The sequence below is a fragment of the Gossypium hirsutum genome, chromosome A13, assembly GCF_007990345.1.
Source record: "Gossypium hirsutum isolate 1008001.06 chromosome A13, Gossypium_hirsutum_v2.1, whole genome shotgun sequence".
Lineage (NCBI taxonomy): Eukaryota > Viridiplantae > Streptophyta > Magnoliopsida > Malvales > Malvaceae > Gossypium > Gossypium hirsutum.
Genome location: NC_053436.1, coordinates 97644110 through 97715311, shown reverse-complemented (window position 1 = coordinate 97715311; position 71202 = coordinate 97644110). Strand labels below are relative to the sequence as shown.

The 71202-nt window shown below is 33.1% G+C and overlaps 2 protein-coding genes and 1 pseudogene across 2 annotated transcripts; 1 reads left to right on the top strand and 2 right to left on the bottom strand.

The window, feature by feature from the left end:
* Positions 1-12597: 12597 nt before the first annotated feature.
* LOC107894380 (zinc finger protein CONSTANS-LIKE 4-like) lies at positions 12598-26715 on the bottom strand (annotated as a pseudogene).
* A 10751-nt stretch (positions 26716-37466) lies between these two features.
* Positions 37467-40250, top strand: LOC107895234 (ubiquitin-conjugating enzyme E2 36). Its single transcript, XM_016820510.2, has 8 exons — positions 37467-37677; positions 37975-38002; positions 38155-38241; positions 38672-38730; positions 39391-39432; positions 39521-39594; positions 39733-39830; positions 39949-40250. The coding sequence occupies exons 1-8, from the start codon at positions 37642-37644 to the stop codon at positions 39984-39986; spliced, it is 462 nt and encodes a 153-aa protein (XP_016675999.1). The 5' UTR covers positions 37467-37641; the 3' UTR covers positions 39987-40250.
* Positions 40251-50574: 10324 nt separating this feature from the next.
* On the bottom strand, positions 50575-51966 carry LOC107894381 (uncharacterized). Its single transcript, XM_016819661.1, has 3 exons — positions 51722-51966; positions 51214-51676; positions 50575-51000 (listed from the first exon to the last, which is right to left on the bottom strand). Exons 1-3 carry the CDS (start codon positions 51964-51966, stop codon positions 50575-50577), a joined length of 1134 nt encoding a protein of 377 aa, XP_016675150.1.
* Positions 51967-71202: the final 19236 nt, after the last annotated feature.

The following is a 71202-nucleotide window of genomic DNA, read 5'->3' as shown; positions in this document are numbered from 1 at the left end:
GTTTCATTGATGCTTGATGAATTGTTTGCATTGTGATTATTCTGAGCATTCATTGAGCTTGTTAAGCTCACCCACTCCCTTCTTAAACCATTGTGGATTAGTAGTGTGTCGATGTGAATGATCTGGTTCCGAGGGGTGATCCAATTCAAATAATTTAGTTGTTATTAGTAGGTGTTATCATTATTGTTGGAAAAAATAGATTTTTGGAAGCTTTGAAGCATATTCTTGATTAGTTTGTGGATATTTGAATAATAAAATTATAGTTCTATATTCTATCCCATGAGACCTTTACAGCGGTATATTATTTGCTCAAAATGGTTGAGTGATGAATGAAAAATTAATGCTCAAAGTAAGCCACTTGTGAATTGTGTTGAGGAAAATGGAAAGCTTAGTCCCACATTGGTTAGATATCAAGTGTGGAACATGTTTATATATGTGAACCAACTTGATGGTTATTGAAAGACTAAACCAATGCTCTCCCTCGCACGTAGAGGGGGTGCAAATCTAAACTCGTTGGGGTTAGAGGTGCACCCGCATGACATGGGCGACGCGAGATTGGTTAATTTAAATGTTAATTTAGGTTTAATGGCTCCTTAATTCATGGACACATTTTTGGCTTTATTAGTAAAAATTTTTCCAAAAGTGTAACAGCCTATTTTCGGTAAAAATCGAAACAGTGGTTTCGGGATCACAAATTCGAGCCCGAAAAATGAAATTATTTAAATTTCATAAAATGGTAGATATTGTAATAGAAATATGGCATGAAAATTTTTATAGAAAAATTTTATCGATTATGTGTCTAATTGCAAAGAGGACTAAATTGAATAAAATGTCAAAGTTGAATTCTAGAAGCTATAAGGATCAAATAGTAATGGAATTCAAAATGAGAGGTTCTTAAATAGCAATTAGACCATTGATAAGAAACATGTAGATATTTTAGTGAATCATCCATGGAAAAATAGAAAAAGGTAAAGGATTAAGTTGGAAAGTGGAAAAGTTAAATTATATTAATTAAATTAAACGAAAAAGATATCATTTTATTATCTTCTTCCCCAAAAATTCCATGAGAACCCTAGGAAAGAGAAAGAAAGCTTTCATGGCCAAATCAGGTAAGTTCTATGTCCCGTTTTTAATGATTTTCATATTTTTATGATCGGGAAATCTTAATTTCTCTATTTGGGGAATTAAATTGAAAGGAAAACAAATTTTATAAAATTACCCATGGATGAATATGTTGTAAATTAAAAGTTTATGATATAAAATAAAAGGTTATTGATAGAGAAATCACTTTTACAAAGTGATTTTTAGTGAAAACATGTGTAGGGACTAAATTGAAAAGTAGTGAAATTCTTGGAAAAAAATTCTGAAATTTTTGAAATGCACGTGCTGTAGAATTTATATGAAAATTTTGATTAGGCTTGGAATAAGGAGTAAATTACATGAATTTCATTTTCCGAGCTTAGGGACGAAATCGTCATTTATTAAATTTTGGGGGCAAAATTGTAATTTTGCCTAAAGTGTTAATTGGATCAAATTGAGTTGAATTGCATTAAATTGATATCAAATTTACTCGTATAGATCAGAATAAATTGAATGTGGAGTTAGAACGAGGAAATAAGAAAATGCCGGATAAATAGACTTTATGTATACGAACATCTATCGAGGTAAGTTCGTATAACTTAGCTATGCATGTCTTTGTGCTTGATTTGAATTGTATTTGTGATTTTATAAATGTACATGTGAAATGATTATATATCCGATAAAGCCCGATGATTGATAATGTTTGAAATAAATGATAATACTCGTAAAGTGATCCATGACTAAAATGTCATTGTTGAGCTTGAATTAAATGTTAAATGTAAATTACATAAATGCGTAAAATTATGAGATTGGACATATATCCAACAATTTCTTGATAAATGTTAAATCCTGTTTGAATAAATGAAATTCGATGGATAAAGGTGATTACCGATATGAAATGAGATCTTGTATGTGTTGCAGAAAGGTTGTCCTGAAAGGGTAATCTTTTGATCTTATTATGAAAAAGAAATGTACATCTTGTGTGTACCATGTGAAAAGGGATAGCTTCGGCTATCGAATGTGAAAAGGGATAGCTTTGGCTATCAAATGTGAAAAGGAAAGGTATACTTTGTGTATACCACATGAAAAGGCTATGTATACTTTGTGTGTACACTTGAAACGGCATACTTTGTGTACCATTTGAAAAGGAAAGGTATACTTTGCGTGTACCATTTGAAAAGGAAATGTGCACAAAGTATACCATTTGAAAAGGAAGTGTACACCTCGAGTGTACTACTAGAAAAGGAAATATCCATTTATGTTTTCAATGATTCAACGGGTAAAATCGTGACATGAAAAGAAAAGAGATTATTACATGTGTTCACTTGGAAAATATGAAATGATGTTACATGAAATAGAATATGTAAATATGAGATGCTTATGTGTGAATATGAACGGTTTGACGAATACATTCATCCATGAAAATATATTGCTACACTTTGAGCGTATCACCCGAGTGATTATCAGTACTTCAATCGATTATTGAATAAAGTTCTGACAAGAAATATACTGGAAATTGAGATGAAATGATATGAAATATATCTGAAATACATGAAAATAATTGACATACATGTTATATGAATACATGAGGTGGAAAAACGTATATGTATGAAAATCTGAATATGGATGAGCTTGTATATGTGTTTATTGTGGTTTACATGAATCATTTGACTAACATGGGTGATGAGAATGTGTGATAGGGCTTGAGAACAAATGGTATAATTGTGCCTTGCATGTTTAATTTGAGTAAGAGTGGTTGGTAAGTTGATTACCAAGTTATACAGACTTACTAAGCATTATATGCTTACTCCATTTCATTTTTCCCTGTTTTATAGTAAATCAGAAGCTCGTTGGATTGGAAGCTCTGCGGAGATCACTCACACTATCCATCATTCCAATTTGGTAGAAAAGGTATAACAATTGTGGTTATAATGGCATGTATAAGTTTTTTGTGGCCAAATGATAAATTAATATTTTGGGTTGTAATTAAGTCATAAAAGTGGTTAGTAATGCATATTTGAAATGGATATGCTGTGAAATCTTATAGAAACATGTTGATTTGAATGGGTTGGTATATACTTGTAAGATTTTATGCAGGTAAATGATTTGTTTTGGGGTGAGAAATGAGGCTAGGAATGGCCTTATTTCGTCCACACAAGTATTACACAAGGGCGTGTGTCTATGCCGTATGTGACACACGGTAAGCCCACGGGCGTGTGAGATGACCATGTCTCCTCTGCATCCTTAAATGTGAAGTCAGGATAGTACACGGGCAAAAGACACAGCCGTGTGTCTTGGTCGTGTGAAAGACACGGGTTTCAAACATGGTCGTGTGTCAAAATCATGTGAAAATGGCTTAAAAATGGTAAAAAATCAGTTTACCACACGGCCTAGCCACATGGGCGTGTGTCCAGGCCGTGTGCCCCTTTGATACTTAAGAAATTGCAAGTCAGAATTCCACACTAGCTGGCCACACGGGCGTGTGCCCCTATCTTCAAGAATAAATTTCCAAAGTTGCCAGTTTAGTCCTGAACCACTTCCAAAGCATGTATTGGGCACCGTAGGCCCATATTAGGCACTTTATGGTAAATTTTGAAAAGTTTTGATTTGGAATGCAAATTTGGGACTCGATTTTGTACAAATACTAATGTATAAGTTCGGTAATGCCTCGTAATCCTATTCCGGTGACGGATACGGGTTAGGGTGTTACAAAAAGTTCTTCATTTGAAGTTTTATTTAAAATTAAATAATCTTCAAGAAAAGACATACACTGATTTTTCCAAAAAATTTTGAGAGATATTTTCCCTACATATTTTCTGAACCGTTTTCTGTAATAGATGAATGTAAGGCTACAATTTGTTGATCACTGCAGTCGTGCTATTGTCGTGCTTATCTTGTTGTTATATTCTGGGAGATAGTCGACCAACTTTTCTCCAACACGAAAGGAGTAGCCGAATCCGTCTTAAGGAAATTGTGAAAACAGGCCTCAACTTTCAGTCCGTTTTTCCTTCCTATTTATGAGTATAATATTTTGATCCAATCTTTATTTTTTATTTTCCAATTATATACATGTATATCTATATTGTTCTGGTTCGATCTTGTGATTTAAATAAACATTTTTTATTACTGTTTATTTCATTAACGAGTGTGAAATAATTGTTTGTTTTCATTTTGGGAATAAGGCAATGTGGTAGACTTTTAATGATATTTATCATAATGTTTTAAAAGTGCCATAGCTTAATTGCCCTTAAGATTTTGAGAACTGAATCATATTATGTCGATTATCATTTGAACTTATTTTCGATGTTTGAGACTAGTATTACGGGCATTTTGATATTTATTTGATGACAATATGTTAGCATGATGGATTGGTACATGTTGGAATGATTTATATGCTCAAATATGTTGTATTTTTCTGGTCTGGAACAGAGGTATTGATATTCATGTCATTAAAACAATACCTATGTGATTTTGAAATGTGTAGGGAGACAATAACGTGATTTGGTATCAATACCCTATCACGAGTATCGATACTTAGGGTAGAAATATTGATACTTTGGCAGAAGTACCGATAATTTTCAAGGTTTGGGTTTTTAAGTGTGAAATAATAAGCAATTTTGGTACCGATTTTCCAAGTGGCATCGATACCACTTGAAAGAATTATCAATACCTCACCTTCAGTATTGATACCTACGTAGTCAGTTTTGAGGTTCTGCTAAGTGATCCTAATGCATGTTCAATTATTACTATAAGTTTATTTGAAGTATGTTTGGCATGTTTTAATGATGGTCGATATATGTTTGACTAAAAATTTATAAGACCACTGATAAAGAGGATGATTTCTTAATAATGTGACAATTTATTGTGTGTATAACATGAGAAGGTGGTGTAGCATATAACATGAGAAGGTGGTGTGGCATCTTGATATTCGAGTTTGGTGACTAGGCCGGGTATAGGGTGTTACATTTGTGGCTAGTAGTAGTTAAACAAATCACTGTTCAATAGAATGGGAGAAAACGGAAAAAAATTGTTTTTTTTCAATGTTCGAAATTGAAGAAGAAAGATTTATTTGTATTGGTGTTTTAGGGAGAAAATGTGATAGTTTTAAGGTATGTTTCAGTTCACGGTAATGCGGTGGCGCTCAAAGATCGACTCATTTTATTTGTTATGTGGGGAGTGCACCGTTACCTTAGAAGAAGTCGAGTTGCTACTCAGGCTCCTAGTTGACGATGGTTATGCGGTCACTGGTTCAAGTATAGTGTTCAAACCTGCGCATGAAAAGTCTTACCAATTAATGGTAGTTGTGGTTTAAATTTTAATGCCACCAGAAGATATGCTTTATAAACCCCATACATAAGTTTAAGATCATAATCATAGGAAAAAAAGGAGTTTAATCAACTTATTATTTTTTCTCCATCAAAATATTATCCTTAACCTCATTGTCCAAAACTTGTGTCAAAGGTGGGGACAAGAAGAGTTTTAGGGGAGAGAGTGACTGTGATGGTGGAAAAAAAGTTGAAACATGACTCGGGATAGCAGCGATTGTAGTTATTAAAGTAGTGCATGAAAGGAAGGGTAAAGTGAGAAGAGAAAAAACAATTGAAAAAAAAACCGAGAAAAAAATATGGAGAGCTCGTGACCGCTACTGTGTCATGCGATTATTCCAACTATAGTTAGTATCGTTATCATACAAGTTAAAATGATAGCGAGGATCATTATATTTTGATCCATTGCTCATGTAACTAGAATTAAGATAACTATAAAAAAAAGGAAAAAAAAGAAAACACTTTCCAATTCACTTAAATAAGAATTATCATTGTTAAGCTCAAAAAAATTATTTTTACTATCAAAATATATGGAATAACTGTCCTGACCTTCCGGTGGAAAAAATTATTTTCACTATCACTGTCACTACTATCAAATTAAAATATTTTTTCACTATCATTGGTGTGAAAAAATAGGTTTAAGAAAAAAAAGCTAAGAGAAGAAAATAATTGGGGAAAAAAAAGAAACGAAAAAAAGGGTGTGGGCCTGACATGGCGACGACATCAAATTTCATTATCATTGACCGACGACACCTTTTAAAATATGTTTCTTTTTCTTCTTTTTTTTTCACCGTGATTACCTGTATTTTTCATAAGTTTTTTGAAAAATATATACAAGTGTTGCCAACATAGTGGTGACATAAAAAATAATTAATTTTTTAAAAGATGATCATTGGGTAATGATTCAGTCGAAAAAGTAGGTTGTGCCACCTGACCAACTGAGGACACCGCTTTATATTGTAAAAAACAAGTCATTTGATTAAATAATTTTTGGTCAAGATTATTTTGTTAATTAATTAATTTTTTTAGGTTATTTGTATATAAAAAAAGCCTGGTATTAGTCATTATCCTTTCTTTTTAGTATATACCTCCAATCTACTTTTTTAGGTCTATCATTTTTTTCCACATTTGCAACATAATGGTAATTCTTTGGTAAAAGATTTAGTTTCCTTTAATTTTGAAATTGAGTAAATTAATTCTTTTTAAAAGAATTGGAGTAATTTATTCTCTATCAATTTTAAAAGTGAGCAACTAAAGACAATTAATCACAACTTAATGTCTTTCATCAATTGTACATAATTTTAATTAGTATAGTAACAAATTCAACCTTCGATGTTTACATATTTTGTCAATTTGTCCTTAATTTTGAAATATTCAACAAATTCAACCTCAACATTTACACAGTTACACAAATGTTGCAGGAAAAAATTAAATTAGGACCAAATTGATAAAATATGTAAACTTTGAGGGCAAATTTATTATTATACCAATCAAAATCATGTACAATTAATGAGAAACATTAACTTCGTGATTAATATCCTTAATTGCTCACTTTCGAAATGAAACGGAACTAAATTGCTCCAAATTTTTTGAGAAAGATTGAAAAAGATTTGTGCCTTAAAAATTGTTCAATTTCAAAATTGAAAAAGATTGAAAAAGTGTTGTGCCTTAAAAATTGCTATAAAAATTGTATAATTATTTCGTAATTTTTAATAAAAATACATAATTTTATATTTTATATTAATTAATTAAAAATAAATAAAACAAAATTATTATCAATCATTCTTATTTATCAAAATATAATTTTTCTATGCAAATAATTTAATATTATATAATTATTAGTGTTGGAATCTTAGACACATTCAAAAACACTATTATATACAAATTTTAAAGATATTTTAACGGATCATTTTCTCTTTTATACCTCACAATTATTATTGCAATTAAATCTATACACATTTCTCACTAGTAATTTTATTTTAACTATTATCATTTTCATTCTAGTTTGGAACATGATCAAACCACTAATAGGGTTTAAACTAAAAATAGTAAACCTCATTATCATTACTTTAATCGACCAATAGGTAATTTATGGAGAGTGCCGCTTAATCATTTTACGAATTTCAAGCCTCAATTAGTATTTTTTTTATGTTATTTAATTTCCTTTATAAAATTTACATTAGACCTACTCACTGAATGTTGGTTTGAAAAGTGAGAAAGTTTAAGTAAAAATATAAATTCGAAAAGTAGGCTTGGACTACAAAAAAGATCCGTTTTAAAAATAGACCGGGCCTCAGGTAAGACATTTTTTGCTCGAGCCTATCTTGAATTCACTAATTGACAAAAAAAATACTATTTTTTGTTATTTTAATGATATTTTCTTGTTATTTTTTCTCTATTTTGCTATAATTTTACTATTATGTTGCTGTTATTTTGTTGTTATTGTTTGGATATTGTATAATACTTATTTTATTGTTAATTTTGTTATTATTTTAGAGACGTTTTCTAGTTAAGTTGCATCTATTTTAGTATCATTTAAGTATACATATTTTTTAAATTTATTTTCAATTTGTTTGGAAATATTTATTTTAATATTTTTAGTATTTTTTATGTATTATATATATTTAAAAATTATGTAAAAAAATTAATATAACATAAAAAAAATTAAATGGGTTGACCAAGTCAAGCCCAAATTTTAACATTTTTATTCAGGTCGGACTTGAATAAAATTTTAAGTCTATTTTTCAGATCGAACTCGAACCTAGCAAACGGATCTAAATTTTTTATTTGGACCCGGCTCAACTATAATTAGCTCTAATTTATATAATCTATATCACCAATCTTTTTTATATTTTAATATTTTTTTGGTTGAATTTCTGTTTGTTTAGTAGTGAGTAATTCAAAAAGGTAAATAGAATCAAATCTGAGATTATATTACAAATATTTAAATGCATGATTACTTGATCATTATCGTGATTGCAGGAGTAAAGATGAGCGGTACTGTCGGGTCGCCCCCTCACCTACCTCAATTACTTCATCACCTAACCACAGGACATAAATAAATAGTGGATAAGGACTGCACAGTGCAAAATTTGCCTCGAGGATTTAAATTCTAGAGAAAACTACATCCAGACTCACCCTTGATTATCCTTCATTTTCCTTTTTGGTCCTGCATCTATTCGTTTTTTTTAATTGGACATCCAATTATTATTTTGTTTTGGATCATCTACCTATAATTTTTTTTTAAATTATTCACTTAATTAATTGAGTTTTATTTATTTATTTCAGTTAATTGTGTTAACAGGAGAATGAAACGACAGTTAAAAAATTAATATAATAATAAATTTAATTATCAACTTTTACATATTATATTAATTTAGTTATAATTTAAAAAATTAATCTCAAAATTTATAAATAATCTGAATTGAATCCTAACTCTAAAAAAATAAAATGCATAAAAATACATAAATATTTTTAAAAATATATAAAATATAAAACTTAATTTTATATTAATATTAAATAAAAAACTATATTAATATTAAATAAAAATATGAAAACCTCTCCCCTCTTCCCTCACCGTCCATCTCCCTCTCCCTCTGCCACTGCTGCTGCAGTATAAATAAAAATCTATGGTATGTTCATTCATGTTTTGTGGGTGTGTCTAAAATGTGTTAATGTGAGTTCTTTTCAATCCATTGTTAAAGCAAAGAGAAGAGTGGAAGGAACGGATCTTCTCCTTCTTCATATTTTTGTGATGGTTTTTTTCCTGATCAATCCTTGAAAATTTAAGGTTTTTTATTTGTATAATACAAATTAAAAAATTAATTACTAAAATGGTACGTCAATACCATTATTTATCAAAATGGAAAGTTTGAAACGGTTCTAAGGGGTGGAAGAAGAGAGATTGCCGACATCCATGTTTTTTCTAACACAATAATAAAATATCATTATAAAATGATGTGCTTTTATAAAATAATATTTTTTTAAGGATGGAAAGGAAGAGATGAGCAGCATAAGTATAAAAAAAATTTTAACAGTCGAGGGAGAGAAATGAATGACACCAGTATAAAAAAAATTATTTTTTTGGGTGGAGGGAGAGAGATGGGCACACTAATATTTTCTAGTGCAAAAATATGATCTAAATGGTGGAGGGTGAATTTTGTACCATTTTGTTATTTTTTGAAGAATTACTAATATTTTTACACATATTTTTTCAAAACAATCTCATTTATTTTTATTTTTTTATTTTTATCCCAATAACAAATTTTTATTACATAACAAATCTTCAACATTTGTAAAATGTAATTCTTTTACCACAATAATCAAAAAAAAAATTAAATACCAAAATGAATCACCATAAAAAATATATATTTTTAAAAACAGAAAAATAAATACCGAAATGAGTTTACAAAAATAAATATTGCTTTTAAATGATATATAACCACATAATATTTTAATTAAAAAGTTACGGTATAAGCTATTTGAACTAATTAATAACATTATAAAAATATAAAGAGCAAGTTACAATTTAATCATTAATTTTTTAAATTGTTTTTTTAATATTTTTAATATGAAGAGTGAACAATCTCACATTGTCTAAGAACAAGTTGCAAATGAGTTTTGAGTCTATATATGTCCTTATCCTATATTCGACATCGCTTAGAAGACAAGGGAAATGATATTTTGGGTCTATATAAAAAAATATTTTGTAAGTTTTATTTCCATATTAATAGGTAGCACTAGGAAATAGGAAAAAATATTGGCGTTGTCACTTTTAGTGTTGATGTGGCAAAAAACGCTTCCAGTTTTAGGGGCGAAGCTAGGGGGGCTGGCATGGGCCCTGGCCCTCCTAAAATGTAAATTTACTCTTTTGGCCCTTAAATTTTTTAAAAAATTTTAAATTAGTAAAGGTAAAATTGTACTTTGGCCCCCCCAAAATTATAAAAATTTGATTTAATCCTTTACAAATTATAAAGATATAAACTATAAAAAATTAAAATTTTATTCGCCCGTAAATATTTATTCTGGCTTCATCCCTGCCTGTCAATATACCGAAAACATGTCTAACTAGACGCGTTTTGTAAAATGGTTTTTAAAAAAATTGGATTTGAGTATTTAAGTCATTTATCAAAATTTATGGGTTAGTGAAATAGTAAATCCGCACAAGGAGTAGCCGAGTTGAAAGTTGTACAGTCTATCTTTAGGCTCAAATAAAAAATGGATAAATATTATAAATAGTTCCCATCTTTTGTCAAATTTTAATGTTAGTTATTTTCAATTGGTTACTCTTTTTCAGTTTCAATACAAGTTTCAAGTCAATAATTTGGTGGGATATCCAAGTTGATAAGATATTGATTTGATTAATTTCTTTAAAATAATTTATCTTCAAATTTTGATAAAATTATGAGGGACCCATTTGTGATATTATTCCATTTTCCAAAGCATAGAAACAGGCCATTCTTTGGAGGTTACCCTCAACTAAAATGGAATAATATCACAAATGGTCCCTCATCATTTGGATAAGAAATTTATCTTAGAATTTTGATAAAATTATGAGGGACCATTTGTGATATTATTCCATTTCTTAGTTCAATGTAACCTTGTTTCCATGTTTTGGACAAAAATGGAATAATATCACAAATGATCCCTCATAATTTTATCAAATTTTCAAGATAAATTCTTTCAAAAAAGAAATTAATAAAGTCAACGTGACATTTACTTGTAGTTCCCACCAAATTCTTGGCATGAAACCTAATAATATTATATTGAAACTGAAAAAGAAAAACCAAATGAAAGTAACTATCATTAAAATTTGACAAAAGATGGGGACTATTTAAGATATTTATCCATGTTTTATTTGAACCTAAAAGAATTATAGAAGTCATCACTAAACCTGCTAATGGTGAGGTGAGCCAAGCACAAAAGCCGGAAAAAAAAAAGCGTTGGGCTAAAATTTAAGGCCCGTTATTTGTAAGGTGAAGATTTGGGCAAGTTTTTTTTACCCGACCCGAATATTATGTTATAGAACAATATTAAATAACTTATATATGTTAAATAATATATATATATATATATTAAATCACCTGATGCAATAATAATGAAATCCATTGTTCAAGACCTAAAAAAATTTACCCAACTAAATAACCCAACTAAAAATATTAAATATTATTTTAATACAATGAAATATTTATTATATTTATTTGTGTTTTTAATATAACAAAATATTTATTATATTTGTGGTAGTGTTTTTTAATATAAATACTTTTTAATATATTTTTAATGTGCTATAAAACTTTTATTTTAGTATTTTTTAGTCCATTTAGTGTATTATATTTAAAAAAATTAATTTTAAATAAAATTAATTTAAAAAGTCAAATATGGGCGAGTCAAGTCGGACCCGAATTTACTTTTTTTAAATCGGGTCAGGCTTGGACAAAAAAGTAAGCCCATTTTTGGGGCAGGCCAAGCCTGGACTTAGAAAAGTGGTCTAAATACCTTGTATATGCCCTGCCCAAACCCGACCCATAAGCATCTCTAGTCATCACGTGGAGGTGCCAAGTGCAGATTTCAACTATTTCATTAATTAATTTTCAACTCCATCTATTTTGATAAATAAATATATGAAAAAAAATTTAAATTTAAATTTTTTATTATTTGGATAATATTTATTTATTTTATATATTTTTAAACTTTTTAGAATTAAGACCAAATTGAGACCATTTGTAAATTGCACTGGTTAATTTTTAAAATTATGATTGAATTGATGTAATATGTAAAAATTGAGGGCTAAATTTGTTATTATACCAATTTTTCAATTGTCACATCTCCCTCTCGTTAGTGCAATTAACGGAAATGAACAAAAATAAACAATCTCTATTAGTTGGGTGACCAATTTAAAATTATCAATAGTTAGGTGACCCTAGGTGACAAAAAGAAAGACTCATAATTAGGTGAATAGTTTACCGTAAATTTTATAAAATTGATAATATGATGTCATTAATGTTGTTCGAAATATTTATAGAGTATACAATGAAACCTCTCTAAAATAATTAAGGTAAATCAGATCTAAGATTCTAAAATACAAATTATTTTATTTTGGTCATTTAATTTTTTTTTTCAATTTAGTCACTCTCGTTAAAATAATTGTTCAAACTTCAAACTAATAACTCTCGTCAAAATAAATTTATTTTGATTAACCGATTGCTAACATGATACATTAACCAATTGAGTGACAACACGTGACTTTTATGTTAACTTTTATCTAAAGCTTTGGACCTTTCTATAATAAGTCTAAACCATTTTTTTAAAATTTAAATTAAATTTAAAACATAAAATTAAAATATAAAGAGGATTTTTTACGGAATCCATACATATTATCGCCATCAACTTCGACTTCAACATCACTGCTCTTCGCAAACCTTCCTTTGATCCTCAGCCGCACATTTGCGTAGGCTTTCCTTGACGCATAATGTATTGTCTTCTTGAATTTTATGCTATTTCTCTTCTCTTTATACCTTACTAGTCTCTCTTTTCTATCCGTCCATGAAGGTTGCACCGTTTGATGGGTCGTCTTCGTCACTTTCATGCACGGTACTGATATGTTTGTCATCGTACTACCATCATCTTGTGCCACCTAAACATCCAAAAAGACGATGGTATCTGCAAAAACAATAAATGAAGGATTCAAGCTTTAATTATGGAAGAACCAACTCAACCAAGTAGTAGCTTTTACTTGCTTACATTGTGGCTAAGACAGTGAGGGTTGTAGTTGTAGTAAAAAGGGAAAGCTTTAGGTGAAATGAAGTCCATATTGAAGCAGTGATCAGTGACCATCGGAGCTTAGACGGTGTTTCTTTGGATAGGGACGACTCCATTAGTTCCAAAGTTGTTTTGCTTTTGGTCTTGGGCTTCCATTTTTGGATCCAGATGCCCATAATCCAAATCTAGATATGGATCCATCTCGAAAAACACGTACTACCTCGTGTTCACGTCTGATCATTCATGAGCTTTATGTTAGAACCGTAAAATAATATATGATATAAAACTTAACAAACCATAAACCAGGATCTGTCATGTCAAATCATAAAGAACAAATCAAGAATAAAATTAGATGCGGAAGCATACCTGAATTCATCAATTTCTTGAAATCTATTGCGGTTTTGATCTTCCAAAGTAATCTAGAGAAGTTGGCTCTCTTTTTTCTAAAGATGGGATATTAGAAAAGTTATCTTATGTGTAATTTGGGGATCATAACCCTAATTTCTAATCAGCCCATCATTAATTAGAAATTAGTTAGTAGAGTATCTACACATATTTGACCCATACTTTATTTAATAATTAAAGCGCAATAAACCTTAACCAAATTAGATCACTTTTAATTTAGGCTAGCCTATTATGATAGTAAATAACAACATATAATTAACCTTATTATATATGTGATGTCCATATTTTCTAATAATCTCCCATTTGGACTACATATATTAATTACTCTATAATTACATGTAATTATATAACCTTATGAGCATAAAACTTTACTATCATATCCAAAAAAGTATTCCGAACAATTTCGTCTATTAATTATGTTAACATAGAACTAATACGACTTTTGTTACATATATCGTAACTAAATTCATCTCTGGTCACGTATATTAACACAACCAAATGACATAGATCAAGTATGGATGTGTAGTATGGAAATTACATACAATATGATCTAAACATGTCTATTTCCAACTGGTCCTCCTTAAACCTTAGTAAGATCAGACTTTACCAAAATCATAGTATGAATAAACCAAATAAACTTTATTTCTGTAGAAATTAAACTTAATATTCGTAAATTAAAATAACTAAAAATGCACATATAACATAAAAGCATTAAAAAGTACAAACTCCTACTAAAACCAAATATCTTCAAATGACATTACACCTATATGAGCAGTGTGCTCATGAAAAACCTTGGGTAGTAGTCCCTTAATAAGTAGATCTATAATCATGGAGTTTGTCCCAATATACTTTGTAGACACCTAACCACTCTGATCTTTTACTTTAACAACTAAGAACTTAAAGTCTATGTGTTTTGACTTTGACGTGCTCCTATTGTTTTTGGAATAAAGGACTACCAATTATTATCACAATTGGCACCTTAGTGGAAAAATTTTGCATCAATATTCCATCAAAATCAAAATCTGTATACTTGATGATCTCTAATTTATTAGACCTCCGATATGTAAGCATACAATCTTTTGTTCTCTGAAGATACCTCATAATCCTCTTGGATGTTATCCAATGGTCCAAACTAAGGTTACTTAAATATCTGCCTAATATTCTAACAATGTACACAATATTCAAATGTGTACAAACCTAAATATACATTAGATTCCTCACTTTTGAGACATAGAGAATCTCATGCATTTCCTTAATCTCAAAAGCATTCTTGGTGTATTGGTTAAGACTTAACTTATTATTGACAAGCAGTATGTCATTAACATATAAAACCAAATACAAAATCTTACTCCCACTAAACTTATGGTATATACAATTATCTACCAAATTCATATCTAAACCGAATGAGATAATCATTTGGTAAAATTTGTAATACTATTGACGAGAAGTCTGCTTAAGCCTATAGATGAAGTTCTTTAATTTGCAAATCATTAACTTTGCATCAGCTCTAGTTGCACCATATAAATGTATGATTAATGTTACCATTAAGAAACTATTAACTTAACATTCATCTAATAGAGTTTAAGGTCAAAATATTCCACTAAAGCCATTGTAACCTTTTTTTTCTAGTGGACATTTTTAATGACATTCATTCTTAAGGTTGTTGAGTTTGTTCTTCTAGAAAAATTACCTTATCTTGAATAGGGAGTCATTCAACATTGTCTTATTAAGGTTCTGGATTCACTTCTTGATCAATGATAGGTATGGGAACTTAAACACCGTCAACAAAATTTCTCCTCAAAAGTAATGTCTTTAACCTTATTTCTCCCTCCAAACTCAACATCCTTAAAAAAAGTTGCAATTCTCATTTCAAAAATATTCCTCATTGTGGGATCATAAAACTCATAACCCATAGATTGCTCAGAATAACTAATAAAGTAGTTGTTTACCATTTTGGAGTCCAATTTCTTTTCATGTAGCCTATAGGGCCTTATTTCAGCTGGACATCCCCAAATGTAAAAGTGCTTTAGGCTAGGCTTTCGACCTGTCCAAAGCTCATAAGGTGTCTTTGCAATTGCTTTAGTGGCTGTCTTTAAAGGCACTGGCCAAATGAGCACTTTCAGACTTATCATATTTCACCTTTCTTCCTTTTATACACAATAAGAAATGAGCTTATTTAGAGTCTGTTTCTCCTATTAACATATGAAACTAATTTTAAATTGGTTAAACTGTGCAGGAAGCGATACCAAAACCATAAGAACAATCAATTCCTCAAAAAGCTCGATCTTAAGTGCCTTAAATCTTAAGGCAACATGAAACATCTCCATAATGTACTCCTCCATGTTTCCTTGACCCTTATACTTCATATAAGAAGTCAAAAGTGGTGTCATATCAACCTTAATGTTTTTAGCAAAACGTTTTTCAATTTGGTCAAGGAAACACTTGGCTTAAGTAATCTTTTCAGATTCTGTGCCCCTAAAGGCTTTTGGAATGCTGTGCATCATGATCATTAAACTCATGCGATTTGAATGTTTTCACCTCTTAAAATCCCTTTTAGCATCAGGGGTGATTTCTGCAATGAGATGTGCAAGTTGTTCTTCAGTTAATGCAAGTTCTATGTCCACACAGCCAAGTATTATAAGTAAGTACCTTTTCCATTCCTTAAAATTAATCCCATTAAGCATGGGTATAGAAGTGATGTTAGCAGATATTATGGCAGCAGAAGATGAGCTAGTTGAATATAGAACAAAAATAAATAAAAATAAGCTCACATCAATATTAATAAGTAAACAATAAATTCAAGATAATGACTAATCCCTTCTAAGATGCCAAACAAACACAACATTAATATCAAGTCTTTGGATAGTAATATTAACAGTAAACAGTACTCTTGTTGTAACAATCAAATATTGACAAATAAATTATGTCAAACAATGAATTAATCATTGGACTAATTTATTGTTCACATAAATTACCTTATAATTGTCACACATTTATCACCAAAAATGTCGTTGAAATTCTACCAAATATTAACTTACCTTTGGGTCAATTAATAAACGTATGAATCATAAAAACATATAATCATCTTGATATTTTAAATAGACTAATTTACACAAAAGAGGTCATTTTGGCAGCATTTTGTTTCAACTAATCTATTTAAAATATTAGACATCCTTAATTAAAACCTAAAGCCAAAATCTGAATTTATTTGTTTCAAAATGTTTTCCTTAATTCCATCTTTCAATCAAATTAAAAGATAATAGTATATATTTATCCCAAAACAACATACAATGATGTTGGAAAATATAATAATAGTTGAATAAATCATAAACAACCTCACATAAGACTTTAAATTTAAACCAAAATAATTTGAATAAAGGTAAACCTCATCTTAAGATATCAAACACTCCATTAATATTTCATCTGTGGACAAAATATTAACTTGTAAGTGATATCTTAGTGCAATAATCAAACATTGACAATAAGAACATGTCGAACCATAAATCTTTATTTGGGGCCAATTTATTGTTCACATGTAAAACCGAATAATTGTCACATGTTTATTACCATAGTTGCATATGTGATATTATTAACCTTCATTTGGGATGATCAATATGAACATAACTTAAGTTACATGCACACAACCTTTTATACTTTAAAACAAAATAATTTATACAAAAAAGACCACTTTGGCGACTTATTGCTTCCATTAAGTTATTTAAAAAATATATATATAATCAATATTCAAATTTAAAAATTATCCAATAGTTAAAAAGGTCAAAACTAAAATTTCTGATTGCACTATAGTTTCCGAGATAACCCAAAATAAAACCATGCATTATACCTTAAATTCATTGATATATATATATGCATATAATAAAAATATTACCAACTTACTTTGTATCTACATATAACCCCAGAACTGAATTTATAATTAAGTGGGTTAGAATAAAAAAACCTTTATATGAATGAATATTTATCAAAATTTTGTAACCACCAAATATATATATTTTAATAAAAGCATAAATCCATAAATTGTTTACAACTTTTGGTCCAAAAGCATATAAAATTTAAAATTATTAAATTAAAATTTTCAAAATTAAAATCATAATAATAGGCATATATCACAATTTATACAATAAATCATATCATCATAATATAACCAAATATTCATGAGTATGTAAAAATTGAATAAATATCGATAGCATAAAATTAACAACTAAACCATAAATATAAAACATGCAGAAGAGAATAGACTTGAAACCAGCAATCTCAAAAGCACCTGATATTTGCAGTTATTGGAGAAAGTCTATAGCTTTTAAATGAAAATCATAATTAAGTTTAAGACTTAAAAGAAAAATTGATGAAGCCTATCCAAACTTCCAACTAATTTTCTTTCTCATGAACAAATATGCTCCAAATAAGAGTGAGGGTCGCCAAAAGGTTACTCATCTTATTAACTTGAACTTTTAAAAGTAGCTCAGGAGAAACAAATTAAGTTATATATATAATATGATGATGGTCATTGAACAGCATGGCACATCTTTCAAATATGGCAAGCAAGTAAATAGCCGAAAGGCTTCTTGATGCTCGTATTACTATATATTGTTACTACCCAACCACCTTGTACACTAATTTGATCAAAGTCATTGTGTGCCCAAATAAATTTAATTATAATCGAATGACTATATTTAGATTATATTTATTCAAAATTGAGGGATAACAATCCAACACCAAAATTGAAAATTGAAAATCAAAACCCTAAAATTTTAGCTTAAACAAAAAAACCTAATATTTTTATAATTGGAACATTAAATCCACGTATCAAATCCATAAGCTCTCAAGAATGGATAAATATAAAAATAATAGAAAATTAATTAATGACAAGACTCAGATGCCACTTGTTTGAACCGTAAAATAATATATGATATAAAATTTAACAAATCATAAACTAGAATTTGTCATGTCAAATAATAAAAAAACAAATCAAGAACAAAATTAGATGCCGAAGCGTATCTAAATTCATCGATTTCTTGAAATCTATTGCGTTTTTGACCTTCCAAATTAGCACATAAGTAATCTAGAGAAGTTGGCTCTCTCTTTTCTAAAGATGAGATATTAGAAAAGTTATCTTATGTGTAATTTGGGGACCATGACCCTAATATATAACTTTTTCACATTAACACTAATTTCTAATCAGCTCATCATTAATTAGAAATTAGTTAGTAGAGTATCTACACATATTTGATCCATACTTGATCCATACTTTATTTAACAATTAAAGCACAATAAACCTTAACCAAATTAGATCACTTTTAATTTGGGCAACCTATTATGATAGTAAATAATAACATGTAATTAATCTTATTATATATATAATATCCATATTTTTCAACACTTTATGGTTTGGGTCGAGAAGCAGTGACAAAGTCACCTCTGCTTCTTCTCTGCTGTTGTCTATATCTTCATCAACGTCGGAGAAGTACTTGTAATATCCTGATTTTGGGCCTAGTCGGAATAGTAGTTTCGTGACCACAAAATTCGAGATAGAAATAATTATTTTATGATTATTTTGAGGTCTATGATATGATTGCATGATTGTGTGAAAATTTTGTGAAGAAATTTTATGCATAAAGTGCTTAAATTGAAATTAGGGACTAAATCGAATAAATTGCAAAACTTGCATTCTAGAAGTTTCTAGTATGAAATTGTTTTGAAATATTAATTAGGAGGTCTTAAATAGAATTTTACCAATTTCTAAGTCTATGGACAAAAATTGGACATGGATGGAATTTTTGGAAAGTTTAGTAGTAAGGGCATTTTGGTCATTTAGGGGTAAAATGAATTAAAATACAAAATTAAAAGCCAATTTTGCTCATCTTCAACCCCATGGCTGAATATAGCAATAAGAAACCATGGCTAGGGTTTTTCAAGCTTCCAAGCTCGATTAGCAAGGAAAACTGAAATTCGGGCTAAAATGGGGAAAATACCAAGTTGTGGACGAAATGGTAAAAATAGTCATTTTCGCATACGAGGTAAGTTCATATGTAAATGTTGGTAACATAGTTATTATTTTAAATGTTTTTATGCTATTTAAATGATATGATAATTATTATGAAATATTATACTCGTGATAATTGTTTGATAATATGTCAAATTGTGTGATATACTTGGAAAATGTGAAATACTACCGAGTATCGGTATCGGCATTCCGTAGAAGATGGTTGAGACACCTGATTGGGAAAAAGGTCCCGTTGAACCTTAGGAATGGATTAGGATACAAGTGACATGTCACTAGGATATTTGGGCATCCGAACTCGTTGAGTTGAGTCCGAGTTCACCTATGGATGCGAATGTCCGAACTCGTTGAGTTGAGTCCGAGTTCACTTATGGATACGAACGCCCGAGCTCATTGAGTTGAGTCCGAGTTCACTTATGGGCGGGTTACATGGTAGCTTGGCTACATATGTGGCACTTATGTGCAAACTTTCCATGTATCCGAATTATATTCCGATGTGTTCAACGGGTAAAGTTCTACTCAAATGGAGGAATACTCAAGATGAAAGGGACGTATTGGTAAGTGTTGTGAAATGGATACTTTGAACAGGTATGTACTTAACCCTCGGGTTGAAAACTCGATATAACAACAATATGGTAAGATGATAAATGAAAATGTGATATGAATGTCTTGGTGATGATTATGCAAATGATGTTTTATGTTTGCTTATATGGTTATGTTACTTGCTATTTGCATGTGAACTTACTAAGCATTTATGCTTACTCCCTCCTTTTCATTCCTTGTAGTGTTGACAAGCCAGCTCGGAAATCGAAAACGGTCGGTGGCACGCTCACACTATCCGTATACCATCTTGGCATAATGGCTTGTATATTTTGAGTATGGCATGTATAGCATTATAATCATTTTGTGTATATGGTCTTATGATATGGTTATTGAGTGGTATGGAAATGCTTGGTAATGATTAGCCATTGGAATGGCTAATCATGATCATATTTGGTGTTATGTATGCTAAATTGCTAGCTAATCCATGGAAACCATGAAATAGGTAAAATTTACCATAAAATAGATTCAGACAGCAGTAGTGACGTGAATTTGAAAAATCACTAAAAATAGTAGAAATTAAATTAAATAATGATAAGTTATGGAATCGAAGCTTGATGAGTCTATTTTCATATGCAAGAAGCGAAACAGGTATATGAGCTATATTTTATGAGATGTTTAAATTTTTGTGAAACAGGGACAGAGCGATTTCTGGATCCCCTGTTCTGACTTTGGAAATTCACCATAAATTTTAAAAAGATAATTAGAAGTCATGCTTTATATGTACAGATTCCTTATTGAGTCTAGTTTTATTAGAGACAAATGGAATAGTCATTGAAGCTCTGTACAAGGAGATATCTGATTCGTAATACACAGAGGTCAGAGTAGTTGAACCCTGAAACAGGGGAGACTTTAACTAATAAACTGTACTAATTGGCCCAACCAAAAATTCTAGAAAAAAATTAGTAGATATATATATGAGTCTAGTTTCAGGAAAAATTTATGAAATTTTATTTCGAGTTTCGTAACTCGAGATATGATTTTTAAAGCGACTGTGATGCAGTTAGCCAGCTTGCCTGGAAATTTTAAAATGAATTGTATGAGCTGTTTAATTAATGAATTAAGTCCGTTAACACCTCGTGTTCGACTCCGGCAACGGTCTCGGGTATGGGGCGTTACAGTACTGGTCATCTAGGAAGTTAAACGTTGTGTCGGGCTTGATGAAATCATTGAAGTTGATGTCGACAACTATAATATGTATGGATTCGGTAAAATGCCTTTTATATTTTAATTTTATGTTTTTAATTTAAATAAAGAAAAAAAAAACAAAGTGTTTTAGATTAATTAGAGAGAGGTTTTTGGTGTTAATCAAAAGTCAACAAAAAAATGTCACATGCCATCACTCAATAGGCTAATGTGTCACATTAGCAATCTATTAGTGGAAAACATAGCATTTTAACGAGAGTGACTAGTTCGAACAATTATTTTAATAGAAGTGGTTAAATTTAAAAAAGATAGAGTGATCAAAATAAGATAAACCATATTTTAAAGTGAGCTTAACTTTAGTTTACCCTAATAATTATTCTCTATAACATTATTTTATTATAATAGTTAAGTTTATTGTAAAACTAATTTTTATATTTTATTTTTTTCTTTTACATCAACTCTTATCCTTGAATGTTTGACTTAAGTTTATTTCTACATTAATTTATGTCAAGAATAAGCCTGCTGGTTTGATGGTTAAGTTTTGTATAATATCGAATCTTGTGTTCGAGTCTCTGCGCATACAATAAGAAAATATTTTTATGCTACTTGGTAAAATTTTAGTTATAATTTTTCATAAATTAAATAGTTTTTTAAACGAAACATTCTTTTCCCTTCTTCATACTGTCCTTCATCTTTCTTCTCCTTCTTTTCTTTTTCTTTTTGATTGCTTCCGTAAATTTTTAATGGGTTGAATTGGGAGTTCTACGTTGCTCATCGTGTTGATTGGAAGGTTATTGTGTAAGTTTTGTTTTGATTCTCTTCTATTTTAATGAGTTTTCGTTTGTTATCCGTCTATAATAGCCCGATTTTCAATGGTGATAGAGCAGTGGTTTCGGGACCACAAATTTCTGTCGTGTTGACTCATAATTATTATTTTTAGAATATTTATAGAGTTACTAAAGTCGTATTAAAATTTTGTTTGAAAATATTAATGTTTAGATAGTTAATTAAAGAAAAAATACTAAATTGTAAAAGGTACAAAATATAGTAATTATAGTAATTAAGTGACCAAATGGTTTAAATAATAAATGAGGGAGGACATAAGAAACAATCATGCCTTAATTAGAATAGTCGGACTGCAATTAAATGGAAAATAATAAAATAGTGTGAATTGTATGGTAATTTTGTAAATAAATGAAAGTTTAATTAAAATTAAGTTAAAGTAAAATAATGAAAAACAAAATTCATTTCATTATCTTCTTCATATGGCCGAATTCCATAGATAAGGTAGGGAGAAAGCTTTGGTTTGCTTATTTCTTTGCATGTAAGTCTATTTTGATTCTGTTTCTTGTAATTGTTATATTTTTGATATCGTTGCAACTAGGTCCAGCTAGCCGTACCTCCGTTTTTAATTCTGTTAAAAATTTTGGAAGTTTCTATTGATGAATATTGAATTTTTTTTATGAATACAATGTATTTGGAGCTTTAATTATGTTATTTGATTAATTTGTAAAGTGATTTTTATTAGATTTTGATTTTAGGATTAAATTGTGAAATTGTCAAAATATTAGGGTTTAATAGTGAATTATATGTTTTTAAGGGCTAATTGAGGACCTAGTAAGTTTGAATAAGATATTGAGTTGAGAAAAAAAAAGGTTAATTTGATGAATTTAGGGTTAAGGGATTAAATTGTAAAAATTATAAAAGTTTAGGGTAAATGTGTAAATTTTTTTTAAAAAAGGTATTAATTATAAAATGGTTTGGAAATGAAATATATGCTAATAAATAAAGAATTTTACATTTTAGATCAAGATCCAGTAGATACTCGTGGAAAAAGAAAAATTACAGAATAGTCCCTAAACTTCTGTAACTTCTACAATTTGGTCCAAGTAAGTTCATAGGGTTTAGAATTTAATATCAAAATGAGCTATTGAGTAGTCTAACATGTTACATTTTATATAATTAGTTTTAATTGTCGATGATGAATGGTAATTTGAGGTTTAATATTGAACTTGATCATCGACTTAATTTGAAAGCGGGATAGAGTACAGTTGGGATTTGGTACGTTATGGTGGTTTAGAGTGGAGATGGTATTGGAGGGATATATTTTTATATTGCCCGATTAAACTGAGGTTCAACATTTATTGCGAACTTACATGTTATTACTCTCTATTTGGTGTGTTGGTTGGATTAGCTCTTATGAACATTGGTATGATGGTTGGTTTAGCTCTTATGAGCATTGGTGTGCTGGTTGGATTAGCTCTTATGAACAATGGTGTGATGGATGGATTGGCTCGAATGAGCATCTGGTGGGTTTGGTTGGACTGATGATGTACTTCTACCTGTAAGCTGTTCTTTGAGTTGAAAATCTCAGTAAGTTAAATTGTTGGGTAACTCTAAGGAATTTTCCATATATACTTGAGATTTGAATTGATTAATTATGAATTACTAATTGTGATTGTGGATGACAGAAACCTTTCATAGTTGTATATTAGTTTTTGGAATGTTATATTCATTTCGATAAGATTTATCGATTTAATACGTCGAACTCACTAAGCTTCATTGAGCTTACTTGTGTTAAACTTTATTCTTGTAGATACTTTAAACGTTGAACAAATCGAATCAACACTCAAGTCACACTATCCAGCTTAATTCAATAGATTTTGAACGTTTACTTCAGATTATATGCAATGTAATAGGTTGAATGATGATACAAATGTTTGGATTTGTAATTAGCTAAATATGAAATTGGTTGTACAAATTGCTTTGGTTGATCTTCTTTTGGCAATTTTGGTATTTTATCAATATGTGATAGCATGTCCATTTGATACTTGTTGGAATGAATAAAAGTGTATGTGATGAATTTGTTGTTAAGTAGCTAAGATATGGTATGTTTGAGTTGGTGATTATAGGTGATATCTTGAATGAATTAATAGGTTAAATTGATATTATGTTTCAATATAAATTTATGTATACTTGTGGTACCAATGAGGGTACATTGGTTAGGTACGGAATTAGGCTAATTTTCGTATGTTTTTGGCATGATTAAAGTCATTTTGGATAGGTATTTTGATTGGTAAATGGTTTGCTTAGGTTCTAAGTAAGCTTGAAATGATAAACTTGTTGATTAAGGAACATTTTAGGTCCACACGGCTTGAGACACGGGCGTGTGTCCCCTATAGGATCAATGCTTACAAGTCAGGCAGTTATATGGCCTAGTACACAGCCTGACACATGGGTGTGTGAGGTCATTTCAAGGGGTACACGGCCTGGCACACGGAAGTGTGGCTTGGCCGTGTGGCCCAAGTTAGTAAGTTACACAGGCATGGACACGGGCTGGGACACGATCATATGTCTCTATTTCAAATGTCCACACGGCCTTAGACATAGGCGTGTGTCTCAGCCATGTGAGTCACACGATCATGTGACCTATGCATTTCAAATTTTACAACTTTTTCCTAAAATTTCCAAATGTTTCTGATTTAGTCCCGGATTGTTTCTATAGTATTTTTAGGGCCTCAAGGGCTTGATTAAGGGACATTATGAATGTATTTGAATGAAATTTGATTATGTTTTCATTAATGTATGATTTGAAGGAGTTACTATTCTATTTGTCCAGTAATGTTTTGTAACCCTGTTCAGGTGATGGATATGAGTTAGGGGTGTTACACATTTGTTTTGTCGAAATGGGTTTTCTACTTATTTTTCTTATATTCTCTATTTAGGCATTCGATTAGCTTCTTTTTTAGATAAAGATTTTACTGGAGACGTTTCTCCAACGTGCTAGTTTCACCTTTTATTTTACATGCAATGTGAGTGGGTAAATTTCGAGTTGAGGTTGGTCGAAACTTTTTGACAAAAAAATGATTTCCTTATTATTTCTAACAATTTAGTTGCTGGATTATCATATTTAGGCATTGAATTCACCATGGTTGCTTATATGTTGAAATTGTGTCAGGTGTGTAATGAAAACTCGATTTTTTGAGATTTATGAACGCCGAAAAACATGGCTATAGCCACCACATGACTATCTGGTAGGCCGTGTGAGTTACACGACTGTGTGCCAGGTCGTGTAACTCACTGTTTGTGAATTAGGTTTACACAGGCCAGGGACACGGACGTGTGTCCAGGTCGTATAACTCACTGTTTCGAATTAGAGTCACACAAGCCAAAGACACGGGCTTGTATCCGAGCAATGGGGAAAATAATTTGATTTTTGAGTCACACTGGTGTGTGCTTGGCCATGTGGACCACACAAGCCAACCGCCCAGGCCGTGTGAATCCACATGGGCGTGTGGGCAAAAAAAATCAAAAATTTTCCTTCAGGCCATAATCGTTGCTCGAATCAAACGTAGGCCTACCATAAGGTTAATCTTAATTAGACACTAAGACTGTATTCTAATGATCTGCTACTGGATATTCTATTATTTTTATACATATAGTTGACATGAAATCTGAAAAGTAACTATGATAGTTTTACATGAGCATGATTTGAATTGGTATTTCTATATGCGCATATCTGATATCTGTTAACCTGCATCTACATTTGGTTGGGATTGTGAAACTGAGGAAGTGTGGGCAGTTTAATAATCTGTCGAGCTTAGTGGTTAAGCCATAAACTCATATCTGACTTAGCGAGTTATCGCATTTTGATCTAATAGCTTGACTGCAATATTTTTGAAAACTGACACATAGTCACTATATGGTGTGTATGGATAAATGGGTACTTGATACCTTATATGGTGTGTAGGGATGGATGGAGATGGTGTATAGCGGTTGTGGGTAGAATCTGCATCTGTATCTAAATTGTTCTATAATTGTATCTAATATCTTCTATTTTTGTATCCAATTATGAGAATTGACTGACTAAAGATGAACTAAAATCACACCTCTTATTTTACTGTTTAATTGAAAATGTAAGTTATACACTGAGTTGTAAACTCATTAGTTGTTTGTTTGGATTACATGTAACCCACAGACTTAGGCAGGTCGATGTGGCAGGAGCTCAATCATTCCTCTTTAGTTATTTTATTGTTGCTTTTATAAATTTTCGTTAGCGTGTGTTTGTCTTGGATTACGCTTTGGAATTTAAATTTTATGTTTGATCTAAATAATTACATGCTTTTTTACTATTGAATTTAAAGTAATTAAAGGTTGGTTTGTTCTAAAATAATTAGATGTAACCTTTAGACTTGGTCTTAACTTCTAGGCTGGGTATGGGGTGTTACAATACGAAAATGTATAATGATTTGAAGCAAATATATTGGTGGCCATGTATGAAACATGAAATATCAAAATTTGTAACTAAATGTTTAGTTTGCCAACAGGTGGAAGTCGAGCATTAGGTTCTTTCGGGTTTGTTGCAGCCTGTGATAATTCCATAATGGAAATGAGAACGAGTTACAATGGATTTTGTCGGGATTACCCTTAACTCCGAAAAAGAAAGATGTTATTTGGGTTGTTGTCGAGAGGTTAACAAAATCTGCACACTTATTCTGGTCAGAACGGATTATTCACTCGAGAGATTAACTGAGTTGTATATCTCTAAGATTGTTTGATTGCATGATGTGCCAGTATCCATTGTTTCTGATCGTGATCTGAGATTTACTTCCAGATTTTGGGGTAAACTACACTAACCTCTAGGTACGAAATTAAATTTTAGTACCACATTTCATCTCAAGTTAGATGGTCAGTCTAAATGAGTAATTCAGATTCTCGAAGATATGTTGAGATATTGTGCTATCGAGTTTGAAGGCAGCTAGGAGAAATTTCTACCGTTAGTTGAATTTGCTTATAATAACATCTATTAAATGAGTATCTGTAATACCCCTACCCGTATTCATTGTCGGAATAGGGTACGAGGCATTACCGGAGTTTACGAATTAAATTTTTTTTATATTCAATATAGCCCTTTTATAAATATCTAACCTTCCCTGTAATATTAAATCGAGACCAATCCACATCAACCAAATCAATTCAACATATTTTCATGATAGATTCATGCATTTATATAAGATAACGTCATCACATATCTATAACCAGGTTTGTTAACCATACTAATGGCTAACTTTACATTCATTTCACGTTAACATTTACTTTGTTAGCTTATACATGCCATTGATTTCCAAAATAAAGTTTCTTTATATACCGAAATCCTGAGGTTGACAGTGTGATGTGTCTCCGACCAAATCCGACCTCTGAGCTCTTAACACTATAAAACAGGGAAAAAGGAAACGGGGTAAGCACTTTGTGCTTAGTAAGCTCATGTAACAAGAATTATACTTACCTAATATTTTCAATACAATACAATAAACATCCATATATCCATTCAATGCATTATTACCCTAATATGCACAAACTCAACATTCAAGTTAGTACAATAATTTCCATGTACCAATAATATATACCATGATTGATGAGCTCATCAATATCATAATTTCCATTTCCTTGTTATTTTTCCATATTTATCCCGTTGAATTTATCAAAATTTCGATGGATTTTCAGATGTACACTTTTAGTGTACAATTCTGGGTCCGTCAATTCATATTCATGTGCGCATATATCCATTTCAGAGAGCACACTCCCGCGAACCTCAACCTTGCAGCGGGATTACCAGTCCAGGCTAAATCCCCTTCAATATAAATTCATAGAGTATTGTCGGGATTACCAGTCCAGGCTAAATCCCCTGCAACGACAATTACTCTAATGAGCTTGGATCTGAATTACTAGTCCAGGCTAAATTCAGACCCTAATTCGGATTACCCGTCCGGGCTAAATCCATTTTACACATATTCTTCGGGAGGGCTATATCAGGATAGGATCACCCGTCCGGGCTAGATCCTTTTTACCGTCAATTCCTTTTCAGAGATCCATCGAATTTTCCTTTCATTCAAACGGGATTTCTTCCCATTTTATCAAATATATCAATGTTTCATAAATTTCCATATAATGAACATTCAAATCATATTCACATCAATAACATACAATCTCAAGCATTTAAGAATATAATTCAAGTTACACGAACTTACCTTGATACTTGTTTGTGAACAATAAAAATCTACTAATCCCGAACTTTTTCCTTTCCTCGATCTAGCTTCGTATTTGAATCTTCCGGATCTAAATAAATAAATTTAATTATCAATTCAATACATTTCATGTTCATATGCATCATTCTCTATAATTCAACTATTATTTATAGTTCATTCAAAGCTGTCTACTTGAGTCATAGTCACTATATTATTTATAACTTTAACTACGGAACTCCAAATTAAGATCCGTTAATTTTCCCTGAAACTAGACTCATATATATTTTTACCATAAAATTTTCAGAATTTTTAGTTTAGCCAATAAGTACAGTTTATTCTTTAAAGTCACCCCTGTTCTGCTGTCGACAGTTCTGACCCTTCTTCACTAAAAATCAATTATCTCTTCATACAGAATTCAAATGATGTTCTCGTTTGTTTCTATTAAAAGACATATAAATTTAAGCCCATAATTGTTTTTATTAAATTTTTTATGATTTTTCAAAGTCAGAACAGGGGAACCCGAATTCATTCTGACCTTATCTCACAAAATTCATTATATCTCAAAATTTACAAATCCATTGCTTACACTATTTCTTCTATGAGAAACTAGACTCAATAAGCTTTAATTCCATATTTTTTTCATCTTCTAATTCGATTTCCACAATTTATGGTGATTTTTCAAAGTTAGTCTACTGCTGCTGTCCAAACTGTTTTTGTGCAAGCTGTTTATTACCATTTTTCCCCTAAGCTTTTAATAAATGATAATTTCGTCCCTACTCAATTAGCCTCTCAATTGAGCTGATTTTTCTCAATTAACATTTTATTATATCACCTTAAACTAGTTTACAACCTTTAGGAATCAGAATTTCAGCAATAGGCTTTAATTCCAAGCATTTTCACAATTAGGTCCTAAAAATCAATTTCTATTGAAATTACCTAATAAAATCATCTCATAAACAAATTAAAGCTTTAATTTCATTCTATTTCATCATAAACTTACAGCACTCAACCATGGTGACTTTCAATTTCATCCATGAAATCAAAAACTAATGAATTTAATAGTAGGACCTAGTTGTAAAAGTCTTAGAAACACAAAAATTACAAGAAAAAGGCAAGGATTAACTAACTTGGTGCAAAAATTATGAAATATCAGCTTAGATAACCCTCATATGGCGTTTTTAGCTGCTGGAATTGAAGAGAAATGAAGAGAAATCTAGATATTTCCTATTTAGTCCTAGTTTTATTTAGTTAATTTTGTAATATTCCAATTTTACCCTTAATATATCAAATTTTCTGCTGATTTCATACCCTTGCCGTCCAGCCCAAATAAATTTTGGGTCTAATTGCCTTTTAAATCCTTTCTCATTAGACACTTAAGCTATTTAATCATTCTAGCAACTTTTACACCTATTACAATTTAGTCCTTTTCATTTAATTGACTACCCAAACATTAAAATTTCCCAACGAAATTTTAATACCACATTAATAACATTTCATAAATATTTATAAAATTATTTTTGACTCGGTTTTATGAGATAGAGGTCTCGATACCTTGTTTTTACCCAATTTCTTCAATAATTTCTTTTTCTATCTAATCACTAAATTGGTAAAATTTTTCTATCAATATTTTCATACGATTTTCCTATCATATCAATTTTCAAGCAAAAATATTGAAATAAATTTCTCTTTAAATCGGATCTATGGTTACGAAACCATTGTTCTGATAACCTTGAATTTAGGCCATTACAGTATCAAAAAGGCTCAGTACGAGGCTTTGTATGGACAAAAATGTAGAGCTCTATTGTATTGGTCCGAGTTGAGTGAAAAAAAAGGTTTTGGTATTGATTTGATCCGTGAAACTGAAGATAAAATTAGAGTTATTTGTGATTGTTTGAAAGTTGCCTTTGATCGATAAAAATCATATGCTGATCTGAAACAAAAGGATATCAAATTTCAAGTCTAGGATAAAGTATTTTTAAAGGTCTCACCTTGGAGAAAGGTGTTATAATTTAGCAAAAAAAAAAGGAATCTTAGCTTGAGGTTCATTGGGCCGTATGAAATTGTTAAGAGAATCGTGTCTATAGCATACTATTTGATTTTACCACCAGAGTTAGAAAAGTTTCATAATATTTTCCACTTATAGTTTCATAACATTTTCCACTTATCAATGTTGCGTCATTATCGATCAGATCCGTCACATGTGTTATCCATTGATGAAATTGAGTTATAGCCGGATTCGTCGTATAGTGAAGAGCCAATGAAAATTATGGCTCAGGAAGTGAAAAAACTTCATAACAAAAGAGTTCTGTTATTGAAAATCTTGTGGCACCGTCACGGTATTGAAGAAGCAACGTGGGAAATTAAGGAATCTATGAAATCACTATACCCTAATCTGTTTGCTGGTAAGAATTTTGAGGAGAAAATTTTCTTTAGGGGGAGAGTTGTAATAGCTCGTTTTTCAATGGTGTTGAAAATAGTGGTTTTGGGACCCCAATTCCTATGCATGGGTTAGAAAATATTATTTATTTAGTATCTATGAAGTTATATGAGTGTTGTATTAAAATTTGGTCTGATAATTTTGACCTTTAGTTAATTAATTAAGAAAAAAAACTAAATCGTAAAAGATATAAAACTTGATCTTTCTTGAATTCCATTAACTAAAAAGCATGATTAAGGATTGTTAAGGAATTTAAATGGTAAATATACCATTTCGAATAGCGTTGAATGATTGGTGGCTTAGATTTAGTGGAAATGTTTTGTTTATTTTATATTATTTAGTTAATTTTGTAATAAAATATAATTAACGAAAGGAAAAGAAAGGAAAAAAAATGTATTTGGTCATCTTCAACCTTAAGAATTGATTCTAAAGGGAAGAACAAGACCTAACCTTCGTCTAGCTTCAAACTCTAATTGGTAAGCCATTTTTGATTGGTTTCTTGTAATTTTTATGTTTTTAGAATCTCGGGAGCTTGATTTAGCTAACCCATGGACTATCGCACGAAACTGTTAAAGGTTTTTAAACTTTCCATTGATGTTTTTTTAAGCTTTTATGGTTCTTTGGTTAGTTTTGAACCTTAGATATGTTAATGGACTAGTTTGTAAAGTAAAAATTGTTAGTTTTGAACTTAGAGACTAAAGTGTAATAAGTCCAAAATGTGTATGAAAATTCAAAATTTTTTTGTTTTAGTTGACTGTTGGAGGACTAAATTGAGATTGATTTCGAAATCGAAACTCAAATGTGAGATTTATAATAGTTTCAGTTTTAGGGACTAAATTGTGGTAGATATAAAAGTTGAGGAATTTTAGTATAAATTAATTGGGATAGAACATGATATTTATATGTTGTGTTATGTTGTTTGGATTGGTTAATTAAATCAAATTATACTTTAGATCAAGAATCTCAACGATCAAACGATGTACGAGGAAAAGGAAAAATTACCAATTAATCCCTGATTGTTTAATCGTTACCATTTCGACAAGTAGGTTCATACACTATGAAGTTACTTATTTATGTTTACTTGTTATACTAAGATTGTCGATAATTATTATTGTTGGATTGGATTTATAATTTATCTCAAGTATATCTTGATGCAATTAATAAATGCTGGTATACAGGCTTGTGTTATTGCCCAGGTTCCCAACTCCTGCATATACGAAATATTAAGCCCTGGCCAAGTGATTTTTCATGTAGGTTGACCCTATTGGGTAACCAGGCACTACTATTTTCATTTGTATACTGAAGTATTTTTATGAAATTTCATCGGAAAAGTCGACTATTAAAGTCTTGGAAACTTATCTGTAAAGCTGGCTATAAAACTCCTGTGATTTGGTTTTAGGTTTATAGTTGGTTTATTTGGTAATGAAAATACTTATGAATGTTCATATGATTGAACTCAAGCATGTTGTCTATATTAATGATGTGGATTAGATTTTTTTATAGGTTTAATTGTATCTCAAATTGAATTAAATATATGATAGGACTTTGAGGTAAGTGAAGCTTAAATTGTATGAGTTTACTAAGTATTTGATATATGGTAATGAGGTGAATTTGGTCAAGTTTTGGTTAGCTTATTATGCGTTTAGGTAAGTATATGTTATGGTAATTGTTGGTGTTTGAATGACTGACATGAATGGTTTATGTTTCACATTGAATTGTGGTGCCATATGTGGCATATTGGTTAGGCACATAGGTTGTATTTGAATTAGTATATTTTGGCATGTTTAAATGTGTTTTTAATAGGTAAAAATGGTTGGAAATGGTTTGGCTTGGATCCTAAGGAATGATTGAGAAAATGGCTTGTTTTCGAAGTTATTTTAGGTGCACATAATCACTTCACACAACCATGTGGCTTATTTGATTTTTGGTGCAGGATTATCCACGTGGTTTCAGAAAGCTACATGGCCTGGAGATACAACAATGTGACCCTGAGTTACACGGGCAAGAATTATTACATGGTTTGGCCACACGGCCATGTTCTTGAGCCATACGGGCTGAGCCTTGTTACATGGCCGTGCGACCTCTGTTTACACATTTTACTCAAATTTTTGTAGAAGTTTCAATTTAACCCAAATTTGATCTTGGTTTGCTTTATATGTTCCGTAAGCTCGATTTAGGTCCCAAATTGATTGATTAGCATGGAAATAATTGATAACGAATCATTTGGTTGTTATTAAATGCTTTTATGAAAGTTGTTCAAAATTTATTATTGTAACACCTTATAGCTTAGGTCGGGCGACTGGACCGGGTATAGGGTGTTACAGTTTTACTTTTACTTTCAATTGTAACTTTTATTTTGTTCTTTGCGTGAATTGGATTGTAGATCTGTTAAACTCGTCACAGATTACTGTTCGCGTCGTATTATTTATTTATATCAGGATTTTTCTCATCTTTACTTTTGATTTTTTTGTCAATGTTTATCTTTCAAATCAATTGTATTGCATGTGTTAGATCCATAGGGAACTAATTCGGTAAGGGAGATTAACGAGTGGACGTGGGATTAATTAACACCTATGTAGGGTTTCTTAATAGATCAATTGATTGGGAAAAGAAGAACCTAAAACCTAGGCTTGATGACCCTAGGAAGTCATGTAGGTAGGAATGAACCTAAAATCGGTATTTCCTGCTGTGAAAACCTTACCCCAATCTGGTCTGACTTGTGACATCAAAAGATAAGTAGTTATTGCTAACTAATTAGGTTAGTGGAAGGCCAATATGCTTTGCTAGGTTAATGACTAGTTGATTGAATAGGACCCGAAGTAGAAGTTAATTGTGAACACTGAAGTGAGCTAGTCTTCTGTCGCTTAATCTGATAAATTCTACAATCTCTTTTTGCAATTGTTTTCATTACTTTTATAAAATATCTTTTATCATCACCTTAGGAATAATCGTAATATAATTTAATTAAAGTACTAATTTAGACTCGTTAGCGTAGAAGTTAATATTAGTTTAGTCTAGCCTCCCTTGGGTACAATATTCAGAGTACTTCTAGTACTTCGTTGTACAAATCTATATTATAACCTGACCCATATACTTGTGGACATCGCCTAATTCCTTATCTTTTGTAAAAATATTCTAATTTCTGACATTGGTACGTCGGGAGGCGGCCACCTCTTGACTATTTTGTGTCATTATTAGCTAAATAAAATCACAAAACATATAATACCATCAAATACGATTCAAATTGCAATCTATTACAATATCAAACATATTTTACAATTTATTCAATTTAGTCCCTAAACCTGGGATAAACATAACTTTCAATTTAAAGCTTCAGATTGAAATCCGATTTCACATATATTTATTAGGGACCTCCTACTTGCTATTCTTACCAACATTTCCCAACATTTTCTCATTTTATTCAATGTGGTCCCTAATGTACGAAATCAATAATTTAGCTTTACAATTTAGCCATTTTCTTAAACTAAGCTTAATTTCTAACAATTTCACACCAATTTAATCTAATTTTCAACAATGATAACTTTAAAAAACTTTAATAAATTTACAAATCAGTACATGGACTAGCTAAATCAACCTCTCATGATTCAATTGCCATAAAACTAAAAGAAAAATGGCTAGGGACTTACTTGAATTAAAGATAGAATAGCTTGAAACCTAAAAATGTCATCTTCTTTTGCTGTTGATTTGTTTTGGTGAGTTGGATAATATGATATACCATCTCTCCATCTACCAATTTCACTTTTATACTAAGACTAGTTTGTTAATTAACCTTAATTTACTTATTTAACTGTGTTTTGGTAACTTGGAGAAGATGATATACCATTTTTCCATCCACAAATTTCACTTTTATACTAAGATTAGTTTGTTAATTAACCTTAATTTACTTATTTAACTATGTTTTAATTAAATTAATATTTAATTACTTAAATTAATCCACACACATCATTACCACCCACCATCTCTTATTTATGCATGGTTTAATTTCTATTTTAGACCTTAGTTAATTGCAATTTAAATCCCCAAGCCACCCCTAATTAAAATCTATAGCGATTGGACTTTACAATTTAGTCCTTAGGTCTTAATTAATCACAATTTTGGCTACATTAACTAACCAAAATTTAATTCATCAATTTATTAACTTCGTAAATATCTTTATTTAATATTTACAAACTCGATTTACAGAAATGAGTTCCAAAAATCAAAATTTCTAATACTATTAGAAACTAGGTTGTTACATGGTATGTTGGATATACAACTTATGTATGACATATCTTTGCATACAATAGTGGAATTCGTAGTCCAATAAAAGGTAAAAGGTATCCTCTCACTAGCATTTATTGGTTGATGAAAAAAAAGTGGCCACAGGTAATTTGTAAAGGACAAATGATTTTATTATTATATGTTAATAATAGACTTTTTAATGAAGGAAGATTCAATGTTTACCATGATATAAAATAGGATCATATTGAGTGAACAAATTCAACTCAAAGAGATAAAGGGTATTCTACGAAGGAAACACACTAATAGTAATGTCAATGAACAAGCAAAATTATAAGTTGCTTTTGTAATGGTATATAATGAGGGATAGTTCAATTAGATACTTTTAGTGAACTGACTCCATGACTAAATAATTTTGTAATTAATAGACAAAAATTTAGAACTTAATTACAAATTATTTGAGTCCTAATTATACATGCTCGATTGGTCCCGCTACTAGCTCAAACACAACCCTTTATGGATTGCATTTAGAATCGATACATTGAATGAATGAAAATGACAAAAAAAAGAAATAGATTGCATGTATTACTATCCGCAATAATTGCAGTTTCTCACAAAGAGCAAGAGATGGTTTAGTGATTAATTTAATTAAATAATTGAAGTTTAAAGTGAAAATTAAATTAAGTTACTCATTGCAATTTTAGAAAATGAGACAACTAAATTTATTTACTTATGGATTCTAGTATGTTAAAGTCGTTATAATTTTAACGAAATTAGAATTGAATTGAGAAAATAATTTAATTGATAGAATTAATTAAATAAATGATATTTTGAGAATAGAAAACTAATTATTAGGTTGAATAAATTATGTGAATTGGTTTAAAGACAGAAAAACACATATAATTATACCAAATACAAGAATGACCCAATAAACCCACTTGTATTAGGTGGGAGGCAGACAAGATACTCCCAGTATATGTATCATCCACCGTAAGTAGTCTCGTATGGACTCAGTGTTTTCTTTTAAAATATTATTATTTGATTTTTTTTGTTCAAGTAGAATTACTTTGAATTTTTCTTATAAATAGGAACTACGAGTTAAGTAAAAAATAAACACCATACTCATTATTGAAGGTAGTTACTCTACAAAAAATCAGAGGATTAAGAATAACATAGAATCCTGCTAAGGAAAAAACATAATAAATATGAACTATGAGCTAAGTAAAAAATAGACACTATACACATTATTAAGCATAGTTACTCTTAAGAATACTGGAGAATCTTGCTAAGCAAAAAACACAAGTAGTAATTTGGTAAAATTTATTACCATAAATAATACAAAGGGTGAGGATTAAAATATTAAGAACTAATAACAAAATTTAACTTAATTTTTTTTGATACGTTGCTTAGAATTAGCAAGTAATCCTTTTCAACCTTTACGTAAAAGAATAAATATATTTTAATACGCTCAAAATTATATCTTTCTATATTGAAAATGATACCAAAAACAATCAAACTAAGATTTAATCCTTAAATCTAATTATTAAATAAATGATTTTATCATGCGGAATAATATTGTGGTGAGACTGTTTACCGTCAAATAACGTAGGCCGAGAGAAGGAGGGCGTGCTGCTTTAGGCTACTATTTTTGGATGGGCTTTTTCATTCTTGCCAGAAACCGAATGGCTTCTGGACTTTCACTTTCATTAATGTTTTGTTTTGAGGGATTTCAACCATGGATTTGGAAGACGCAAAAGGGGATTATTGCCTACCCTTATTATTCTTTTTAGCTGGTTTGGAATAATAAAAAAAAAACACATAGATTTTTTAATAAAAAAGAAAATGGAGTTTAATTACTTTGTTCCATTTGTTAAAATTAGTATTTTTATTTTTATTTTTTTGAATAATTTAATTTTTTCGAGTGAAACAAACTTATGGACTAATTTTAATAAATGAAAAACATAAAAAGAACTAAGTTAAAAGAAATGAAAGAAGGGAGAAAAACATAGGGAGAAACAAAAAGGAGTGAAAAAAAAAGTTAAAAGAATATAAAAAAATTAAATTACTCATACTGAAAAAAATATACAGACTAATAGTAGAATTTAACTTAAAATAAATAATGATTTAACTTACCACATCAGCTTATCGTTATAATGTTAACGTTAATGAACGATTTAGTGACTAAAATATTATAACATGATAACGATTAAAACGTAATATTTTAAACATAAATAAATAAAATAAAACCTAAAAAAATAACTATTTTAATAAATTACCTTAAAAATAATTGTACACAATTTAAATCCCAAATATAAATTTTTTTACCACTAGAAATAACTAACAACTAGTTTTTAATTACTAAATTAAAGTTAAAAGGGTATTTGATCCCAATAATTTATAAATATTTTTATTTATACATGGAATAAAAAAAAAGAAAAGTAAAGAACAAAGTCAAAATCATTGCATTTTGGAAAAAAAAAAAATAGAGAGCGAGTTAAAGAGACCGAGGGATCTCTTTGTCTACTCAGATTTTCTCTTTCCATCTCTCAATTCTCAAAACCCTAATTTCTCTGCTTTCCCTTTTGCTTAATCAATCGATCCTTGTCAATGGCCAACAGTAATCTCCCTCGAAGAATCATCAAGGTTCCTCTTTCGATCTCCGTTTGGTCCTTTTCGATTTCTCCTAGTTGTTTGTTTCCCGAGAAACCTCAAGAAAATCTTGTTTCTTTTACTTTTTTTTTCATCTTCTGTTGTACTTTTGGGTTTTAGAGTTTAGTCTTATAGCTGAATTGTTTAAATTTTGATGAACCAAAAGCCTTTGCTATTTACTTTTGGATCGTCTTTTTTGATTGGCGAAAGCTTTTTTCTGCCTCCATTTTTTGTGTGAATTTTTAAAAAAATTCTTGGTTATTTCTGTTTATTTTTCTTTGATCTAAACAGGAAACTCAGCGTCTCCTCAGTGAACCTGGTAATTACTTTGCTTTTCCTTTTTCCCATTTTATGTACTTTTGAGAATTTTTTGTTGAATTTTGTTTGGTGTCAGTGTTTTTGTTTACTAATTTAAATGTTATGAGCTGAAAATTTTTTTCCCCCTTGTTGAATGGGTATTTTCGGATACAGCACCTGGAATTAGTGCTTCACCATCAGAGGATAACATGCGATATTTCAATGTGATGATCCTTGGTCCAACACAGTCACCATATGAAGGTAGCTGTTATTTTCTTCTAATAGTTGTGAGTAGTATTTCAATGTGTTGAAAATGAATTGTGTACCAGTTGAGTCTTGGCTTATTTAAGTCATAAAGAGCTTAAAATTGCTGATTTTCAGTCAATAAGAGGATTTCAATATGTAAGGAAACTTCTAGAGAAAATAATGCTTGTGCTGTGTTTATTTTACTTCATTTCCCCCCTGGTTTTTCAGCTTGGAAGAGAGAAAAATGAAGCCTTGTTTAAATCTTTTTGTCTTAAAATTTAAGTCCAATTAGCTTTCTTCTTAGGCTTTTGTAGTGCTTGATCTGGTTATGGAGTATTGTTTTTGTTAATATCTCATTGCCCTTTTTAGTTTTTCTTTTCATTTGTAATTATTTTTGTACTTTTGCATCTTATATGATGCATTATCATTTCAAATATTTATTCAGGTGGGGTTTTCAAGTTGGAACTATTTTTGCCTGAAGAATATCCCATGGCTGCTCCCAAGGTAAGCAACTTCGAGTCATTTTTAGTTACTAGCATGACCTTCCTGTTACTCTACGGCATATGATAATAGCTCAAAGGTAAACAATGTTTGAGGCCTGATAATTGTAATTTGAAGTTGGTTCATGATTATAGTTTTGGAGATTTCAGTTTCAGCAGAATTTGTTGTCTTTTTTATTGGGTATGGTAGAATTAAATGTCTATCATGCATTATTGTCGTTTCACTTTGATGAACTCTTGATCTTATATGATTACTTTCTTTGATGACATAATTTAAAGGAAAATGTTGGAATTCAATGTTTGACAGTATGTCATATGCACTGGCTTTAAAAGTGTCCTTATTCTGACATCACTGCAACAGCCTATACTACCTAAGTAGCTGGCTCTTTGCTTTGGACGTTGCACTTGCTTTTATTTAGGAAGAATGTTTGCATCTGATTTGTTGTGCAGAGCAAACTCTCGGTGGTAATGATCTAATTTGTGCTTGCACTCTGTACTGGGTTGTATATAGCTGATGCAATGGCATTCGAAACTTCAATAGTTGGCATTTCAGCATCAATTTATTGTTCTCCTCTATTCTCTCAGAACAGTTTAATCAACTGTTAATGTTGCCTCCATGGTTTATTTTATTTTTTCATCCACCTTAACCAATTTGGTGTAACAGGTTCGATTTCTTACAAAGATATATCATCCTAACATTGACAAGGTTGGCAACTGTTCTTTCTTTTCTCCTTATTTTATGGTGTCAAAATCTGTATTTTTCTTGGCTCTTTAGGGTTTGAATTTTCTTTCAGCTTGGAAGAATATGCCTTGATATTCTCAAAGACAAATGGAGTCCAGCTCTCCAGATACGAACTGTACTTTTAAGGTATTGTAAGATATTATGAGATACAAATTCATTTGCTGGAAATCAATATTGTTAAATTTGGGGAGTGTGTGTTACTATCTTTAGTTATGGTAGCACTTGATTTTAAAGTTAATACTGACATTAATATGTTTATTTCAGTATTCAAGCACTTTTGAGTGCTCCAAATCCCGATGATCCACTCTCTGAAAACATTGCTAAGCACTGGAAAACAAATGAGGCTGAAGCCGTCGAGACAGGTAAAATCTGTGATTGCTTATATTAAATCTTTGGAATTTGGTTACTTCACTATTGGAAAGATGATATGCTCCCATTCTTATAATTGACTCTTCTCGATATCCCTTATGCTTATTGCAGCAAAGGAATGGACCCGTTTGTATGCAAGCGGTGCATGAAGACTGTTTGGTATCATTTGCCCTCTTAAAATAACATGTTATGCAGTGTAAGCTATTCCATGTCAATTACATATGGAAATTTGGAAAATTTGATGTTTGAAAAGAGTCTGATATTCACAAAAAGCTTCCAGTTGCGACCTGTTTATCGTTTTCTGGTTGGAAGCAGTCACTGAAGTTGTATGATAAAAATACAATGTTGTCTAAAACTCTCAAATGCTGAACTAAGAGATTATTCTCAAATGCAGCTATTTCATGTTCTGTTTATTTATGATATTAAAGTTTGATGCATACATACATGAAATATTCTCTTAAAAAACAACACTTTGGTCTCATTACAATCTTTTAACTCAATACTAGTACGAGTCTTAGGCATTGCGATTATTTGTTTGTGTTAATTTATTAGTATAAAGTTAAAGGTCAAAATATACTCTTAAGGTCTAAGCTTACTTTTATTTTCAGAAATTTACTCTACTTTTTTGGATAAAATTTTAGGTTCAATTTTTATCTCAAGCACTTGGTAGTTAAGTACCAATAAAAATAATATTGAAAACATTTGAATAGATTTTTTAAAAACATTCATTTCAATTTAACATGATAAAATAAATTTTTTAGAATAGTGTTCCTAATAAAAATTGATGTCAAAATGTTTTAATTAAATATTAAATATTTAAATTAATTAGCTTAGTATAAGGGCTGAAGCTAAAGTTTGATCCTTGTCAAGCAAACCTAAAAAAGAAATAAAAAACTACATATTTGTCACTAAAACCTGCATTCAAATTTTATATATATTCATATAATGTTTTATTTAAAATATTAATAATATTAATTATTTGGATTAATTAATAACATTATAAAATTAAAGGACTAATTTATATTGGGAATTGAAGTTGTCGAAACTATTTTTTTGAAAATGGGGTCGACTTTGGTTTTAAAGGCAAAAACGAAAACAGGAGTCACCACCAATTTTTTTTATTTAGGTGTGATCGGATCACCTAGAAATTTGGTCATTTTAATAAAATACTTTGATTTACTAAAACAACGATTTTAGTCTACGAAACTTGAGAAAACGGGTTCGAGAGTTGGTTACGTACGAGGAAGTGTTAGCACCCTTGTAACGCCCAAAATTTGTACGTAATTGATTAATTAATGTCTTGATGTCGAAAGTTGAAAGGGTTTTAAAATAAATTTTAAAATATGATCCCTTTTTATGAATGTTTGGATAACTCGAGGTGGATATTAAGATTCTCTTGTTCTGAAGAAATAAAATATCACATCCAGCACGTAGGACATGACATTTCAAACCTTCGATATCAAAATCATCTCATCACTTCCAAATTTATGCATTTAAATTTTAAGAAGGATATTCGGTCGTTCGGTCAAACGATAAATCGAAACCCAGTACGTAGGGCACAATTTCTCAAAATTTCTAAACACGAAGCATTGCCTTGTTTTTTTTTAAAAGTCTTGAATAAAAATGCAATAATATGAAACGAATAAGATTATCTTGTTTTGAAGAAATAAAATATCACATCCTGCACGTAGGACACGATATTTCAAATATTTGCTACCAAAATTATCTCATGATTTCCAAAACTTATGCGTTGAAGTTTTAAGAAGGATATTCGGTCGTTCGGTCAAACGATAAATCGAAACCCAGCATATAGGGCACGATTTTCTCGATATTTCCGAACACGAAATATCGCCCTTTTTTTTAGGTAAGTATATGGTCTTTGAAATGACTTTAATGAAATGAAAATGAATGACAACATTGGGCGTAGCATGATAATTGGCGAATGAATGTTATAATAAAGAACCACAAATACATGAAAATATGAATAAAAAAACTTTGGTACACAATGGCAATAATCATACAACACAAGTAATTTGGGTACCGACATTAATAATCAAAAAGAAATAAAATGAATGATAAAGCAATTTAAAACAAGACAATTCTAAATAGATAATAGGTATGGAAAACAAGTTTAGAATAGACACTATAAAAACGATTTAAAGTAAATGGTGTAAAACAATTAGAAATCATTAATATTCAAGATAATAAAATAATATATGGGGCAACCTAAAATAAATAATTTATAAAATATTTGAAGATAGCATGAAGGAGTTTAACGTAAATAATATATGAAAAGTAAATTTAAAGTAAATAATATATGAAAAGTAAATTTAAAATAAATAATATGTATATATATATATATAAACAATTTAGTATAGGTAATATATGAACTCTTAGAACAAATGATGACAAAGTGGTTTATAATACCTAATAAAAGAACTTAAAATAATTAGCATGTGAAATAACATGATTAAATGACATATAGGAGACTTAAAATAAGTATCATATATATAATAGTGTAAAATAAAAGATATATATATATATAATCTCCAAATAAAAATATGTGTGATAGTTTAAAATAAACAAATATAATAATAATAATAATAATAATAATAATAATAATAATAATACTTTAAAATGTACAAAATTGATCTCAATATACATAATAATGAAGTGATTTAAAATAAATGGTAGAATTAAAACAAACTTAAAATAAATAAAACTAAAACAGTTCAAAAAAAAAAAAAACTAAATAAATAAACAAATAAATAAATTAAAAGGCTAGGACTAGGCTGAGATCAAGTTGAAATTCAAGGGAAAAAATTATAAATAACGAAAATAGGCCATCGAGGACCTAGGTGAAACACGCTGAAACACATGGAGGGCTGATTTGGAAATTATCCCCAGACTCTATGCGCTGCGTTTCAAGATGGACTAAACTGAAGCAAACACAAAATGTGTGGCGAAATTTAAAAGAAATAGAAAAAAAAACAATGAAGGCCAGATTGTAACGCCCTGAAAATGGAAGGACCAAACGCGCAATAAACCCAAATGAGTGAAACGCGCGGATCCCCCCTGGAGCGGGTCGGGTCGCACGCGGGTCTGCTCATACGGCACCGTTTCATTGTTGGTGCCTTTGGTGCAAAAAGACACCGTTTTATACTGCTATTTAAACTAAATTTTTACTCTTTTTTTTTCATTTCTTTTTTTTTTTGCAAAAACAAACAAAAAGGTTGCAGCTCCCCCCCTTTTTTCATTTGTGCGAACCTTAAAGAGACCAAACCCTAGCCGCCATGTAGCCACCGCAAACGGTGGTCGAAGGAGGGTGTTCTTCTCGTTCTTTAACCCTGTTTAGATCCATATTCAAGAATCTGACACTTTCCACCATGAAGAATCAAAAAGAAAGTCCCCACCTTTGTTGGATTCGACTTTAACGGAGAAGAACTTCGATGCTATACCAACAATTCAAGGCTCGGGTAAGTGACTTTCTTTTATCATTTCCCCCTTATTTCCTTTTGTAAACAATCCCTATAATACTAAAACAAGAGAAGACTTGCTAGAAAGAGTTGCGAAATATTAAATCGAATTAAAAGAGAATCACCTTTTTGCTTTGAATTTTTGATTAATATGTTGTAAAAAAATGGTCCCTTTTACAACGTCGATTCTGGCTTTTATAGCCTTTACAACACTGTGTATTTTGCTGTTATTATTAAAGTTTATGGCTTTTATCTATGCTTCTGCTTTCGTTCTTGTTTTCCTTCTTTGTTTCCTTTTTTACTTTCTTTTGCAGGTACACCAAGGGTCAACGGGGCTGTAGATGGCTGTTTTGGTGCAACGGGGCCGAATCTTGGGCGTCGTGCGTGCCGAGGGCGTACATGGAGGCGCGGCGCCTTAGGCTATTAGGGTTTCTGTGTTATTTTATGTTTTGGGCTGTATTTTTGTTTTTAGTTTTAGTCTTGGGCCTACAAGACTTGGTTTTATATTTGGGTTGTTTTCATTTTTGGGTTTTTGACGGGTTGGGCAAATTTAGGCCCGTACAGCTGCCCCTCTTTGCTCATTGTCGTATAACGGGAATGAAACAAAGACTATAAAAGGGCCAATTTTGCCCGGACCAGCCGAGTCTCGACTTTTCTTGACATTTCTTTTCTTCGAATATCCTTAATGTGCTCTACTGCAACTCCAGAGAGATAAGAATCGTAACTTCAACCTGCCCCACTGCAACTTCAGGGGGATAAGGTTTGTGACTTCAATCTGCTCCACTGCAACTTCAGGGAGATAAGGCTGGTGGCTTCAATCTGCTTCGCTACAACTTCAGAAAGATAAGATTCACCATGGTAGATTTGGCCCGACCTACTGTAACTTTAGAGGTATAGGATTTATAGCTTTAATTTGCTCTACTGCAACTTCAAAGAGATAAGATCTGCTATCTTCAGTCTGCTCCACTGCAACTTCAGGGAAATAAGACTTGTAAATTTCAACCTGCTCCACTGCAACTTCAAGGAGATTATGTTTGTTCTGATCTACTCTACTGTAACTTCAGAGAGATAAGATCATCTGTCTTCAGTTTGCTCTTCTGCAACTTCAAGGAGATAAGACTTATAACTTCAACCCACTCCACTGCAACTTCAGGGAGATAAGGTTTGTGATTTCACCGATGTTGCTATTCCATCTTCTAGGGACATGATCTGTGGAATCAGCTTCATGTACCTTTGCTAAATGATTAGGTTGCTATGATCGGAATGAAACAAATGCTCCTAACTGGATGTGTGTGAATGATGTTTGTATGAATGCAAAATGTCATTTTTAAATGTTTAATTTGATATTACTCGTTGTTCATCGAGGTTTTATCACTGACGTATTACTCTCCCCTTTTCTTTAGCCGGTATCTTTTGAAGAATAATCACAATTTGGGCTATTTTTTTCCCAATGTCTCCTTGAATTTGGGTAATTCAAACTAATTAGTCCCGTTTTAGGTCATTGTATCATTTAGAATCATTTTAGAGTAATATGCAGAACTCTTTTTTGAATGTCATTAGTCTATTAATCATTATTTCAATGAAAAACGCTTGGAAAAGATTATCACAATGAACAAGATGGGATTTTATTGAGAGCAATTCTCGAAATGAATCAAGTAATCAAAATAGAAAATTTTGTTGAGATACAAAATGAATAAGATGAAAATAGGTGCCCCAGATATCGCAGCATGAACTTCTCTACACAAAACTTCTTGAGGACCCTTTGAACTTGATATGTGTTTGGAAAACCAAGAGTACTTTGTTGATGCCCCAAGATGTAGCATCCCTCTTTCTTGTTAACTCAAAGAAGACAAGACTACCGTATGCCTCCATCCTCGATCAAAAATTGAATTGCCCATTCCCGGGTTTTCAACTCAAAACTTCTTTGGTCTCAAAATGCCTTTTTTATGGGTTTTTGCCTTAGCCTCTCTGTGTTTTTTTTAGGTAAAGTACCTCTTGACCGAATCCGAATTCACGGGATTAGACAGGCTTTTTCCATCCATCTCGGTCAAAATCAGAGCTCCTCCAGAGAAAGCTTTTTTCATCACATAAGGTCCCTCCCAATTAGGTGTCCATTTTCCTCTAAAGTCCTTTTGTATGGGGAGGATCTTTTTCAAGACAAGGTCTCCTTCATGGAATTCTCTAGCGCGAACCTTCTTGTTATAAGCCCGCATCATTCGCTTTTGGTACATTTGACCATGATGAATAGCTTTTAGCCTCTTTTCGTCAATTAATTTTAGCTGATCGTACCGTGATTGAATCCATTCTGCTTCATCTAACTTTAGTTCTGACAGCACTCATAGAGAAGGAATCTCAACCTCAATAGGCAGAATTGTCTCCATTCCATAAACCAGAGAGAAAGCCATTGCTCCGGTAGAGGTTCTGACTGACGTTCGGTAGGCGTAGAGGGCGAATGGTAATTTCTCATGCTAGTCTTATAAGTCTCAGTCATTTTTCCCACGATCTTCTTGATGTTTTTATTGGCCGCTTCTACCGCACCATTCATCTTTGGGTGATATCGTGACGAGTTATGGAGTTTAATCTTAAATTGGTTACAGACCTCCGCTATTATGCTGTTGTTCAAGTTTAGTGCATTGTCTGATCTGATACTTTCAGGTATCCCATATCGACATATAATCTCTTTCTTTAAGAATTTACTGACTGCCGATTCGTGACGTTGGCATAAAAAGTGGATTCTACCCACTTGGTGAAGTAATCAATGACTACAAAGATGAATTGGTGCTCGTTAGATGCTTTTGGCGAGATTAGCACGATGACATCCATGCCCCGCATAGAAAAAGGCTATGGAGAAGTCATGACATGAAGAGGTGAATGCGGTACATGAATCTTATCTCCATAGATTTGGCACTTATGGCACTTTTTTGCATAGTTGATGCAATACCCTTTCATAGTGGACCAATAATATCCGAATCTCATGATTCGTCTGACCATTGTAAAACCATTAGCGTGTGTTCCACAGACACCCTCATGGACCTCTTCTAAGATTTGCTTAGCCTCGACAGCGTCCACACATCTTAGGAGCACTTGATCCTTTATTCTTTTATATAGGATCTCTCCATCTAAGACATAGTCACTAGCCAGCCTTCTAACGTCCTTTTATCATTCTCAGTTGCCTGGTCTGGGTATTCACGATTCCTCACATATTGCAGTATATCTTGATACCAAGGGTGATCATCTTTTTCTTCTTTTTCGTCAATGTTGTAGCAATGAGCTGGAGCCTCATAGATACTTATCTGGATAGGATTTATATCCTCCTGCTTGTTTACTTTGATCATAGAAGCTAAAGTTGCCAAGGCGTCAACCATCTGGTTTTCATCTCGTGGGAGATAGCAAAAAGTGATGTCGTTAAACTCCTTAATTAACTCCAGAACCAGCTTTCGGTAATTGATTAATTTAGGGTCTCTCATCTTCCATTCACCTTTGAGCTGATAGATCACTAATGCAGAATCCCCATATACTTCTAGCACCTTGATTTTGCATTCAATAGCTGCACGGATACCCATGATGCATGCTTTATACTCCGCCATGTTATTCATGCAATCAAAATCCAATTTACTAGTAAAGGGATAATAGTTTCCATTTGGGGATACCAGAATTGCCCCGATTCTATTACCTACAGCATTTGAGGCTCCGTCAAAATTCAGTTTCCAAGGATGATCTTCTTGAGAGTCTTCTTTAGTGGTTGCAACATACATTAGATCTTTTTTTGGGAAATCAAAGCTCAAAGGTTCATAATCTTCCAGAGCTCTACTGGCCAGAAAATCTGCTATTGCACTCCCTTTTATAGCCTTCTGGTTTACGTAGACCATGTCAAACTCAGAAAGTAAAATTTGCCAACGAGCCATTCTTCCGTTCAGAGCATTTGACTCCATCATGTACTTCATAGGGTCTAGTTTTGAGATGAACCAAGTTGTGTGGTACAACATATACTGTCTCAGTCTCCGGGTTGCCAAATCAAAACACAACACAATTTATCGATCGGCGAATATCTTGTCTCACATTCGGTGAATTTTTTACTGAGATAATATATCTCTTTCTCTTTTCTTCCCGACTCATCATGTTGGCCTAACACTCATCCCATGGAGTTTTCAAAAACTGCCAAATACAATATCAGTGGCTTATCTGGGCAAGGTGGCATTAGCACTGGGGCATTGGACAGATAATGCTTGACCTTATCAAAAGTTCTTTGGCATTCCTCATCCCATGCACCTGGGTTGTGTTTTCTAAGGAGACGGAATATAGGTTCACACTTCTCCGTTAGTTGTGAAATGAACCGGGTGATGTAGTTTAGTCTTCCTAAGAAGCCTCGAACTTCTTTTTGAATGCGTGGCGGGGGTAAATCTTGTATGTCTTTGAATTTATCTGGTCTATCTCGATCCCCTTTTCACTGACTACGAATCCTAACAGCTTTCCTGACCTGGCCCCGAAGGTACATTTTGCGGGATTGAGCTTTAGTTGAAACTTTCTTAACCTTAAGAACAGTTTCTTCAAGACTTGTATGTGCTCCTTTTCTGTCCTAGATTTCACAATTATATCATCGACGTAAACTTCGATCTCATTGTGTATCATATCATGGAACAGGGTTACCATGGCTCTCTGATATGTTGCTCCTGCGTTTTTCAGTCTGAATGGCATCACCTTATAACAAAATGTTCCCCATATAGTCACGAATGTGGTCTTTTCCATATCTTCAGGATGCATTTTTATTTGGTTATATCCCGAGAAGCCATCCATAAAAGAGAAAAGTGAGTAACCTGCCGTGTTATCCACTAATGTATCAATGTGATGCAACGGGAAATTGTCTTTTAGGCTAGCTTTGTTCAGATCTCGATAGTCTGGCACATCCGTACTTTTCCATCTTTCTTAGGAATAGGGAATATATTGGCTACCCATTCTGAGTATTTAATGACTTGTAAGAAACCGGTGTCGAATTGTTTCTTGACCTCCTCCTTTATCTTCAACAAAACATCAGGTCTCATTCTTTGGAGTTTCTGTTGAACTGGCTTGCACTCTTCCTTCATAGGGAGTCGGTGTACCAGGATATCGATATTCAACCCAGGGCATGTCTTGATATGACCATGCGAAGACATCTTTGAATTCTTGTAGTAACTCAATGAGGTCTCGCCTTGTTTCCACGACGATACAAACTCCAATCTTCACCTCTTTTCCCTCTCCTAAGCTCACGATTTCCACTGACTCCTTGTAAGGTAGGATTTGTTTCTCATCTTGTTCTACAATTCTTAACAAATCTGGAGATAAGTTACAGTTTCGGTCATCTTCAAAATCCTGAGAATCCTCCGTACACATATCTTGCTCAAAAAGAGACTCTGAGTCAGTAGCAGCGTTACTCATATCATTGATATCTGGAGACCTGTTATAGAGATGAAGAAAAGTCCAAAGAATAAAAGAATCTAAGAATATTTATTGGTGGTATGATTATGAATGAAATGGAAAGAATAAAAGAATATTTGCTCAAGATGATACGCAAAGATGCATTTTTATTGAAATAACGATATTGGATAAGAGCCTATTTCATAAAAGGATTCTTATTGCCTCTAGACTTAGAGCAATAAGCTTGTTTTGGACATTACTCTGAATTAATTTTAAAAGTTACAGAGATCTCCTCCACGGTCCAATTGTTCAAGACGCTCTTAGGCGCGTATGGGCAAATGCCTGCTTGATTCTCTTCTCTCGTCTTTCCTCGGATATGGTGTTAACGCTCAAAGTAGACCCTTTACTTGTTAATGTTCCTTCAGAGTAAATAGCCCCTCCCGACACGAATGTTCTGGATATATGAGGAAAGGTCATTGGCTCCCATTTGACCTCTTCTTCGTTTAAACGCACTCTTCTCTATCTCATTTTTCTTTTGCCTTGCATCTGGTTTGTACCCTAAGCCAAAATGGTCTCGTTTGTCCATGAGCATGGGTGTCTCGATCCTTTCTTGTAAGCTTCTTCCAAGCCCCTTTCCGGGCAAAGCTCATTTCCTAACCATCAATTGTAAGCTCATCCTGGTAGTTTTAGAGATTTTGGGCATGGGGACCTTGTTCCCTTCGACGATGAAGGTCGCGTTCACAAATTCTAATGATCGAAAAGAGTATTCTATTGCTTCATCATCTGTCTCCACATATGGCGCGTCGCTGGTAATAGATGTAATAATGTCTTCTTCTGCGTTTATGGTCACCAATCGACCTTCCGTTACCAATTTGAGCTTTTGATGCAGCGATGACAGCACTGCCCCTATTGAGTGAATCCATGGCCTCCCCAATAAGCAATTGTAAGAGGGCTTGATGTCCATCACCAAGAAATCCACCTCGTACGTACTTGGACCGATCAAAAGAGGTATTTCAATCCTTCCCATTACTTTTCTCTCAGTGTCGTCAAATGCCCTTACTATATTTTGGCACGTCTTCATGTGGGAACTATCCACTGGCAACCTATTCAGTATGGAGAGGGGTAGGACATTTAGTACAGACCCATTGTCAATCAACACTCCCGGTAGTGTATGTCCTTTACAACGGGTGGTGATGTGTAGCGCCTTTGTTGACCCCATTCCCCCCGGTGGTATTTCATCTTCATTGAAAAATATAAAATTATCGGTGCTTATATTATTGATGAGTCGGTCCAGCTTGTTGACAGAGATATCATCCGCGATGTAGGTTTCGTTTAGTACCTTCATTAATGCGCTCTGATGTGTCTCTGAGCTCAAAAGTAAGGCTAGCACTAAGATACGAGCCGACTGCTTATGTAGCTGTTCTACAACGCTATATTCGCTGTGCTTTAAGAACTTTAAAAATTCTTTATCCTCCTTTTCAGTCATCGGCTCATTGACTGGTGATTCAGGTTTGGTTGTCCTTTCCTTTCTTCGCTCATCCATTGGGGTCTTTCCTTTAACAATTTTAGTTCCTGTACCCACAGGATCATAACGTCTCCCGCTGCGTGTATAGAAACCTACATCTTGGTTCTCCCTTGAAGCGGTAGCCGAGTTCTCCCCACTCGGGATCATTACGTTGCAGTGGTAATTCTAGGAAACCCTTTTACTATCCTTGTAAGGGAAGGATACCAGCTTCTGGATTATGACTCTCGGCGTCATTTGTACTCTTGCTTCATTGTTCTTTGGTCACGAAATTATCACCACAGGCTGATTAACTCTTTGGACCCCTTCTGTTGCTCCTTTCTTTGAGGCGTAAACCTCTCATTCTTCTTATCCTTCGATTTCTTCGTAAAATTCCATCTCCTTTTCGTCCATCAGATTTTGAACTATGAACCTGAACTTATTGCACTCTTGGATGTCATGGCCTTCATCAGCATGAAACTTGCAGTATCTTCTCGCTTCTCTGGGCCTTTCCCTTGAATCTTGTGTGACTAAACCTCTTTCCATCATCCTCTTCCAAACCCATTTCAACGGGTTTTTTACCTCTGATACATCCATCTTGGTTCTCCTCCTTCCATTTTCAATTATCGCGTTTACCCCATTGTCTGAATTACTAGGTAGCGGATTCCCCGTCACATTAGGTCCTGTGGGCTCATCGAACTTGACAACGCCCATGCCTATGAGCCTTTCGACTACCTTTTTGAAGGCAGTACAGTTCTCAATCGTGTGTCCTGAGATTCCTGCATGGTATTCGCACTGAGCGTTTTCATCATACCACTTAGAGAATGAAGGTTGCAAGGGTTTCAAATAGTAAGGTGATACCACATGGGCATCGAATAAGCTCTGATACAATTCCCTGTATGATATTGGGATTGGCGTAAATTAGACTTTTTCCATGTTAGGCCTCGAGTTCGAATATTATCTTGAGGAGCCCTGATGGCTAGTAGCCATAGCCCTAGGTTGGCTTACGGTGACTAGCTTAGAGTAACTCTTATTGTGTATGCTCGTGTTGTTCACCTTGTTTTCTTTCTTTCTCGCGGCTGATTTCTTGGCACTTTCCCCCATTTCAATCTTCCCGCATCTTATTGCGTTTTCTATCATTTCTCCAGACATTACTATGTCTGAGAAGCTCTTAGTAGCGCCTCCCAGTATGTGGTTGATGAATGGAGTCCTTAGAGTATTGATAAAAAGCATGGTAGTTTCTTTCTCCAAGAGAGGTGGTTGGACCTGCGTCGCCACCTCTCTCCATCTTTGGGCGTACTGTCTGAAGCTCTTATTTTGTTTCTTCTCCATGTTCTGTAACGTGATTCTGTCGGGTGTGATGTCTGTCACGTGGTCGTATTGCTTCATGAAAGCTTGCGCCAAGTCTTTCCATGAATGGATTTGAGCATGATTTAGTTGGTTATACCATTTGGCAGCAGACCCGAGCAAACTGTCTTAGAAGCAGTAGATCAACAGTTGATCATTGTGAACGTACCCTGCCATTCTTCGACAGAACATGGTGATGTGAGCCTCTGGACAGCTAGTTCCATTGTATTTTTCAAAGTCTGGGGTTTTGAACTTAGGAGGAAGGACTAGGTCTGGGACCAAGCTCAAATCTTTAGCGTCGATCCCAGAGTGATAGTCAGCACTTTCCATCACTCTGAACTTTTCCTCTAACCACTTGCATTGGTCTTCCAATTCTTTCGAGAGCCTCGTTCTCACTCTCTCTTCTTCTGCCATGTTATCCATATCAGTGATTATAGGAATAATAGGGTTATTTTCGAGATTAGAGCCTGAGCCCGTTTGATAGTTGATTGGTATCGAGGTATCAGCCTGAAATTACTGGGGCCTGATTGTAACGGACGGCCTTTGCGTGTGTAGCTTGGGTTGCGTTTGAGCATTCGTCGGGGTGAAACCAGGGGGTAGAGGGGATTTTCAGTAATGGATGGACTCTACGTGTGTGCCTTATGTTGCGTTTGAGCGTTTGCCAGGATAAAACCAGGGGGGTAGAGGGAATATTCCATATCGGCCATAAGGCCTTTCCTTTGTCCAGCCCACTAGTTAGTAGTCGGGTTAGCTCTTGCATCATATTTCTTTGTGATTCTAGCATCTAGCCCCTCATTTCCTGCTGGATTTTAGCTAACTGTTCTTGCACTTGTGCTTGCATCTACTCCTGCATCTCTTTCTGCATTTGCTCCAGTCTTTCTAGTTTTTTATCCATTACTTTAGTTTTTCTTCTTGTACCGTAGGGATGTGTATTTGGGAGATTTTCATCGGTTTCTAGATTACTGAAACATTTTTAATTAATTAGAATCTTTTTGTGGCCTTTAATGCATATGATGTAATGTAATGCAAATGCATGAATACAAAGGAATGGATGAATGCAAAAAGAGGCGTTGATTTTGATTCAATTTCATTAGAACAACTTTGTTAGAAGTAAAATTTCTTTACATAGAACGGATAATTATATATACAACTTTACCCTAATGCCCAAAGCTTTAACTTTCCTAAGAAGCCAAGCTAAGTCCCGACCTCGATCTGATTCTGACTTTTATTTTAGGCTTAATACATCTGCTTGAACTGCCAAGGTTTGCAAATGATCAGCTATCTCTCTAACTTGAGCCACGGCTTCACCCATGACATAATCTTTATTTCTGATCTGATTTTGAGAGTGGTAAAGTTGTGTTTTGTAATGTTCATTGTTTTCCTCAAGGAATTCCACTTGACTTTTGCTATCTTGTAGTGTCGTCTCGAGTTCTTCTATTTTCCCTTTCAACTCCTCCATCTTGCTCAGGCTAGCCTTCAACTCAGTTACAGAGTTACAGCTACGGTGCAGATGTAGCGATTTTTCCAATTCGGCTATTCGAGCTTTTAACCTCTCTTTTTCGCTTTGGCTTTCCGACAAACTCTTTTTCAAAACATCTTCCCGCACTCGAACATCTTGAAACTTTTTCTCCCAGTTTTTGGCTCTAGCCTTTTCTTTTTCAATTTCTTGCCACCACTGATCCGACGTTTTACCCAAACCGGCAGTTCTTACTGACATACGCAGCTTCTTATAATCAGTCTTCAGACTATCCAAGTCCTCTTCGGATTTATTCTTCCCTTTCCTTAGCTTCTCAGCCTCTAGCTTATGGATGTCGACATATAATCCTAGCCGTATCTTTTCCTCCTCTAATCACTCTATCTTTTTTCCCAATTCCGAGCTCCTTTTCTCAAAGTATTGCTTAATGATTTCTAACAAGAATGGGACTATTTGTAAATGCTCCTCTATTGGTCGGGCATTTTCTTAACTTGGCGTTGAAATGTTGTCGTCGATTCTTTTACCCCACCACCGGTCATACTCGGGGGTCGTCATTGGTCCCGCCGTGAATTCTTTCATTCTTCGGGTTCGTTTGCAAGCATTTGACATCTCACGAACCTTTTTCCTATAATTATCGTCCTTATAAGAGAACTCACATTGAGCTAATCCTTGTGTCGCTAGTACGAACTGCCTCGATCGATACTGTCTTAACACAAGTAGTAGAGCATACCCAATGGCTCCCCATATCCAAAGTAAGGGGACCTAGTCAAAGTCCCCACACCGATATATGATCTCACCAGGGATCATCCATAGGGCCCTCCACTCGATATCTTCAGCTTGTAAATTCTAGAGAATCGCCATCCACTTTTCTTCAGAAAGGTCATCCCGTCTTGGCGTACCCACTAATTATTTTAGTGGGGAGTAGTTCTTGGAGAGAACTCGATAGGAGACCTTTTCTACTCTCCAAAAGTGGCTATGAAACCAAGCCAACAATAACTGAGCACACCCTACGAATCTTCCTTCACCTGCCCTCCGACATGCGTTCAAGGATCTGAAAGTTTCTGCTAGAATTGCCGGGATGGGTGTGACTCCTTTATCAAGTCGATCGAAAAGGTCTGAGACCGCTTCATCCACATATCTTGAAGCCTTGGGAAAGATAACCAAATCGTAGATACTCAGAGTGAAAATGTCAACCCTCTTCTTCATATCCGGATGTGCCAGAATTAGATCCCTGAAGTTCTTCCAAGGAATACATTTACTGTCACTTTTATGCTTAATTTGACTTGCAACCCATTGTTCTCTCATCCCGTGATACTGACTAAATTTTTTACGAAAACCATGACATTAGTAGCTCTTGAGTAGGCTTTGTCGACCTAAATTTTTGGGCAACGAAGTAAAGCCATGTACTCCTCCACAGTAGGTACCAAATCGACTCTTTCGAAGGTGAAGCAACTGTAGGCGAGATTCCAAAATTGCACGAGGGCTCGAAACAGATGCTTGTCCACCTTTGCATCAAGCAAATAGGGTAAGTCACCATAATTACAATAAAAGAGTTACTTGACCTCATCATTCCATTGACCCTATATCTCTTTTAATTCTTCTAGGTCACTTTGAGTCACACCGATGCGAGTGAAATCCCACAATTCTGATTCATATCCTTCGGTCAAACTATCACCTTTCTCTTGTTGTGTCGTCTCAGACCATACTCAGACTGCCGCATTATCCTCCACTCTATCAAGAAACCCCTTTTCCATGCTAAGCTCTTCTACTTAGTAACCGAACGGGAATCAACACGTTTTTATGATGAAATGACATGCAATAACAACAAAAGACAGCAAGTCAGTATTACATAATAGAACTCAAAGCAAACAGGAAATATCAAGCACCTATTCGGGTAATCACTAGGGTCTCGTGTGGTTCTACCTAGAGTAGGCTCTTAGGGCTTATTATGTGTGGTTTGGTTCTAGAGTAAGGGTACCCGAACTAGCAGATTCCTCGATCCTTACCCATTATAGGCTCATATAGACCGAGTTTAGTTCAGGGGAATACATTTTCCTATGGTTACATGGAGATGAAAATCTCACGAAGACATAGGTACGGATGTATCCCAAAAGTGATCCACTATCCTACACGGAGGTGAAAACCTCACGAAGGAATAGTTTCTCACTCCCACTTAAGAGGTGTGACCATAACGGTCATGCAATGCAATGTGCGAGGATATATAAAAAAAACTCGAAGCAATAAAGAAAATAGGAATAAAATAATGAAAATCGTAAGAAAGATGGATGAAATGTAATGAAGGGATCGTAAATTTAAAACGAAAAATGAATTTTGAATTTTCGACAAAGGAAAAAAATTAATCAGTTTATGGCTCGACTCTTGAGCTCCCCAGTGGAGTCGCCAAGCTGTCGAAACCATTTTTTTGAACATGGGGTCGACTTTGGTTTTAAAGGCAAAAACGAAAACGGGAATCACCACCAATCTTTTTCATTTAGGTGTGATCGGATCACCTAGAAATTTGGTCATTTTAATAAAATACTTTGATTTACTAAAACAACGATTTTGGTCTACGAAACTTGAGAAAACGGGTTCGGGAGTCGGTTACATACGAGAAAGTGTTAGCACCCTCGTAACGCCTAAAATTGGTACGTAATTGATTAATTAATGTCTTGATGTTGGAAGTTGAAAGGGTTTTAAAATAAATTTTAAAATATGATCCCTTTTTATGAATGTTTGGATAATTCGAGGTGGATATTAAGATTCTCTTGTTCTGAAGAAATAAAATATCACATCCAGCACGTAGGACACGACATTTCAAACCTTCGATATCAAAATCATCTCATCACTTCCAAATTTATGCATTGAAATTTTAAGAAGGATATTCGGTCGTTCGGTCAAACAATAAATCGAAACCCAGCACATAGGGCACAATTTCTCAAAATTTCCAAACAAGAAGCATTGCCTTGTTTTTTTTTTAAAAGTCTTGAATAAAAATGCAATAATATGAAACGATTAAGATTCTTTTGTTTTGAAGAAATAAAATATCACATCCTACACGTAGGACACGATATTTTAAATATTCGTTGCCAAAATCATCTTATGATTTCCAAAACTTATGCGTTGAAGTTTTAAAAAAGATATTCGATTGCTCAGCCAAACGATAAATCGAAACCCAACACGTAAGGCACGATTTTCTCGATATTTTCGAACACGAAATATTGCCCCTTTTTTTTGGGTAAGTATATGGTCTTTGAAATGACTTTAATGAAATGAAAATGAATGACAACATTGGGCGTAGCTTGATAATTTGCGAATGAATGTTATAATAAAGAATCACAGAGACATGAAAATATGAATAAAAAAACTTTGGTACACAATGGCAATAATCATACAACACAAGTAATTTGGGTACCGACATTAATAATCAAAAAGAAATAAAATGAATGATAAAGCAATTTAAAACAAGACAATTCTAAATAGATAATAGGTATAGAAAACAAGTTTAGAATAGACACTATAAAAACGATTTAAAGTAAATGGTGTAAAACAATTAGAAATCATTAATATTCAAGATAATAAAATAATATATGGGGCAACCTAAAATAAATAATTTATAAAATATTTGAAGATAGCATGAAGGAGTTTAACGTAAATAATATATGAAAAGTAAATTTAAAGTAAATAATATATGAAAAGTAAATTTAAAATAAATAATATGTATATATATATAAACAATTTAGTATAGGTAATATATGAACTCTTAGAACAAATGATGAACCTAATAAAAGAACTTAAAAAATAATTAGCATGTGAAATAACGTGATTAAATGACATATAGGAGACTTAAAATAAGTATCATATATATAATAGTGTAAAATAAAAGATATATATATATAATCTCCAAATAAAAATATGTGTGATAGTTTAAAATAAACAAATATAATAATAATAATAATAATAATAATAATAATAATAATAATAATAATAATAATAATACCTTAAAATGTGCAAAATTGATCTCAACATACATAATAATGAAGTGATTTAAAATAAATGGTACATTAAAACAAACTTAAAATAAATAAAACTAAAACAGTTCTAAAAAAATCTAAATAAATAAACAAATAAATAAATTAAAAGGCTAGGACTAGGCTGAGATCAAGTTGAAATTCAAGGGAAAAAATTATAGATAACGAAAATAGGTCATCGAGGACCTAGGTGAAACGCGCTGAAACACATGGAGGGCTGATTTGGAAATTATCCCCAGACCCTATGCGCTGCGTTTCAAGATGGACTAAACTGAAGCAAACACAAAATGTGCGGCGAAATTTAAAAGAAATAGAAAAAAAACAATGAAGGCCAGATTATAAAGCCCTGAAAATGGAAGGACCAAATACGCAATAAACCCAAAAGAGTGAAACACGCGGATCCCCCTTGGAGCGGGTCGGGTCGCACGCGGGTCTGCTCATACAGCGCCGTTTCATTGCTGGTGCCTTTGGTGCAAAACGGCACCGTTTTATACTGCTATTTAAACTAAATTTTTACTTTTTTTTCATTTCTTCCTCTTTTTTTTTTACAAAAACAGACAGAAAGGTTGCAGCTCCCCCCCTTTTTTCATTTGTGCGAACCTTAAAGAGACCAAACCCTAGCCGCCATGTAGCCATCGCAAACGGTGGTCGACGGAGGGTGGTCTTCTCGTTCTTTAACCCTTTTTAGATCCATATTCAAGAATCTGACACTTTCCACCATGAAGAATCAAAAAGAAAGTCCCCACCTTTGTTGGATTCAACTTTAACAGAGAAGAACTCCGATGCGATACCAACAATTCAAGGCTCGGGTAAGTAACTTTCTGTAACGCCCTAATTTTCGGGAATTCTATGAATGTTGGCAAAATTTCATGCTTTGATTTTGTCATTTGTGAGTGAAATTATGAAATAGAACCTATGTGAAAATGTTTGAAAATGCTATAGGCTAAATTGAAGTGGCCAAATAAATAGGAGTGCAAAATAGGAGGATTTGCATGACAAACCTCCCAATTTACATGAAGTGGCCAGCCATCATGTTGTTGTAGACAATATGAGCACTTGATATCCATAATTCATGGTACAAATTGATAATGGGTTAGGTAAATGTTCCATGATAATGGATTAGGTAAATATTCCATGATAATGGGTTAGGTAAATGTTCCATGATAATGGTTTAGGTAAATGTTCCATGATGGGCATTTCATGTCTTTTGCATTAAAGAATTAAATGGATGAAATATGAAATTTTATTAAAAGAAAAAGGGGTGAAAAGAACAAAGTTTTGTCCATCTTTGTTCATCATAGCCGAAAGTTAGAGAAGAGAAAGGAGAGGAGAAAGCTCTTGAATGCTCGATCACTTGGGGAAGAAAATTGAAGGTAAGTTCATGGTAGTTTGCTTCTATCTTGATGTTCATGAGTTCTTCTTGATTCTACCTTAACTCTTGAAGCATATTTTGGTTTTTAGTTGTGTTGTGAGCATTTAGTCATGAATTAAAATGAAGGAAATTGTTGTTGTTTCATGTTCTTTTGATGAAAAATGGAAGATAGGTGAAGTTGAGCCAAACAAATGAGCATGCATGTGCCTTAGATGCTAAAGGGAAAAATCGGCTAACATGTTGTGCTTTAAAATGATGAAATGGAGATTATACTTAAGTAAAATCATAGATATGTGATGATTGATTGGTGATATACATGTTTAAATAACATGCATGCAAGGTATGTGTGAAAGAGTGATTTGGTAATAAATCTGCTTAGGACAGCAGCAGTAAGGTGACTTTGTAAAATCACCATAAATTGTGGGAGATGAATTAGAAGCTGAATAAATTATGTAATTAAAGCTTATTAAGTCTAGTTTCAAATGAAATAAACAAGAACATATTTTGAATTATTTACAATGAGAAATTTGATTCGTAATGAAGAGTGGTCAGATTAGTCAAACAGTGAAACATGGGAAACTTTGAGAAAAATCTGGTATTGATTGGCTAAACCAAAAATTCTGAATATTTTATGGATAGAAGATATATGAGTCTATTTTCAGGGAAAATTAACGTCACTTGATTTGGAGTTTCGTAGCTCCAATTATAAATGATTTAGTGACTGTTGCTCAGGAAGACAACTTGCAGTGAAATTATGATTATGTGGTAAACACTGACAAAAATTTGTTAATGAGTTGCTTATCGATTTCTTATAAGCTTACTCTGATCTGTAGGTATGGTTGACCGAATATTGTAAGGGGTTAATACGTAGTTTGTATTTGAATAGTTAGATTAACGTGTTAGTAATCCAATTGTAGGCGGTTCGTGTGTGGATCTCGTCAGCATATCGTCGCAAACAGGTGTGTAACTAACACCCTCTAATAGACTAGATCGGCACAAGCCGAAAAGCCGAAATGCCGAAAAGCCGATATTTTGAGATCTTGCGAGTGTGTGAATGCTCATGAGATTAATAGTTTGATGTATATGATAAACTAAAGTGATAAGGCTGCAGAGTGCGCGATTCTGTGCATTTCGATATTTTTGGGCTTAATGGGCCAAAAATGGGATAATGGGCCAACGGGCCCAAATTGGTAAGAAAACGCACTAAGTGTTTCTGATCGTACGTAAATGGCTATGTTATGTATGAAAACCTTAAGAATAGTTAAATTACTTGAATACCCCTATGTATGCAAAATTACCATTATACCTTTAGGGTTACTTTTGACTGAAAAGCATAATGATCTGATTCTGTATGATGTATGCCATGATTATACATCTGTTGCATGGGGACATGGGCTATATTATGGAGGAAGCGTCCTGGTGGCTATGCCACAATTATCTGATCTGGTGACTCTGCCACATATATCTGTTCTGGTGGCTATGCCACGATTATCTGATCTGGTGGCTCTGCCACATATATTTGTTCTGGTGGCTCTGCCACAATATCATATCTGGTGACTTCGTCACAACATCTGGCAGCTTCGCTTCGATTTCTGTGGTGTGTAGCGGTTGGGTGGGTCGAGTAGTCTCCCCACATGGTGTAAGGTTGGTACGGGGGTATTATGGATGAATCTGGGTTGGGTTTCTGCATAAACATGTAATATCTGTTCTGTTCTGTTATGGGCCTATGGGCTTTATTCTGAATTTCTGTTCTGGGCTAAGGCCAACTTATTCTGTTTCTGTGGGTTGAGCTGATTTAGACTATGGTTGGGTTATTTTACACACTGAGTTTCCCCAAACTCACCCCTTTTATTTTCATCCACGCAGGTAATCCCCAACCATAGTGGGCTTGGAACTGTGAGGGAATTCGGAGTGACCACCCGTTTTGAAAGTTTGATTTTCTTCTGGTGAACTGGATATCCTTTTATTTACGTTTGAGGTTTTGGGTTTTTTTAATGTAATAAGGCTGCTTAATTATTCTTGATGGTTTTAGTATGTGTTACTAAGATAAGTATTACTTATTTTAACTGTTGAAGTTGGAAAGCTTTAGGGCGCGTTTTCAAAAACAACAATTGATTTCAAAATACCACGATAACAAGCAAAGCTTCCGCAATGAAAGTATTTTCCAAAATTAATCACTTTTCCTAAAAAGGACTTAATCAAATCGGTTTCCTAGAAATATACATGACGTTAAGGTGTGGCAATGGTGGTATGCATGTCTAGGATTGGATCCGAAGGGAGCTTGGTACTTAAGCAGTCCGATGGACTCACCTCCTCTTTTCCGATTTCCTACCTGGTGCACAGCTTCCATTCACTTTAACCTATAATGAAATTATCTTTTAAAACACTAAGTAAGTTTTTCTGGATCAACAATATGAAATGTTTTGAATGCTTCGATGTGGCATGTCGGATCCGGCCATAACGTCTGGGCCGGGTAAGAGGTGTTACACTTTCTTTCATCATTTCCCTCTTATTTCTTTTTGTAAACAATCCCTATAATACCAAAACAAGAGAAGACTTGCTAAAAAGAGTTGCGAAATATTAAATCGAATTAAAAGAGAATCACTTTTTTGCTTTGAATTTTTGATTAATATGCTGTAAAAAAAAAGGGTCCCTTTTACAACGTCGATTCTAGCTTTTATAGCCTTTACAACACTGTGTATTTTGCTGTTATTATTAAAGTTTATGGCTTTTTATCTCTGCTTCTGCTTTCGTTCTTGTTTTCCATCTTTGTTTCCTTTTTCTTTCTTTCTTTTGCAGGTACACCGAGGGTCAACAGGGCTGTAGATGGCAGTTTTGGTGCAACGGGGCCGAATCTTGGGGGTCGTGCCTGCCGAGGGCGCACATGGAGGCGCGGCGCCTTAGGCTATTAGGGTTTCTATGTTATTTTATGTTTTGGGCCGTATTTTTGGGTTTAGTTTTAGTCTTGGGCCTACAAGACTTGGTTTTATATTTGGGTTGTTGTTATTTTTGGATTTTTGATGGGCTTGGAAAATTTAGGCCCGTACAAAAGTGAAATAGTTAAATTTCAAATTTAGGCATAATAGAGAGACCAAAATTAAAATTTAATTTTTTTTAAAACTAAAAAATAAAAAAGTAGACGTAAATCTAAAGAAATGGAAAGTCACTTATCATTCTCATTCTTAAAACTTTTAAAAATTATATATGAACATATAATGTTTTAATCGAAAAGTTAATGATATTAACTATTTGGGTTAATTAATTAAAAATATAGAGATTAATGTATATATATTAAATATAAAATTTAAGCATATTAAAGGAACGTATTTAATTATTTTTGTAAAATGGAAGAAAAAGAAAGAAGCGTGGGTGAGGGAGCCAGGTGATGACCTTCCTTTATATGGTAGGCATATTAAATGGATCAAAAGTGAAATTTAATCACTTTTGTAAAATGAAAAAAAAAAAGAGCCACGTGTCATCAGAAAGACCTTTTTATATATAGGGTTCAGGAACTTGTAGTGGGAGGGTAGTTCAAAACCCATGTCCATTTGGCCCAAAAATAAAAATAAAAATGTTTTGAAGGAGGGAAAGAAAGAGAAAAGCTAAGAGGGGTTGGGGGAGGTTTTAAGCATGACATTTAATGAGAGTGATTGTAAGATAAGTTTGTATTTTTAATATATTTAGTTTTGGTAATTATCAAATAAGATTCTATTAAATTTGGGTTTTTATTATCAGGAATAAAGTTGGTGTGTTAAATTTAAATTCTTACAAAATGGGGTTAAATTGGAACAAAAAATAAAGTGGAGGGCTTGATTGAAAGATTGAAGATACAAAGCTGATTGGATAAAGATTGAAGTGTTGAAGATTTTTTTTCAAAACTAGCTGGATAAAGATTGAAGGATTTTTTATATTATTATAACTCTGTAATTAATTTAAATTTAATCTCTAACTTAAATTCGATTTTTAAATTATTTAGTGATAATATTTAAAATTATTTAGTGATAATATTTAGTGATAATATTTAAGATTATTTTGTGATAATATTTAAGAAAAATCTAGTTAAATTTTAATACTAGAAATATATAAATACCTAGAGACTATAGCCAATTAAACACATACTTTTACCTTTAGCATTTAATAAAATTCTTTAGTTTTTTTTTTCATTCCTCCGTCATACTCAATTCTCTGTTTCATTTCTTTCTTTTTTGTTTTTTTCAACCTTTTGGTTTAATTGCCTTCCAAGGCCTTTTTCCTTTCTACTTTTCAAAATTCTATTTTAAATTATTTATTTTCAACCATGATTTTTTCCATGATTAACTAAACCTTTTTTAGCCTTAACCCGGTTATCACTTCAACAAAATAATCATAAGATATGAACCCACATCAAATAATTTGCAATTCAGTATTAGCTATCTCTCTGGTATATGGGATAGTACAAATTTGTCACTCAAAGTTGATTTGATTTCAATTCAAAAAGAGTGCGTTGGGTTGGAATTGTTTGGCGTACAGTTAGAAAGTTGAGTCGGCGGTACTGTATTCAAAATCCCGCGAACAAATTGGCGTGTTCAAATGGAAAAAGCTAGTTGGATTACGTTAAGCGAGATAGTGATCGGATTTAAACGACCCACACAGTTGAGGCCGTTAATTCTAGTTGGGCTTTTCATATCACAAGGCTGCCGAAGTCTTAAATTACGAGTACGTGCCACGTGGCTGGAAATTCGATAAGGGTCAATTTGTAGGTGATACCGGGATCGAGTACGAGAGGAAGTGTTGGCGGTTTGAGGGATCCTTGATTGCTATAACCAGCTTATCGCTTGAAGGGAAAATCTGTTTCAAGGATTGATTCAAGATTGGAGTACACCAAGGCTAAGGCTAAGCTTAAAAAATATTTTATTTATCCATTTATTTTATTTTCTTAAATTTATTTTTGCATTTATGAATATGTTTTTATTTTATTTTATTTTTCGTATTTCCTTATTTTATTATCTTAATTAATTTAAACCCCCAAATTTTATTTTTATTTTTTCAGTATTTCTATCGCATCGGTGTGGGCACGACTATGACCGCGACAACGATTCTGGTCACGGAAAAAAGCAAAATTAGATAGCCAGTCCCAGTGGATTCGACCCAACTGCTCTATACTGCTAATTACTGCTAATTACTGCTATTTTGTTGTAGGAATTTATATTTTATTGTAGGAATTTATATTTTGTTTGTTTTCTTTATGACCAGGTCAGAATCGAGGACTCTAACATTTGAACCGAAAATAGAAAAGTTGGCTCGAACACTTCGAAGAGATGCTATTCAGCGTGGTAAACAAACACAACCTGACTTTGAAAAATGATCTTACAGCGAAGATATTTACTTATCCGAAGATTTAGACGAAATGAAAGATCAAACTATATGCCAAGTTGCAGCTACACCAGATGAACAACAACCATTATGCATAACTTACCCGGCGGGTGAAACATCGTCCGAGTTAAAGTTGGGATTAATACATTTATTGCCTACTTTTCGTGGTTTGAAAAATGAGAACCCCCATACTCGTCTGAAAGAGTTCCATATGGGTTGTCTGAGCACAAAATCAGAAGGAGTAACTGAGGATCAAATAAAACTACGAGCTTTTCCTTTTTCATTAGTTGATTCTGCTAGAGAATGATTATTTTATTTACCTTTGGGATTTGTTAATATTTGGATTGATATGTCTCGATTGTTTCTTAACAGGTTTTTCCCAGCAACTTGAGCAGCAGAATTAAGGAGGAATATAGTCTAAATACAACAAAAAGAAACAGAATCACTCTATGAAAATTGGGAGCGATATAAGAAGTTGCGGGCAAGTTTCCCGCAACATAGCTTGTCTGAACAATCGCTTTTACAGTTTTCTACGAGTGGTTACTCCCAATGGAAATAAAGATGATTGATACCGCTAGTGGAGGGGCTTTTGTGAATATGACTCCTGAAAGAGCTAGGGAATTAATTTCGACTATGGCTGCAAATTCTCAACAGTATCGACCACCTATAGAACCAACGAGAAGGGTTCATGAGCTAAATACTCATTCCATTGTAAATAAGACTGATGAATTTACTAATATGGTTAAAAGTATGCTTGTAGGAAAATCAAACCCAACTCGGTTATGTGGGATTTGCACTCAGCCTAATCATCCAACCGACTCGTGCCCGATTTTACTTAAGGACATAACTACACAAGTAAGCACCGTTGAGAACTTCCCAGAGCCACCTCAAAGGCATTATGATCCATATTCAAGCACGTACAATGCAGGGTGGAGGGATCACCTAAGCCTAAGCTATGGGTCGAATCTTCAATACAATCAACCATATCAACCAAAACCACCTCTGCCTCAACAGTACCAACCTCCAAAGTCATCTCTTGAAACCATAGTAGAGAGGTTAGCATTTAGCACCGAAAAGTTCCAACAAAAGACTGAAACACATTTGTAAGAACTAGATCAGCAAATAAGTAAGCTAGCACTTACGGTTAGTTGTTTGGATAACTAAGGAAAATTATCATCTTAAATTGAGCCAAACCCACGTCAAAATGCAAGTCCTATGACTGTAAAAGATGGAACAGAGTTAGAACTAGTTCCTGACACGAGTTGTGACAACGACGTTGAACAAGAAGCCGAACCAACAGCTCCCATTGAGCCAGCACCTCATAAACCATTTGTTGTACCTCCCCTATACCCTAGAAGGCTCGCCCAAGTTAAAAAGGAACAAGAGGAAAAACAAATCTTTGAGACATTCTCAAAGGTAGAAATTAATATTCCTTTACTTGATGCAATTAAACAAGTTCCACGCTATGCAAAAATTTTGAAAGAATTGTGTACGGGCAAAAAGAAGCTCCAAGAAAATGAATGGGTGAATATGGGAGAAAATGTTTTTGCAGTGCTACAAAAGAAAATCCTGCCTAAGTGTAAGGACCAATGTATACTTTCTATATCTTGTAAAAGAGGTAATATTGGCATAAATAAAGCCATGTGTGATTTGGTAACATCAATTAATGTAATGCCTTTATCTATTTTTAAGATGCTAAACACAGGTCTTTCGAAAGAAACATGAGTGATTATTCAATTGGTAGATAGGTCACGTGTATATTCAGAAGGGGTACTAGAAGATGTCCTCGTAGAGGTAATGAATTGATTTTTCCTGCAGACTTTTACATCATCGATATAGAGGATAACTACTCAAAAAATGATTCTGATATTTTACTCGAGAGACCATTCTTAAGTATCGCACGTACAAAGTTTGATGTTCAAAATAGAACCCTTACTATGGAATTCAACGATGAGGTGGTAAAATTTAATGTTTATGGGGTGATGAGCCAACCTAGTACAATGTTGAATATTTCTAGTGTTGATATTATTAAACCACTAACGAAATTTCATTTTGAGTACGATGAAGAGGATGGGTTACAAACTGTGCTTTGTAGAAAGGCCTTAATACAATGGATAAACTGGAGGAATTAATGACATTCAAAGAGCCAATTCATGAAACTGTCGTTTTCATGGAGGCACGACAGTTTCCCAAAAGTCAAGGTAAAGAATTTGAATTATTTCTTTTTCAAACTAAACTTTTGCCTTCCTGATGGTTGCTAAACTGACTAAAAATTTGACTAAGACAAGTGCACCTATCGAACAGTGGCATAGTTATGATAAGACCGGAAATATCATATCCACAAGGATTAAAAGTACTAGTAATTACTATCTTTTTATTATCTAGCCTAAGAATTAAAGGGATGTTTTTAAACTAAAATTAACTATTTAATTAACTAAGAACATGACAGAAATAAAAGTTTGAAAATACTTTTGGAAAACCGATGAAGAAGACAATACCCAAGGAAGAATCCACCTAGACTTCACTTACTACTTCTGAACTAGACGATTTATTCACTTGAATTAATCCGTAGAAATCCCTAGTTTATATTAATATCCCTAGTTTATGTTAATATTTCTTTTTCTAATTAAAACCCCTATTGTCGTATTAACTCGATCTATGAATTCCGTTATTAAATTTGACTATAATCCGACAGATTTACGTCATCCTATGTTTAGGATTGCATTCAACTCCGCTTAATTATGCTAGATCTACTATTAAACAGAGACTTTTTCTCCACTGAATAAGCACATCAAACTTGAATTAATATCCTGAAATATTAAAGAAAGAATTAAGAACACATAATTAAGAATAAGAGCAAGTATTTATCATATAATTCAAATAGTAATAAGATTTGTCTTAGGTTTCATCTCCCTTAGGTATTTAGGGAGTTTAGTTCATAGTGATGGGGCAAAACATCTCAAAATTGGGAAAATAACAAAACATAAAGAAACCCAAAGAACTTCTAAGGAAATTGAATAGAGATCTTTAGTCTTGAAGTAGATCCTGCTTTCGAGTTGATTCCGATGGCTGTCTTCGAGTATTCTCTGCCTTTTACTTTGTGTTCCCCCCTTGATCCTCTTCTAGGGTGTTTATATAGACTTTGGAATCCCCAAAATATCCAAAAATTAGCCTTTTCCAAATAGAATTAAACTTGGGCTTGACAGGGACACGACCGTGTGCCACTTTCGTGTGAAGGTGCTCAGGCCGTGTGCAATTCTGACATGGTTTACTGTCGACACGGCCGTGACACACCGGTGTATGGCCTGCTCGTATGTCTAACATGGGCGTGTGGAAGTGACTAGGCCGTGTGGAACACTGAAGTCAGCCTATTTTGTCCGTTTTTGACTCGTTTGTTGCTCTTTTTCACTTTCCTATGCTCTCCTGAGTATGAAACATGAAATTAAAGGATTAGGAGTATCGAATTGAATAAAACTAATGATAAATCATCCATAAATATGCCAAGCAAGGGATAAAAATATGTATATCTTATGGTTTATCAAATATCCCCAAACTTAATCATTTGCTTGTCCTTAAGCAAAATCCTCAACTCACAATTAAAATAAATTCTTCTCAACTTATAATTCTCATAAAAAATGTTTCGAAGTAACCCACAAGTAATTACACATTGAGAATTCAACTAAAAGAAAATTAAAGTTTTAAACAATCCAAGTTGAGCATTTTAAGCATAAGATCATAGTTATCTTCTTTTATCTAAGTAATTACTTTTAATTCCAAATCGACAAGGGTTGACATCCTCACTAAAGGTTCACTCAAATCACTCAAAGTGTTTAAGGTTCAATAATTAAGCACTCAATAGTCAAACATGAAAAGTTATTACCATAGGCTTGCATGAAAATCTAATCTCCATCACTATAATGAGATGATACACAAATCAAAAGGTCTTTAACAGGTTTGTAATGGGGCTTAGGTTAAAGGTGTGGAATAATGCTGAAAAAGAGGGTTAGAATCGAGATTAGTTTAATAAATTACCAATCTTAGAAAAATAATGCTAATTACTGAATTACAAACAAGTGCCAAAATTAAAACTATCCAAAACTAATGAGGTGAGCTTTTTCTTAATATAATAACTTTAACTTATCCAAGCTCTTTATAACAATATGTAGTTATATGAATATAAATATACGATTTTTTTTAGAATAAGAACAATAATAGAAAGTACATAATAAGAAATAATTTAGCAACTGAAATGGATGAAAATAGTTAGGTAACTGATCAAATCAAATCTCGATAAAAAGGGAGTCAATAAAAAGGGAAAAATTCTTAATGAATCAAAAAGGGTTAAGTTGTGGGTTAAAATTTAATAGGAAAATATTAAGAAAATGGTGCTTAAGGCTCAAAGGGGTTCACTAAGGATTAATTATGTGGGTAGGCTTTTTATGGGGTGAGTGGGTTAAAACCTAAGTGCCTTCATCATTTCAGTATATCAAATCAAAGGTGTGGTCTCGTCATGTATAATCGATGCAAGTTCTAGAATAACAAATCAGTATTGACTCACTCATAGTCATCAATAAAAGTGAGCAAGAAAGATATATGCTCTAAAAGGCTCAAAATCTCACAAAAATTATGGGTTTTTCATGTCAATCCTGTAGATTTAGAACTTCAAGATAATACTCCAGTTCAGGGAAACAACCTAACAATTTTAATTCTCAAAAATTCAACTTAACATGCTTGATTCTCTATTGCCCTAAAGTTTAAATAATCAATGCACAATTACTTATGTTTTAATCCAAAACATATAAATAAATATCATAAATCAATCAAAATTTATTCTAATAGTAATATGAGAAAATTATTTGAGAATAAGATATAATTTAGAGATTTTCTGATAATCATATAAATATAACCGCCCCACACTTAAGATGTACATTGTCCTCAATGTACAAAGATAAATAATAGCAATATAAGCATAATATCATGAAAGAGCAAGAGAAGTGAAACTGCCCTGAATTTGGATGTAATCCTTGGAATAGCGAAAGCGGATTTATAGACATTGGACATGAAGTGCATGCGTAACTAGGCAAAGACGAAGGTGGCGCAGGATACTCCGGTGGTGGTAGAGGTTAGGTTCCATAATCACAGTGCCAAGTGAAGAGGTTATCGTGGTGGTCGTTGTTGTGGTGGCTATGGTCGTGGTCGAGCATGACATGGTAGTCGTGGATTATCTTTCCTGAGAGGATTGTTTGTATATTCCTGAGTAGCACCAATTGACTGAACCCTTTGAAACTACGATATCACCAGTAATGTTTTAGGGAGTTATATTGATGGGGTTGTCATGGTTACTCATAAAGGAACAACCATATAAATGAGGAGTTCAAAATATACTGATAAAAGTCTTTTAGAACATGATAAGTAAAAATAAAAATAAAAACAAAAGGAAAAGAAAAACAAAGTGAAAATAAAAGGACTCAAAAGTCCTCATCGGCAGCTGGATTGTGAGGTGGTGGTACTGGAGGCAAAATGTGGAAACACTAACAAATCTATTGCAGAGTCGCCTCTATACTGTCGAATTGTTGAGCGGTGCTGTTGAACTGTTGATTGTAGTATTGCTCAAATCGAGTCAGGTAGTCAGAAATTTCTGTCAATAAAACAGCCGTGTAAACTGGTTTGTGACTCGACGGTGGCTGAGAAGATGGGTCCTCATGAAAGGAAGGGATATCGTCAGTAATATCCTCGGGGTCATCCTGATCGGTGGCTCATGCTAGTCAATATTGAGGAGGATCGAACCCATGACAATGCTCTATCATCCTCATGTAGAGCATACTTGAGATGTTTTCTGGGGATATCTGACTGAAGAGTGTGAGTGATGAGGATTGCACCAATGTGTTCAGGAGCCCAAAGTGTCAAGCTATACGAGTTACGTAAGGGCTGATGCAGATGGCTCCATTTCTATGTCGTTCGGTCTGATGGCGAAAGGCGAGGGTTATGAAGTATGCAAGATCGAAAACATGCCCTTGCCTTATGCTCCACAAAAAGTATCCGTCGTGAGTATTAACGACGCCAGCGCTCTCTCGTCGCCCTGTTAAGGTGTGAGCTAAAAGGGTGTGGAGATATCGTAATACTGGAGAGAGAGCCGATGCCTTGGAGCGGTTGAGGTCATAGATGCTCGTAGCAAGAATGAGGGCTGCCCAACATGAGGAAGGTTCATAATGAATGTGACGGTAGAGATGAGGAAAATTGTCGGCCTCTATAAATTCTTCTATATAAAGTCCCAAGGTAACTGCAAATTCTGAGACACTCAATTGACGTACTAGACCGCCAAGACGAAATTGGACTGTGCTTGGGTCGTTGAACTCTGACATAACTGTCCGCAACTGAAATGTTTGAAAGTTTCAAAGTGAACTCCAGGTATGTCGGCTCAATAATGTCAAAGAAACAGTTCCAAGGAGTGGTAGCGAGGAGGGCCCGAACTGAGTCAGCCAGGTGGATCTGCTCTAATGCAGCCTAATCAATACACCAGCCCACACCAAGGGGTCGTGTATGTAGAATTTGAAACAACTCCTCCTGAGGTCCTAGTGGGAATTAGAGAAAATGATGGCGCATCTCAGTGGTCGCACCCGATGAGGTCACACCTGACCCCTTTCGCTTTTTAGAAGCTAAGACTGCAGACTTTTTACCACGAGTATTTGTCATTGTTTCCCTTAGAATATTCAGTAAAAATATGAGGATCAAGAACCCACTAAGTCAGAAAATTCCAAAGAATGAATCATAATATAATGCATATAGTGGGACTAGTAGGAAAGAAAATATGCGCATAGATAGGAATTCTTGGCCTAAGAACCTAATAGAGAAATCAAAGAACGTAAATAAATTAATCCTAAGTAGAGCAATGAACCATGTTAAATAAAGAGCTGTATGTCAGATAACACCGAAACAAGGTTAAATGTTTACACATATAAATTTCAAATGGTAAACTAACTATTAGAGAGAAATTCCAATAATCACAGTATGTTGTAAATGAATGATTCTTAAGCATAAAAAAATAATGGGAAACAATCTATTTTACGAAATATGAGGTAATGGTCTGAAATAGCAATAAAGATAAAATAGCAAAGAAATAAATATGCAAATAAATAGCTAAATGTGACAGTGAAAGAACTGATGGAGATGGGAAACGGTTGTGGTCGGCTGATGTTAGGGCATGGGGCAAAGAGGGAGAAAGGGAAAGGAAAGAAAGAAAGGAAGAAAGAAAAGTAAGGAGAGTGGGGATGTCGATCGCCAGCGGCTCGACAGGAAATAGTGGCCGGAATAAGGAAGATGAATAGTGAAAGGGGGTGTGATGGGTGAATAGTAGGGTTTAAATAGGAATGGAAGGATTTTAGGGTTAGGATTTTAATTAAAAAGGGGGCCACGGTCGTGCAGAC

Coding starts and splice junctions, on each gene's coding strand:
- LOC107895234 (XM_016820510.2), top strand. CDS start 37,642: ATGGCCAACAGTAATCTCCCTCGAAGAATCATCAAG. Junction 37,678..37,974: donor TCCCTCGAAGAATCATCAAG/GTTCCTCTTTCG, acceptor TGATCTAAACAG/GAAACTCAGCGTCTCCTCAG. Junction 39,433..39,520: donor ATCATCCTAACATTGACAAG/GTTGGCAACTGT, acceptor ATTTTCTTTCAG/CTTGGAAGAATATGCCTTGA.
- LOC107894381 (XM_016819661.1), bottom strand. CDS start 51,966: ATGGCAGAAGAAGAGAGAGTGAGAACGAGGCTCTCGAAAGAATTGGAA. Junction 51,677..51,721: donor TTCTGTCGAAGAATGGCAGG/GTACGTTCACAA, acceptor CTTCTAAGACAG/TTTGCTCGGGTCTGCTGCCA. Junction 51,001..51,213: donor GTTACTCTAAGCTAGTCACC/GTAAGCCAACCT, acceptor GAAAACGCTCAG/TGCGAATACCATGCAGGAAT.